The sequence below is a fragment of the Notamacropus eugenii genome, chromosome 1 (genome assembly GCF_028372415.1).
Source record: "Notamacropus eugenii isolate mMacEug1 chromosome 1, mMacEug1.pri_v2, whole genome shotgun sequence".
Taxonomy (NCBI): domain Eukaryota; kingdom Metazoa; phylum Chordata; class Mammalia; order Diprotodontia; family Macropodidae; genus Notamacropus; species Notamacropus eugenii.
In genome coordinates this window covers 351,226,570-351,283,288 of record NC_092872.1, presented here as the reverse complement: position 1 = coordinate 351,283,288, position 56,719 = coordinate 351,226,570, and the positions used below count along the sequence as shown (strand labels likewise).

At 42.3% G+C, this 56,719-nt stretch overlaps 1 protein-coding gene and 1 long non-coding RNA gene across 4 annotated transcripts; one reads left to right on the top strand and one right to left on the bottom strand.

The window, feature by feature from the left end:
* Positions 1-498: 498 nt before the first annotated feature.
* Positions 499-12,691, bottom strand: ANKRD9 (ankyrin repeat domain 9). Of its 3 annotated transcripts, XM_072630173.1 has the most exons (3): positions 12,553-12,636; positions 11,468-11,524; positions 499-1,880 (listed from the first exon to the last, which is right to left on the bottom strand). In XM_072630173.1, exon 3 carries the CDS (start codon positions 1,806-1,808, stop codon positions 900-902), a length of 909 nt encoding a protein of 302 aa, XP_072486274.1. In that variant the 5' UTR covers positions 1,809-1,880; positions 11,468-11,524; positions 12,553-12,636; the 3' UTR covers positions 499-899. The 3 variants fall into 3 exon arrangements, with proteins under 3 accessions (XP_072486274.1, XP_072486273.1, XP_072486275.1); XM_072630172.1 differs by lacking the exon at positions 11,468-11,524 and having other exon boundaries at positions 12,553-12,691; XM_072630174.1 differs by lacking the exons at positions 11,468-11,524; positions 12,553-12,636 and adding an exon at positions 7,218-7,289.
* A 1,774-nt stretch (positions 12,692-14,465) lies between these two features.
* On the top strand, positions 14,466-30,150 carry LOC140518231 (uncharacterized). The gene is made up of 2 exons (XR_011971870.1): positions 14,466-14,906; positions 29,796-30,150. It is a non-coding gene; the product is annotated as an uncharacterized lncRNA (long non-coding RNA).
* The last annotated feature ends 26,569 nt before the right edge of the window (positions 30,151-56,719 follow it).

The following is a 56,719-nucleotide window of genomic DNA, read 5'->3' as shown; positions in this document are numbered from 1 at the left end:
GGTGTCACGGCTGGAAGGAGCCTTAAAACGATATAATCCAAACCCTTCATTTTGTAGCTTATAAAATCCAGGCCCAGAAAGGGAAAGGGATTTTTCTCAAGGTGACACAGGAAGTCAGTGGCAGAGGAAGGGCAGTCTCCTGACTCCCAACCAAGGGCTCCTTCTGCTGAATCTTGCCTTTGTCCAGAATGCGTGTCTAGACAGAGGTGAAAAGAATAAAATGGACACGCAGCCAGTAAAACCAGTGACTCAGAGAGCTGTGACTGGGTGGTGCCCACAAAGCTCTTGATGAACTCCCACACAGTCCCCCCACTCCATGACTCAGATTAGTGGTTCTTTTAAGCCTTAATCCTCTCCTCCTTTCCTAGGCTCCCTCCTTCTCCAATCCTTTCCCTACTTTTCCTTTCCTTCTCCTCCCCACCCTCTCCCTCTTTCTTCCTCTGCCTCTCCTCCCTCTTTTTTCCAGATGAGCAGGCTTCAGAAAACAGACACCACCAATGTAGACTCCCAGTGTTTATTGGCTCCCTCCTACTACAGTAGCAGACTTACAGCCTCCTTTACATTTCAGTCCCTTAACGGCTGGTGTGAATTCCCCCAAAACTCCAGTGACAACTTGTCAGCTGTCTGGTTTTTTTAAACAAAATATAGAGTGCATTATAGATGTAGATATAGATCTCCATACATATGTAAAGTGCCAGAGACAACTCTGAAAAATAGTTTTCATAAAACAAGTGCTTAGTACCTGCCTCCAAGAGAAAGATATCACATGCATTCCCATTGCACACATGCACCCAACACACACACACACACACACACACACACACACACACACACACACACACACCCATTGCAACACTCCGGTAGCAGCTATGATGGTGGGCATCTGTCCATTTGAGCCCCTAACTTTTCAACTTTAAATCCAAGGGTTGGAGGAATGGTGGAAGAGGCAGTTCATCTAGGGCTTCAGGAAAGCGACGGGGTGAGATGGACCTCACAAGGGCCTGCATGGCCCGGGCAAATAGGGAAGGTGGGGCCAAGCCAGCGAGCCACTGGAACTTTTCCTCCCCAAGGAGGCGTTGCCAGCGGACCCGGTCACCTAGCAGCTCTCTCTGCATGGGGGATGCAGAGCCTGGGGGCATGTAGAGGAAGAGCAAGTCAAGCAGGGCCAGAGGATCACCAGCTGTTGGAGCTGTGGTTGTGGTTGTTGCGTCCTGCCCAACCCGACGGAGCAGCAGGTCCAAGGGAGTGTTGCCAGCACCATCACACAGCCCAGGGGAAGCACCATGGCCCAACAGTAAAAAGAGGCACTCAGGTCGGGCCAGCTCACAGGCAACGTGCAAAGAGGTCTTGCCTTCTTCCACACGGCTACAGCCCCGGCGGTCCAGATAGTGGGCACGTTCCTCATCTGGGAAGTCACGGATGGTCCGCAAGATGCGGCGCAGGATATGTACACGGTTATATCGGACAGCCAAGGCCAGGTGTGGTGATGAAGACTGACAGCAACTGAAATTGCGGCTAGGTACTGCCAGTGCCCCCCGGGGGAACTTGGCCAACAGATAGTGGGCATAGGGTTGGTGGTCGTGGACCAGGGCATACAGCAGGGCCTCAGAGGGTGAGTAGGTGCTGGCTCGTCCACCTTCCTCCCAATGGAAGGCTTCTGTGGCTCGCATGTCCTCCAAGAACCACACAGGCAATAAGTCCCTCACTGCCTGGTAGAAAGCAAAGGATGACTTCTTGCATTGCTTCTGGGCCCGGGACTGGGATGGCCCGTCAAGGCCACCACCTTGTCGCTTGACATCCCAGGGCATGGCTGGGGGCTGGTGTCACAAAGGGAGCCACGAGGCACCCACGGCATGGGGGCTGGGAGAGTGTGGACAGGCCTGAGAGAAGGAAAAGACACCAGAGTCAAATGGGTAAGCATTGTAAAAACCACCTTCCCTTTGCCTTGAAAATGGCCTTGAAGCCCTACCATAATTACCTTCACAACAGGCTAAAGCCTGTTTTACCCATAGGTAAAATGGCAAGTGTCTATTGGGCTAAGATTTGAGGAATACAATGAAGAATTCCTCCCCCCTCTCCCCCCAAAAAATCCTTTCTGGGCCTAAAATTTCACCATTTATTCAAATGTAGGTTCAGTCTCATCTCCCCTCAGGTCCTTCTCTTTTAAAGAATTACCAGAGGATGGGTGACACAACAGGAAGGCCCGAGTTTATCACAGGGTTCAGGTACTTCAAAGACTTCACAAATTTACAACCATTCTTTCCCTCAAAACTGGCTCCTATTGGCAACGAAAATTACATGCCTGGAATTGTCTCCTTCCTACAATTTCCTCTAAGCCAAGTCTTTTCTTTCATTAGATAGTCACTTCCTTGAGGGGAGGAACTGTCTTTTTGCCTCTTTCTGTCTCCCCAGTGTTTAGTACAGTGGTGGGTATATAGTAGACACTTGATAAATGTTTACTGATTGACTGATTGAAAATAGTTCCCTAAATTCCACCTCTGACAAAATTCTTTCCCTTATCAATCCAAGAAGAGATGTCTTCTTAAGTGTTGTTCAGTTCCATGTTTCTCTCCCCAATAAATACAACAAATAGAAATTCTTTTGTTGTCTATTTCTATTGGTTCAATGTTTTCAGAGTGCAGTACACCTCCTCAAGTCTGTACACTCTTCACCCATTTGTAGACCTTTTGTACATGAGAAAGCCCCTCCCACACATGCTCCCCAAAGACTGAAGTTGGACATTCCTGGCTCAGGGCATCCCCAAGTTCAGTCATTCCACCAAGAAAGGAAGGGGGAAGGGAATAAGCAAGTATATGGTACCTACTATGTACCAGGTGCTTTGCTAAGTGCTTTATTATCTACTATGTTCTGCATTTAAACCAAGGACTGCAAAGAGCCACCATGATTCACCTTTCCTCTAACCAGCATCTGATCATCTTGGATGCTGATTTACTTAGCCATGTAATCATGAAAAGAGCCTGTAAGGTTAATGGTGATGGTGGGGGGAAGAGTTAAAGATCTTCCCTGCCCATTAATAGGCCTCAGACACCGATTGTTAATTTCTAATAAGGCACAAGGGTCACAAGGGTCATGCCCTCCAGCCCTGAAAAGAGTATACATACTATGAAGTGAGGTTTTGCTTTGGGGCTTATTTTTTTGGAAGAAGGTTCCTGGGCCAGATGAGACTCTGGGCAGCAGTTTTCTGGTAATGATGTATGTATTGTCCACGGTCAGGCAGTTGGAAGCCCTGTAGTAATTCCTACTTGCAATTTCTGTTTGTATTTTCTCTAAATTTCAGGGCGCTGACTTTTTCCCTTGAACTAAGTGAATGATACATGTGCGTGATTAAAGTAGATTGTTGACCCTTCAAAAGTTGCTTTCCTGTTAGAAAAGCAGATCTAAGAACCTGTGATAGAAGGCCCTCCTGTGTATGCCAGGGTCCTTGTTGATACAGATTCCTGGACTGGGAGTTGGGAAGCCTGGGTTTCAGGACCATCCATCCTCTATCCCTGAGCCTCAGTTCCCAAACATGTGAAGTGGGAATAATAATCCCTATGTTCCCACCCTAGTTGCTGTGGGAAGTGGAAAAGGACAGATGGATTTACAGACTACCCCCAACTGACCAAAGTATGAGTCCAGATGTGGACTGATTGAACAAGACATTGTGTCTTTATGAATACAACCTGAAATCTGAGATCAGATTAGCTTTCTAGCTTCCATGTCAGAGTACTGGCTTCCTATGCCTACTAAGATCTACCAGATTGTTTTCACACAGACTCTCCTCTTATCTAGGCACATTCCCTAGGAATGTACATAGATTCCAAAAATTAGATTTTTTAAATGTATATTTCCCCTTACTGAATTTTTCCTTGCTAGACCAAGCCCATCATTCTCGTCAGTTGAGATCTTTTTGGATCCTGTGACATCCACTGTATATGCCAGCCTTCCTAGTTTTCAGTCATATATCTATAAATTGGATAAGCCCACCAGATGTCTGCTTCATTCAAGTCACTGATAAAAATTCTGAATAGCCAGGGCGAAGGAGAGATCACACCAAGGTGTTAGAAACCTTCCAGTCTTCCCAACTACCCTTTAAGCCTGCTCCATTCAACTTATTATTAATGTACTCAAGTATATATATCCTTATCTATCCCACATCTATTCATACTGTCCACAAGGATGTAAAAGGTAGACATTGTTCAAGTCGTACTGAAATGTAGATCTGTGGAATTCCCCTGAGCCCCTAACTACATTGGCTTTTAGTACTTCTGTTCTGAACTTATGATTTCATGGCTATAGGGATACTCAGACTTTCCTGATTCTAAGACCAGCCTCCTACTCCCTACATTATGCATTCTTGCTATTGGTTTAGTTAATCTGTCAAAAATTTTTAAATAAAACAATGTTGGCCTGGCATTCCTTGTGTTCTCAATCTCAAGCTGGCTCCTAGTAACTACACGTGTCCCCTTCTACACACTCACAAACTTCTTCTTAATTATATCTTAGAGTTGTTCTGGGAATTAAAGTCAAGTTCACTTGATTTGTAGTGTGAAAATCCAACCCACTTTCCTTTTTTTTAAAAAAAAAAATAAGTAAATCTAAATAGTTTTTTTAAAAACCAGCTATTTTCCTATCTCCACTCCTGTGGGGCCTAATTTTCCGCAGTTTAAAAAAAAATCATCCGAGAGACACTCAATAATCTTAGAATCCTAGATCTAAAAGGGACCCCAAAGGTCACCTTCCTTGACCCTATCATTTGACAGATGAGGAAGGAGGCCTAGGTGATGAAGTTATTTGCCCAGTGTAACAAGTCTCAGAGGCAGGATTTGAACACATGTTCTCTAACTCCAGAATACAGCATTCTTTCTACTGCACCATTCTTGAGTTCTCATCCAGTCCTCATGTTAGGAATCAATTCATGACAGTTAGACAGTCTCTTATCACATATTAGGGAGAGAATCAAAGCACCCTAGAAACAGGGACTTTAGAAGAGACCTGGATTCCAATCCTGCCTCTGGTCTTTACAATGTTGTGTCACCATGAATATTTCCCTAAGCATCATCTTCCTCATCTATAAAACAGGAAGAGCAAAAACTTCCTTCACAGGGTTGGTGTGAGGATCAAATGGGAATGTATGTTAAAAAATACTTTACAAACCTTCAAGTCCTATATAAATGGCAAGGATTATTATTTACCACCACCTCTCTTCACATATCCTAGATCCCATCTCCCTGGTGACCATTCTAATATTCCTAGAAAAAAATTATTTTTTTTTGGTAGAGAAAAGAGAATAAAGGTGAAAGTTTTGGCTTGTCTTACCATCTATATTCACCCCATTCACTCCTACCAGTGGCACTATCCCTCCTTTCTTTGCTCTTTTGGCTCAAATGTAGCTAAGAAGTCCCTTTGTGATCCTTAATGTTAACCACCCCCTTTTGATCATTCGGAGGTTTAATGCTCTTGACACTTCTCATTCATTCACCTTCAGGTACACCTGCCCTTGCTTCCAACTTCTAAACATGTCTTTTCAAAATGTTAAGGACCAATGAGTTTCCTATGCATCCACATCAGTCTCCACAGACAGCTTCCTCATCACAATCATGTTTTTGAAGTGTCTTCAGGGTCCTATTACTGGTAGTATTACCTTTCCATCTGACTTCCCTGCAGAATTGTAGGCCACAGGGTAATGAGAGTGGAACTGTATAGAGCAATTTAAGGTTTGCAAAGCCCTTTAGTGTATATTACACCTCATTTATTTCTCACGAAAGCCCTGAGAAGACTAATAGTTAGTATTATCCACATTCTACAGATGAAGATCTGAAAGCCCACAGATACAGCTTGTAGACATCAGGAGAAGGACGAGAATCAAGGGTTCTCCTGACTCTCACAACACTTCCTTTTCAAGTCAACAACTATTTATTAAGGGGCAATAAGGCAATATTGCATATATATTATATACAAGGCAATATGCTATGAACTGTAAACGCAAGGCTAAAAATGCAACAGCCCCTGCCTTCAATGTGCTTATAGTCTTCTGAATAGATACAATGTAACATCCACACTAATAAGTAAAGAGAAGGTATTCTGAGGAGGGAAAGAACAACTGGAAGAAGACAGAAACAGTTTCAAGAAAGTAGCTGAGGAAGCCTTGAAGGAAACCAGAGATTCTAGGAAGCAGAGGTGAGAAAGGGGACCCTAGCCATAGACGCAGCCTGTGCAAAGACACAGAGAGGAAGAGGAATGCCAAATTTGGCTAACAGCTAGTTAGACCAGATTGGCTGGAATATGTAGAAATGTGAGTATGATGAAGTAAGGTTGTAAAAGTAGGTGGGAACCAGATTGTGGAGGAATTTAAACCAAGATGAGTCAACAGGAGGAAGTGAAAGGTTTTTTTCTTAGCAAGAGAATGACCCGGTGAGAGACCCATGCCTTAGGAAGATGCTTTTGGCAGCCATGTGGAGAATGGGGGAGAAAGGAAACAAACAGGGAGACCAATCAGGAGGCAAGACAAGAAAGAGTCCATGTGGGAGCAATAAGGCTCTGAACCATGTGGGGACTTTGTGAGCTGAGGGAATTAAGGACAACTCAGAGGTGATAAACCTAAGTGTTGTTCTCAGTGGGGCAAATAGGGACATCTGAAGAAGAGGAAGAGAAAAAGAGAAAGAACTCTCTTTTGGATATGTTGTGTATAAGAATGAACTCTTTAGATTTTGAGAAGGCAGATTACCAAGGATGCATGTAAGACTATGCCAAAGTACTGGGTATGGAGTCAGTAAGACCTGAGTTCAAATTCAGTCTCAGACACTTCCTAGCTATATGACCCAGGCCAAGTCACTTAACCTGTTTTGCCTCAGCTTCTTCATCTGTAAAATGGGGGTACTAATAGCACCTACCTCTCAGGGTTATTGTGAGACTCATGAAAGATAATAATTGTAAAGAACTTTAATGCTGTTCCTGGCACATAGTAGGCACTATAAAAATGTTAGCTGTATTATTATCTTCCTGTCAGGGCTGTTTTCATACAGTTACATCCTTCATGTTTTGAAGCATGAAATTATCAGTACAGCAAATCAAGAATGTAGAATTTGTTCTGATTTAAGCAGACTAAATGTCTGGGCAGTTGAATTCAGCTGTAGTTCCCGGTCTGAGCAGCCTCAAGGGAAATCTCCTAGAAGGGACAGCAATCTGAAATAACTGACATGGGCAGGCAAAGCTACCTTGAGGCTTCTTGGCTGTCACTTTCTCCGTCCTTCCAAATCCATGTCACCTTCTCTAGCAGGGACAAAGGAATCCAGAAGTCAGCTATGCCTTTACTTCAGATTCAGCTTCGGCTGAGGAGTTTGATAGAAATGCCCAGTCCATGGTCTTCATTAACTTCCAATTAAAGTAAGCTAGCATTTAATTAAAGAAAACACCTAACATCACACCTGACTATTGGGTCCCCTCCAAATCCCTCATCAGCATTAGTACCTCCCCCTCCCCAAGATCTCTATCCTATTCTCTGGGGAACCAGCTGCCTAGAATATAAAATGTCAGGGCAAGAAAGGGTCTTCAAATCACATAAGATCTCATTTTGAAGTTGGAAGAGACCTTGGAACATAAGACATTAGAGTATAGAGATGGAGGGAACACTTGAATCATAGAACTACAGAATGTCAGAGCTAGAGGAACCTGAGTCCAACCTCCCAAACAGGTATGATACAGCCTCTATTTGAGGTCTGTCACCTTTTGGTGATGGAGAGCTCCCTATCTCACTAGACAACCTGATACTTTGTCAGATAGCTCTGATGTCACAGATGTGGAATAATTGTATATACATATAGATGTGAAGTGTTTTATAAACTGCAAAGTTCTCCAAAATATTAGCTATTATCAAGAGTACAATTTTTTTTGGATTGGAACTATGATTTTATTAGTGTAGAGAGCTCCTGATGAAATTCTTCTGCCAATATAGATCTACACACTGGACTTGGAGTCAGGAAGACCTGAGTTCAAATCTAGTCTCAGACAAACCTAGTAGCTATGTGATATGGGCAAGTCAGTTAAAAGGCTTCTGTCTCAGTATCCACATCTATAAAATAAGACTAGGGCAGTTAAGTAGCACAGTGGATAGAATATTGGGTCTATCATAGAGTCAGGAAGACATCTTCCTGAGTTCAAATCTGGCCTCTGATACTGACCAGTTGTGTGACCCTGGACAAGTCACTTAACCCTGTTTGCCTCAGTTTCCTCATCTGTAAAATGAGCTGGAGAAGGAAATGGCAAACCACTCCAATATCTTTGCCAAGAGAACCCCAAATGGAGTCCCAATTGGATAAGACAACAGAAAAAACAAAACAACAAAATAAGACTAAATATCACCTACATCTCAAGAGTCACAGTGAGGCATTTTGCAAACCCTTAAAGCCCTACAGAAACGCTAATAAGATCACACAGTCCAATGCCCAAGATCACACAGTCAATATGGATCAAGAGGCAAGACTTGAACTTTGGTAGCATTATTATATGGAAATAGAACCTTTAACCTTTACCTTTGAACCATGACTTGTCTTGTGGGGGTCAAAAAAAAAATCTAATCCCTTTTGCACGGCAGCCTTTCAAACATTCAGATGCACTATATTTGAGCTATATTATGCCTCTACTGTTGTGAGTGTTCAGTTCTGCCCCACTCTTCACAATCACGTTTGGGGTTTTTTTGATAGAGATACATACTGGAGCAGTTTGCCATTTCCTTCTCCAGCTCATTTTACAGATGAGGAAACTAAGACAAACAGGGTTAAGTGACTTACGCAAGGTCATACAGCTAGTAAGTGCCTGAGGTCAAATTTGAACTCAGAAAGACGAGTCTTCCTGACTGCTCCAGCCTTGGTGCTCTGTCCACCGTACCGCTTCGCTGCCCTCTGCCTCTACAACAACCCACAAAAGTCTTTTCTTCGTTTTTTTCTCATGTAGGTTAATGGTCCACAAAATACTCAGTATCTTTCTTACTCAGACTAGAAAACTTATTGTTATCCTCAAATGAGTCAAGTCCTCTCTTTCACTTACCCAACAAATCTGATACATTGTCAAGTCTTGTCTCTCTACCTTCAAAACATCTTTTGTATACATACCCTTCCCACTACTTGCATAGCCACCACACTACTATAGACCGTCATCACCCCACACTTGGACTATTACTACTATTACTGGCTTAATTATTCTTTCTGTCTCAAGTCTCTCCCCAATTCCAATCCATCCTCCACTCAGCTGCCAAAGTGACCTTTCTACAGCATAAGTGTGACCATGTCATCCCCTTACTACTCAATAAACTGCCATGGTTCCCTACTACCTCCTGGATCAAATACCAAATCCTCTCTTTGGCATTTAAAGCCCCTCACAACCTGGCCCCTTCCTACCTTTCCAGTCTTCTATTAACTCCCCTCCTTCATGCTTGCTATGATCCAGTTAAAATGATCTACTGGCAGTTCCTCTATCTCCCCCTTCCAAGCCTTTGCATTGATTGTCTCTTATCTGGTACGTTCCTTGCTTAAATCTGGAGTTCCTGGCTTCCTTCAAGACTAACCTCAAATCCCACCTTCTGCTGGAGGCCTTTCCCAGTTTCCCTCCCTTACAGCTAGGGCTTTCCTTCTGAGATTATCTTTTATTTATAATGTATCTTGCATGTAAATAATAGGTACTGCATGTTGCCTTCCCCATTAGAATGGGAGATTTTTGAGGCCAGGAACCACATGTTTGCCTTTCTTGTATCCTCAGCACTTCACACAATACCTAGGAACATAATAAGAGCATGACTGACTGGTCCATTTACCATTCCTGCTGCCCCTCTCTGTATATAATATAATCTGTCTTGCTAATATTTTTCTTAAAATGTGGTGCACAATATCTTAAATACGGTTTAACGAGGAAGGAGGATATTACTTAATTCTACTCAATGGAAACATGGGAAAAGGTAGAGGGCATGCCGGACCTGCGGGGAGGGGGAAATAGACACATAAGGTATGGAGATGGAAATAGAATATCAAGGAAGAACAGGGTGGGTTATGTTATGTGGAACAGAAAGAACGTTTTGTTCTTTTATTTATTTGTCTTTCTAACCAGATTGGGGGTTCTTTGAGGGCAGGAGGGCTGGGCCTTCCCTAAATTCAGTTTCCCTCTTCCAATCTATCCCACACTCCAGCATTATCAGACTTCTTTCCTTAAAACATCATTTAGAACACAGCACTCCCCTCCTCCAGAATTTGCCAAGTTCCCTATTTCATACCATGGGCAATCCAATGACCAATCATAGAGGCGAAACAGACCATCATAATCCAACCTTTCTTATTTTAAAAATAAAGAAAATGAAGTACAGAGGAGTTAAACTGACTTGCCCAAGATGACAATGGTACTAAATAATGTCAGAACTTGAATCCAAGACCTGGGAGTCCAAATCCAGTGCTTAAAGTTGAATAATCTTAGTGTGCCTTACAAACTGCAAATCTGGCCTTCTTTAACCTCTCCAGTCTTCTTTTCTCCTAATGCCCTCAGTGAAGGGTAGGAGTCCTTCACTACCTGGCTTAAATTTATACTCCCAATGTTCTTCCTATGTGAAATGCCCCCTTCCTATTAATTCTACCCTGGGTTCAAGGCCCAACACAATCCTTCATTAACCAGGAACCACCCTGACCCACACATTCTCTGATACATATATTTTTTTTTAACCATGTAATCTAGCACTTAATTGGTGTGTAGTCAAGCCCTATCTCCCAGGTCAGATTCAGGGTTCCATGACAGCAAAAGCCTGGTTCGCTGCTTCTACTATATTATTAAGTAAGCAAACATTTTGGAGCACTTGTGTTGCAGTATCTTAAACCTAGCCATAAATTCAGCCCTGACGTCCTTACAAAGTATCTTATCTCTGACAAGCAATTTTGTGGTTGTCTAAGTGAGAGAGTATGGAAGCCTATCCCCATTGACAGAGACCTGGCTTAGAGGCCAAGTCCTACTAAGAGATGTTATAACAGTGTTGTTTCCAACGAAAGGAATATGTGCATACATGCTTGTTATGTGATAAATTATAAATGTTATACAGCTATAAATGTATTTGCTGTAGCTATCAGACATACAGATATGTATGCTTTACTTTAATTCTTTTTCAAATATTAAATTATATTGGTGTTATGGCATTCGCAGGAAGAAAATTCCCTCTCCTGATACAGATTAGTCATTATTCTGCAACTTATAGTCTTAAAAACTAGGGCACTAAGGGGTTAAGTGACTTGCCCAGGGTCATATAGCTACTACATTTCTATGACAGACTTTGAATCTTGTCTTACTGATATCAGTTGGTTTTTATTTACTTTTGTATGTGTATATATGTGTGTGCTATATGATATGCACACTGTATAGATAAACATTACCTCTCTATGGTATCTTGAGATAACACTGCATTGAAAACAAGACAGGAATGCCATGGGTTCAATGTTACCTGACGCAGTGTACTCTAGCATGTGTCTCCCAATTTCCCTGAGGCTCAGTTTCTCACCTGCAAAATGGGGATAATATTTGTAACAACTATTTGATCTTAGAGAGTTGTCATGAGTGAAGATAGAAATACGAGTGTATCTTTTACAAAGAGCACCTTACAGAAACATAGGTTAACCACAACAAAGATATATATTACATGATATTTGTGTTACACACTTGGGTGAATCAATGATCTCATCCATTTAGGTCTTCCTTCTAGCAACCCCATCCATCGGTTATCCTCAAAAAATCCTGGCTTGGGGGGGGAGGGGTGGCCAACCTTCTTCCAACACCTCTGGACATTACTGGATACTGGTGGGGCATAATGGACATATCGGTATCTCTCTGTGCCACCCACTTTCTTTGCCAGATACGGATATGTTAAATGGTGTGCAGGTTATATAGATATACTACACATAGTGTGTGTTACACAGATATCAGTGCGGAAGGGGGAGGGGAAAGGTTCCTGTCATGTCATTGAATCATTATTCATTTTCCGGCCAGCTTGAGGAGGGGGAAAGGTTCTTCTAGGCAGGAACTCCCCCTGCACCCCGGGAAGCACAAGGCTCACAAAGCCAGCAGGCCGGTCTGCGGATTCCTCTCGCAAGGAGCAGGGTGGGGGGGCGGGGGGGGGGGGCGGAGTGCGGAAGGGGGAGGGGAGGGATCGGTTTCGGCTCTGGCTCCAGCCCAGGTCTCTGGATGAGCTCCTGGGACAGACGGCTCTCGGACAGGAGCGGGGGTCTGTAGGGTTGTGGGAAAGGGCCAGGGCTAGGAAAGGAGCCGACACTGGGCGGGGGCTGTGCTGAGGCTGAGGCTGCCGTAGTGGCGGTCTGGAGGTGTGTCTAGCTGCCCCAGGGAGACGGAGGTGAGCGGTCCAGCGGGTGTGCGCCTATGCACATATGTGCCTCCGTGCATGCATGTGCACACATATGTGTTAGCATGCACGGCTATCACCGTGCACATGAACGGGCGCCGAGGGGAAGATGCAGGGGAAGAAGGGGAGTTGGCTGGGCTCCGGGGAAGGAAGGTACGGGGCTCCGTACTCACAGTGGATGGTGGAAGCGGCAGAAGCGTCCTCCCTTCCCGGCCCGGCCAGGCCCCTCTCGGCTCCCGGGGAGTGCCCCGCAGGGTTCCTTTCGGCGACCCGCGCGTCCCCAGCCGGCTCTGGCCGGGCCCCGGCATTCAGGGAGAGGCGACTCGCCGCTGCCGCCTTTAACGCCCGGCGCACTGCAGCCCCGGAGGGTAGGTCAGGGCCCCGGAACTGTCCAGCAGCCGCTGATTGGTCTTCTTCAGGGACCCCCTCGGCTGCCCATTGGCCGCGGCCCCGGGGACGGGGCCCTGCACCATTATGTGCGTCACAGGGCGCGGGGCGGGGGTGGGGGAAAGAGGAGGGAGGTGGGTGGAACAGAGAGGGAGGAAAAGTTCGGGCAAACTTGTCTGGCCGCCGGGAGGCTGGATCGCGGACGGCTAGGGGAGGGCCGAGGTCCCCCAGTCCCCCGGAGCCTGGGGGAAGTGTAAGCCGACACTCTGGTTGGGAAAGTTGATCTGCTGAAACGTTTCAGCTTCCCTGGCAGCCAGAAGTCCTGCCCCAGATCCCGCCCCCCAATTGGATATTGGGGGTGCGGGAGAGGCCCGTAGTGTGCAAGGTCCCCAGACTCCCCCGACCCTGCTCGCAAGGGGCCCGGCTCCCTCTGGCTAGTTCCGGCACGCGTAACTGGCAGCTCCGAGAAGAACCAGCGCAAGGGCTGCTGGCCTCCACTCCAGCCACCGGCGCTCTCCAACTGTTTTCTCTCCCTTTTAAAAAATGCGAAATGGTCTTTCATCAATGGTTTGTAGGCATTTTTGCCCCAAAGGTGTCCGAGTATTCAGGCCTTGCAGGCAGCGGTGCAGTGAACTATCAGTCAAGAGACCCGGGCATATCTATAATTTCGGAGCTACCGCCGGCTAATCTGTGACCTTGGACAAGCCCTTTCTTCTCTCTAGGTCTCGGATTTCTCCGTAAAAGGAGGGCTTTGAGCCAGACGATCTCTTTAAGTTTCTTTACAATGTTAGCATATGAGTTCTAAATTCTGGGGGTCCTTCCAGGTCTGACATTGCTTGTTTCTAAACTTGTCCTGGATTCCTCTCCGAGTGTTCTGGCTTGAGAAAGGAGAGGGGGAAAGAGTTGAAAGGAGGAGTTGTTTGTCTAGTGGCCAAGGAGTGACTAGAAGAATGGAAATGGTGAAAGAGGAGGGTATCTACACCGCAGAAGTGATCTCTCCTAGGAGACTCAAACATCATCCGCGAACAGTGAAATCAATGGGTCATTAAAAAGCCATTAAATACCCAGTTTTATTCAGGCAAAAAAGAAAGTCCTATTCTTCATTATGTAGGGAAGGTGAAAATGTACGCAAATACAATATAAACAACAGGTAACTTGCCAGAGGCACTAGCGACTGAGGGAGGAAAAAACCTCAAGGATCAAAAAAGAAAAGATTCAACTGAGGCCAAGGGATGTGTCTGGTGCCAAAAAAAGTTCCTGCTTTTAACCTTGTTAAGCTGTCTGACTTTCTTCTGGTCGATGTTTCGTCCCCGTTCCGCCGGCTCTCCCTCCCCCTGCCCCCCGCACTTGTATCCCCAGCAGAATGTCTGAACTTCCAGAAGTCAGAATATTGAACTTGAAATATCAGTCCAGAGGCAGGACTATGCTTGCCCTGTCCAGCCTGCTTTTCTTGAATGAGTAATTGACATTCTCCTCTCAACTCCCCCACCCTCAACCTTACCAATTCCCTCGGATGTTTTTAGTCTGTGAGCATTTCCTATGACACACTCTGCTAGTTACTGGAGAAAGAATAAAGATGGAATAGAAACAAGGTGGTGTCCTGCAGGAGTTGAATCAAGTCCCAAGAGAGCCAACTTATTTATTCCACTGGTCAAAGTCAATTAGAACAGGTGAACCCCGAGGTCCGAGATTTTCAAAAGGAGATTCACATCACATTCTCTCCTACCCTCCCACCCCTTAACGAGAATTCCCGTAATACAAGATCTTAGTCCAATCTACTTAATTAAGCTTGATGACCATCATTCAGGTGAACCAAGTTCTGGATCCTTAGGGGGGAAAAAACTCAGCAAGCCCTAAACATTATCAGCTTGGCAGCTCAAATTGTTAAAGCGAAGGAGTTCTAGCGTAAAGGCAAAGCATGAAATTAACCCTAACCAAGGCAGTCTTTCAGAAGATGCAACCAACTCCTATCGAGCTGACTGCTATAGGAGAGGTGGGGCGGAGGGGGAGGGAAGTGGAGGAGGATGTCTGTGATGTTTAGAAAAGAGGCTCTACTGTGTTCCGGTACAATAAGCTCTGAACTTGGCATCTGACGACAGGAGTTTGAGTTTTGGCTTGACAGTAAACTCCTTGATTTGGGGTAAGTCTTGTTGCCTCTCTTAGTCTGTCTCAGTTTTCTCATCTGTAAAATAGGGATAATAATTGCACCATCTACCTCCCAGGATTGTTGAGAGCTTTAGAAACTTGGACTCCTACAGATCAATTTGATTCAACGTGAATTTATCAAGTTTGTACTGTGTGCCAGGTGCCTAGCAGTGCTAGGTGCTAGAGGTAGAAAGTCAACGACCAAATCAGTCCCTACCCTCAAGGAACTTATATTTTACTGGATGGATTAGAGTTGGAAGAGATATTAAACATCATCCAGCTCAACTCTTCCATTTTACAAATACTTTCCTCATTCATAATTCTCCTTTCTATCTCATTTGTGACTAGATGTTCTCAAAGGTCTCTTCCAACTCTAGGGTCTTATGATCTTTGCTTGTGTACAAATATCTTTGATCAACCTGAAGAACACCATAGAGGAAGGGGAAGAGAAAGACATTTAAGTGTCACATTTTAACTCATGACAAAATTAATAGAGGAGAGATGAGGGGTGGGAAAATGTCTCTTCTGCTCTTTGGAAGCCTTCTGCAGTAAAGGATGGGCAAACTATTGCTCCCTTCCTTCAATAAACATTTATTGAGGTCTATTGCCTGCAAGGCCCCTGGGTTAGATGTAGTTATGGGGAGTCTGATATCAGGAAGACAGACCTAGTTCACAGAGGCTTTTAAATTTTAATAAAGAGTCTATGTTCCAAGAAGTCTAATTGTTCCTTGAGAATTAGGGACTTGGAACTTTGGCACCTTTCTCTGGAGGGATTGATGGGTAAACTCTTGCCCCCCCCCTCCCCCACACACAGTGGCCCTAAATCTGGGCCAGGTAGCTTAGAACTCTAAGGCCTCTTCCAGCTCTGATATTCAATATCCTATGATTCTTTTTATAAAAATAAAATGTTATTGCTATATTTTGCTTTTGTTACCTATTTCCATTTTATCCTTCCACCTTTTCCCAGAGAGCCCTGATGAATTTTAAAAAGAGAAGAAACAAAGCTCAGCAAAGCTAACCAACATATTGAAAAAGATGACATTCTATGCAGTGTTCCATACCACAGTCACCCATCTCTTCAAAGAGGCTGGGTCGGGGAGCAGGGGGGTGGGGGAACGACACCACAGTTTCTTTTCAGGAGGGTTATTTATTTATTGTATTTCTGTTTTCAGCATTTGTTTCCCCCCCAGTATCCTCTGATTCCATGAATGGCCGCTTGCTAGACCAATTCACAGAAGTGTCCTGCTCTCCTGTACGTTATGTGGTGAATCAGTGTTCCTTAAGAGAGTAAGCTATCTTACTTTCTCTGATAACAGATTCCAGAGTTCATAGTTTTAGAGTCAACCTTGGTCCATCTGACTATTTCAAGAACTATTAAAACCACCCTCCACCTTAAATAGGTTTGTACTAAATGGCCTTTGGACTGCACAAATCCCTAGGCTTTCAAAATCTGTAACTGGGACACAATTGGAGATACCAGGATTTAAAGGAATAAACACATCAGTTAATCATCAGGTATGGTTTACCAAAAAAAAAAAAAAAACTCTCAGATTTTGGAGTAAGGAAACCTAGGGACTCATACTGAGTTTTCAGTTTTACTAGGCAGGCTGGTTGCTCAGCAGATACAGTGTTTTCCCCTGCTAGGCCTGGAGCTCTGAGGTCAAATCTAGCCTCAGACACTTATTAGCTATATGACCTTGGGCAAGCTATTAAAAAAAAAATCTCCGCCTCAGTTTCTGCAACTGTAAAATGAAGATGCTAGCCACCTACCTTCAGGGGTTGTTAAGAGGATCAAATGAGATAATATTTGTAAAGTGTCTAACATGTAGTAGGAGCTATGTAAACAATTATTCCCTTCTTTCACCTTTCACTAAAACTTCTACACGTCTACTTTTGAGTATTTATATTTAACCGTGTATCCTCCATCCTATTCTATCTTTGTGAAGTTGATTTTTTTAAAACCCAAATATAGGACTGAATGGAGCAGTTAGGTAGTGCAGTGGAAAGTGTCAGGCCTGAAGTGTGGAAGACTCATCTTCCTGAGTTCAGATCTGGCCTCAGAAACTTACCAGCAAGTCATTTAACCCTGTTTCTTAGTTACCTCATGTGTAAAATGAGCTGGAGAAGGAAATGGCAAGTCACTCCAGTATCTCTTCCGAGAAAACCCCAAAGGGGGTCATGAAGAGTCAGACACGACTGAACAGCAACAGTAAAGCAGGACTTTAGTTTTAGTTTATGAGATTAGGCCCATTAAAAGATCTAGCAAGATCATTTTTTGGATTCTGATCCTCATCCACCCAATATGTTGGTCATCCTTCCTAACTTTGTACCATCTGCATATTTGCTGTTCTGTCCTCCTGTGCCTTCTTCGTTCAGCTCACCTATAACTGAGCAGGGCAAGGAAGAGGAGAGACGCCTGCGACACTTTACGAGACACCTCCCAGGTCCAAGTCAAGGTTTTTTTTAATTTAAATTTTATTTTTATTTTCAATTCCATATTCTGTCCCTCCAGTCCAGTTTAACAGACATTTATTTTGTGCCTACTATGTGCAAAGTACTGGTAATTACAAAGACAAAATCTGGACTGGGCTGGGCAGGGGACAGCCAGGAACATAGTATGTTTTGATCGAAGTCTCCCAGGAGGGTCCATTCTAGTGTTTACCCTAAAGGGCAAGAAATTAACCCTCCCCACCCCCCAACCTCTTTCTGTCCTGCATTTTAAATTATATCTACCTACTTCTTGGAGAAAAACAGTGTTTTCCCTTGAAAGTTTTTCCCAGTTGTTGCCTCACTCTCCTAATTTCAACCCCTCCCAACTTGTCTCAAAGGCTCTGGCTGTATTATAATTGTATCCCATAACCAGACAGACCTCCTGAACACAGCCCCCCTTCCACTCTCCTCTTTCCCCTTTCCCCTTCATAATCTACCTAATGAACCTTTGTAGTGAATCAGGGGCAGAATCAACCTGCCTAAGTGTGAGTTACTCAAACATACCTCGCCCCTTGATAGCCATCCAGGGTCCAGTTCTCCTCTGATCCTGACTTTGAAGTTCAGGCAAGACCAGGTTCTAGACATTTTCCCTGGCCCACATGTACCACCTCCCCCACTTTTCATGGCTTTCTCCAGGTTTCATAAACAACTCAACTTTAACTTTTGTTACTATGAAGGGTGTGATGATTATGGCTTCACCCAGAATGCCTGTGATTCTGATTAGTAGGCACCTGGGCCACAGCTCTCTTCTCTGATGACCACTCCCTGTTACCTCCTTTAAATCTGCCCTGTTATCTAATGTCTTAACCCCATTATGTTTCCCCACCTTTTCACTGTGACCTCTGGAATCCTATTATATTGTAAGCTCCTTCATATTAGACCTATGTTTCCCCCTTCCCACCCCAATTTTATATATGCTATAGGGCCTCAGGAAACTGGACAAGATAACAAGTATATGTTGAATGTGGCTTTTTGGGAAGCCCTGCTCTAGGCACTAGAAAGATAGGGACAGAGAGGAGGGATGAGATAGGGTGAAGGAGAAAATACGAAGGAGAAAGCACCTCTTCCCTGATGCAAAATACTTTCCAGCTGACTTGAGCACGCCCCGTAGAGCTAAAAGAGCTGTATTTTACAATGACTCACCAAATGTAGGAGGACTGATTCTGGAGTCAGACGATGTGAATTGAACCCTAGTTGTGCTGTTTACTGCTATTTACTACTTGTGTGACCTTGGGGACAAGTTAGAGATAATGGAATATAGGGGAAAACCTCTCTTGGCCTCAGCTTTCCTATATAAAATGAGGGGGCTGGACTATATGATCTCTGGAGTCTCAGTGCTAAATTCTATGACCTTATAGTCCTATGTGTGTGGAGGCAGGTAGGAGATTCAGTGGATAGAATGCCAAGCCTGGAGTCTAGGAAGACTCATCTTCCTGAGTTCAAATTTGGCCTTTGAGATGTACTAGCTGTGTGACCCTGGGTAAGTCACAACCCTGTATGCCTCAGTTTCCTCATCTGTAAAATGAGCTGGAAAAAGAAATGGCAATCTTTGCTAAGAAAACCCCAAACAGGGACATGAAGACTGGAAACAGCTGAACAACAACATATGGGTCTGTCATAAGGACTTGGAGGAAAAAGGTGTCAGCTTGGGGTGAAGTATGTTAGGGAAAGGCTTCCTGGATCAGATGTTTTGTTGTGGTTCTTGAAATCTCTAGGGAGGGGCAGAGACTTCATATCCAAGAGAGAAGGCTGGTGAACTCCCCATACAGTCTCCTTCCTCTCCATCTCTGACTCACTGCAGTTAACTCTGTCTTGTTCTCTGTCCAGGCATCAGCATTTCCCTCAAACACTCTGCTTGTCAGTAAGTTCAGAGAAGAAATGGGTGTGTATAAGTACTGGGCTCTGGTTGGCACTCCACAGGCAAACAGAGCCCTGAGCTGGGAGCCAGGAAGTCTGGGTTGCCTCCTGACTCTGCACTCAACTATGTGACCTTGGGCAAAGTAGAAATCATAAAACACAGAAAGCTGGACTTGAGAGGAGCCTTTGAGTAACAAGACATAGGATAACTGAGTTGGAAGGGACATTGGAATCACAGGACACAATGTCAGAGTTGGAAGAATCCTTGGAATCAGAGAATGCCAAACCTGGAAAGGGGCCTCAGAGATCATTGAATTCTATCCCATCAGTTCATAGAGATCAGATCGTCATCTCTTTAAAGCTGAGAAGGGATGACTGGAAGTGAGGCTGGACCATCTCTTTTTTCAGCTTTCAAAAGTTCTTTTCCATCCATGCTCTTGTCTGATCCTAGCTGGGAAGAAGACAGGGTGAAGCTTATTATTATCATCCCTGTTTTACCAAAACTGAGACCCAAAGAAGAAAATTCTTTTCTTTCAGCTCAGTGAATAAAAGTAATAAATTCCTAATAATTTTCATGTTCCATAGTGGAATGGAGACAGTAAGTTCCCTAACACTGACGATTTCAAGTAGAGGCTGCATGACTAGTTCTTGAGGGATTTTATGTTCTGGTGGGAAGATGAGCTAGATGTTCTTTGTGGTGCCTTCCAATTCTGAGACCTTGTGATTATATGTGAATAATTTGCCCAATGTGGAAAAAAAAAATCAGTTCCCTACATTTAGGGCAGCTAGGTGGTGCAGTGGATAGAGTGCTGGGCCTAGAGTCAGGAAGACTCATCTTCCTGAGTTCAAATCTCTCCTCAGACACTTACCAGCTGTGTGACCCTGGGCAAGTCACTTAACCCTGTTTGCCTCAGCTTCCTCATCTGTGAAATGACTTGGAGAAGGAAATAGCAAACCACTCTAGTATCTTTGCCCAGAAAACCCCAAATGGGGTCTTGAATAGTTAGACGTAACTAATCAACATCACATTTTGGGCATAAACCTAACAGAGGCAAATTTATTAATGAAATAATACTAATTCAAGGCTTTCCTGTTTAGGAAAAAAATCCAAAGGGACAGAAATTTATTCTATCTTTTAAAATCTTTTTGATACTTTTCCTACATCTTCCTTTGACCTTCTCCTGGCCCTCTACAACATACCAGTCCATCCAGTGACACTGGTCTCAAACAAGTCACTCTATCCAATTCAGCCAGCCAGCATTTTCATTGGCTGACCCCCAAACCTGGAATTTTCTCCTTCCTCATCTCTGCCTCTTGGCTGCCCTCACTTTTTTTTAAGTCCCAGATAAAATCCCACCTTCTGCAAAAAAAAAAAAAAAGTCTTTCTGGTTTCACCCTAATGCTACATATCTTTCCTCTGTTAATTATCTCCAATTTATCCTTCCTATATCTTGTTTGTACATAATTGTCTGTATGTTGTCTCACCCACTGAACTATGACCTCCTTGAGAGCAGGGTCTTTCTGTGTATTCTCCCAGGGTTTGTAAAGTGCCTAGCACATTTGTTGTTCCTTCATTTCAGTCATGTCCCACTCACATGACCTCATTTGGGGTTTTCTTGTCCTAGATATTGGAGGGCATTGCCATTTCCTTCTCCAGATCACTTTACAGATGAAGAAACTGAGGCAAACAGGATTAGGTGGCTTGCCCAGGTTCACACAGCTAGTAGGTGTCTGAGGCCAGACTTGAACTCAGGAAGAAGTCTTCCTCCAAGCCCAGGACTCTATCTACCATACCATCCACCTGGCCCCCACACCCACATCCACCCTCACCCCCACCCCTGCCCTCACTCTAATTGCTCCACAACATCTACTTCAGCTGCCTTCATGGCCATTGAAACAAATTGTTCTCATCCCCCCCCCTTCCTTCCCCACCCCATTCCACCAGGGGAATTCTTCACATGCTTGAGACATTCTCCTAACTCACTGATGGGCTTGAGGCCTGTGGTAATCCTGAACCTGGTTTAGGCCAGGGCTTCTTAAACTTTTTCCACTCCTAACCCCTTTACTTGTTTCATCAGCATTGTCTATTGATGCTGTGTGACCTGAGGGCAAGTGCAGTGCCAAGTGCACATGCTTTGCTTTAGAACTAAGGCTGCAGTGAAGTTGTTGGTTGCAACAGGAGTACGTGTTTCCAGACGTATCTCAGATTCATTACACATTTATTTTGAATTAATTTTTGTTCATTGCAGGTTCAGAAACCTTTTACTGTTACCAATTTTTTCTTGACCCCATATGGGGTTGTGACCCATAGTTTTAAGAAGCGCTGGTTAGCCCATCTGTCTAGGTGGTTTTACTGGAGGGTGGCCACTGTTCATGCTACAACTTCTTGGAGCCACAGGTGAGAGCTGGGTGAATCAGGTGGATAACAAAGGTAAATGAGCAGTCCTGAAAAGGACAGCATAAGCCCTCACACCAGAGGTGCTAATTCTCCCTGAATACCTCATATAACCCTATCTATATTGCAATATACAGCAGTGATGGCAAGCCAAATAGTATCTTTGGCTGTATTTGTTTTAGTATAATCGTGAAATTTGCCTTTATCAACCAAGTCTTTACTAGGAGTAAAGTACAGAAACTAGAAACAGTTACTTGTATTTGTATTGTTAATTATTTTAATATGATTAAAGAAGATCTTTCCCACCAGTTAATGGGCCTTCCCATTAAGGGGAATTTAATTAGGGAGGATTTGCAGGAAGGCAATGAGGCACTGGTTCTCCAGGGTTGTGATGCCCTCTGGCTCTAAAAAATGTCTAAATACTCTGAGAAGTGAGATTTTACTTTGGGGCTTACTGACTAGAAGTGTTTGGCCAGATGAGACTCTGGGAAGCCATTAAGGAGCCCCTGGCTCTGAAAACCCAAATGTTGGTGTTCCTCCTCTGGTAACTATGGTCAGACAGTTGGACTTGTCTGTTGATTTGTGATATATGTATTGATTATGGTCAAATAGTTGGAAGCCATGTCTGTTGATTTTTGATTTCTCTTTATTTTCTCTGAAGTTCAGGAAGCTGACTTTTCCCCCTGATCTAGGTGAATGATATATGTACTTGATTAAAGAAGATTGTTAACTCCTCAAAAGTTGCCTCTGTTTTTAGAAAAGCAGATCAAAGACTTGTGATAGCAGGCCCCTGTTTGTTAGGGTGCTTATTGTTACAGTAGCCCAAAGAAGGATTTTACAAAGATGAATTCCTCATAGTTTATTCAGAACATTTCTCCATCAAGGTCACATAACAAGTCAGAGATCAAGCTGGGGCTACAACTCAGATCTCTTGCCATGATGTTTTCCAATAAACTGGTCTCCCCCACACCCAAGTCCTCCTATTTTTCCTTCCTTCCAGTCTTTAAGTCTCACTTAATGGCAAAAACACTAGGTCTCACAAGATTATAGGAGCCTAAATTTAGAAGAAGAGATGCTTAGATACCATCCAACCCCCTCATTTTGCAGAGAGGGAAACAGAATTCCAGAAAGGTTGTAATAGAGCTGTCTACTGGGGGCAGACAGTACCCTGAAGTGCCCTCTGTGACTGTGCCATATTCTCTGTCTGTGCACGCATGACTCTTGATTGACTGAGATACTTCTGAGCCAGTGATGGCATGTGGAAAGGAAATATGAGTTCGCATAGTTGTAGGACTTCAAGAGAGGTGTTTGATTTTAAAAATGAATGAATTATATAGTAGAACAACCAAAATTTCCGTGTGAAAACTAAGAAACCTTAACAAGACAATCAATTATTAAGAATGTTTGATAGATTTTTACATTGAGACAGGTTCATTTATGTCTAATTGGAATCTTTAACAGGTAATAAAAACATTGACCTTTATGTCCTAGACAATAGAAAATAGCTGAGGTCATTGTGAAAGGTTAAAAAACAATGTATTTTTGTATTTCAACAGTTGTTTGATGGCATTAACTTAATAAAGAGCAAATATTCTTTCTGTTCATCTTTACTATCTTTTAATATTTTGACTGTCTATTAAAATAAAGGTATCCCCTTCCAGAGAGAGAGAGAGAGAGACAGGTATTTGAGTGAGGGAAGTGTGAACTTTAGAACAGGGAACAGATCTCCCTGTAACTATAGATATGTAGGGACATAGTCTCCCAAATGCACTTGATTCTAAGGGCTGCCAACCTAGAGAACCCATTTTATTCTAAATTACTCTACTGTCCATATTTTCTCCAGTTCTCTGTTAACTGTTTTTTTTGATAAAGAGGTTAACTTATCAACTATATAGTCTTGTGTAATCAGAGTTTGGTGGTGATAATAAGCTCAGCATTCCGCTTCCTTTGAGAGTACTCAACAAAGATTTATTTTTATAATTTTTAATTTATCCTGAGTCCTAAAACATCATGCCCCTAGACTACCAATATTTGAGGGGTAGGAGATGACAGTTCTAGCCCACTATCCCTCTTGGAGACAGTTAAGGAAGGGAGCAGTTCCTCAGACATATACCTCCTTCAACCCTCCATGAAGTTGTCCATCTTAGTCTCTGCAAGGATATGGATGGACTCGATTCAGATCAGATGGGAAGGGAAAGGAAATAAGCATTTCTATAATGCCTACTATATGCCAGATACTGTGCTAAGTATGTTTTACAAATTTTATTTCATTAGATTCTCACAACAGCTCCAGAAGGTAGGTGTTATTATTATTTTCAGTTTACAATTGAGAAAATGAGGCAAACAGGTTAGGTGACTTACCCAGGGTCACACAGTTAAAAAAAAATAAACGTCTGAAGCCACATTTGGCAGACCCAGAACTCTATTTCACCGCCAACTGCCTCAGGAATTATCTATGCCACATGTGAGCATATCCATATCTATGTTAGCCCACACACATCTTACATACATGAAATGAATTACCCAAAGTCACACAAGTGGTAAATAACAGGGACAGATCCTCTAACTTGTAACCACCTTGACTTTGCCACTACATTAAGTGGTTAAGTGAGACCTTTGGAATACTTCTCTCATCTCCCCCAAGGATGCTAAGGTTTTGTTTTTTTGTCTGGATGTGGGTCTTGAAGGGCAGGCACGTGACCACCAGAGAGAAGAGTCTGGCTTTAGGAGAGGAAATAGCATAAGAAACATCAGTGCATTCCTGCCCATTCAAATTCTTACCTCTGGACTCCCTTCCCCCTCCCAACCCCTTAGAACAGAGGAGATTCCAGAGACATGGGAATTCAATTCAACAAATATCTCCTGAAATAGTAGGAACCCTGAAATAGTAGGAATAAAACTGGATCTGACTTAGAGAGACATAAAATAGAATTTTTGACCTTTCTACTTATTATTTGTATGTCTTTGGGAAAGTGTTTCAACATCTCTGAAGCTCAGTTTCATCCTTTGCACAACATGGGTGAGTTGGTATGTTGTGGTTTAGGGGTGCTGGGATCCCAAAGCAACACGTGGGTCCTGCCTGAATGAAATCAACCTAAGCCTCCTTCCAGCCAAGACTTCTTTCAGTTAAAAACAAAGATTATTAAAAATCTGCTATATTGGCCAGACTCTTAAGAAATTTGAGTATCGGTATCACTAACCCAAGCAGCCCAGATTGAATCTGAGTACCTTAATGGAGGCTGAGATGGATCTTCTATACAGAAAGACTATGGGAGAGATTTAGGGTTGGTAAAGTAGTCTGGGATGTTTGGAGGAGGGGTCTAAGGAGGATCTTGATGGGAGTGGCCAGTAGGTTGGGGTGACTAATGGTCTGATGACAGTAACTGAGAGAATGGGGTTTTGATAGGATCTAGGGTGGGAAGTAGGCTGAAGTGATCCAGAGATAACAGATAATGGAGGGCATGGATTATAGCTTCAGGCAAGCACCATAACTTGTGGGGAAATTCCAAGGAGAGTTCTAGGGGGTTTCCAGAGCTTGTACCCTGTCAGGTATACCTATATCACTTCTTCATACAGATGTGAGGAAATCATTTTGTAAACCTTAAGGTTTTTTACAAATGAGGGGTAGCACCCTCATGCTGGAAGTTAGGTGGTGCAATGGGCTGGAGTCAGAAAGACCTGAGTTCAAATCTGGCCTCAGACACTTACTAGCTGTGTGACTGTACGCAAGTCACTTAACCCTGTTTGCTTCAGTTCCTTCATTTGTATAATGAGCTGAAGAAGGAAATGGCAAACCACATCTCTGCTATGAAAACCCCAAATGGGATCATGAAGAGTGGAACACAATGGAAAACCAAATGAACAAGTTGTGCAGGTGATTCCCAGATCTACAGATCTAACTTTAATCTCTCTGCTGAACTAGACCAACATCATCAATTGCCTTTTGGACATCTTGAACTTGATGTCCTCTAGGCATCTCAAACTCAACATATCCGGAATAGAACTCATTATCTTTCCTCAACCCTTTCCTCCTCTGACCATCCCTGTTACTGTCCAAGGTACTGCCAACCTCCCAGTCACTCAAGCTTGAAACCTCAATGCCACTCTAGACTTCTTGCTCCTTCACTCCATATATCAAATCTATTGCTAAATCATTTCATTACTTCCTTCACAACAAGTCTTCCTTCAACTCACACAGTTAATAACCTAATTCAGTCCCTCATCATCTCACACCTGGACTATTGCAATAGCTTTCTGGTTGGTCTCCCTACTTCAATCCATCCTCCATTCAGCTGCTGAAGTGACTTTCCTAAAGTCTGAATATATTACCCTTTCCTCCTACCTCAATGGCTTCTGGTCATGAGAGGGAAGGAAGCTATTTAGACAATGGAGTGTGGAACAATAAAAACATAATCTAATGCACGAATATGATGGCTCAGTGGATAGAGAACTGGACTTAGAGTCAGGAAGACCTGAGTTCAAATCCAGCTGACACTTACTACCTGTGTGACCCTGGGCAAGTCACTTAGCTTCATTTTGCCTTAATTCATTGGAGAAGGAAATGGTAAACCACTCCAGTACCTTTGCAAGAAAATCTCAAATGGGGTCACAGAGTCAGACAGTGCTGGGGATGGAAGCTCAATTCCAGGTGGACAGTCTTGGGCGGGTAAAGGTGGGAACTTCTAAATCTTGGAGTTCTCACGAGGCCCCCCCAGGAAACGACTGGGAATCAAGGTGAACCGAGCTATCTCGTGTATTTCCGCCTCTTCCCGTGAGAAACGTGATGGGAGAGAGCTCTCCCTGCCCTTGAGATTGTCCCGGATCTGGGCACACTATTGTTATCTAACAGCACGGTATTCAGATGCAAACTATGCTGCTGGAGAGTTTAAGTAGGATCAGGAAAGCCTGAAAGCTCTCTTGGGCGGAGGGGCGCGGAGCGGACAGGACAACAAGGCTTCGCTTTTCCTCTCTCCGCTTTCCCCTCCCCCTCTCTCCCCACTTACACTTCTACTTCCAATCTCTTATTGTAAGATCTTTGCCTCCTTGGGAGATTCTTCGCTCCCTCCTAAGGAAGAATTCCCCTGCACTTGTAACTAGACCCTGAAATAAAGCTCAACCCTTGTTCGACTCTGGAACGTCCTTTCTCTCATATGAGCATCCGGTTTGGCCAGCCGAGGACCTCCGATGGAGGTGGGGGGAGACTCGGGTAGCCCACAGGCCTCTAGGCCTGGCAAGACAGGATTGAACAACTACTCAGCAACAACAACCAGACCATCACTGAAAAATGATTATCCTTTGTAGCTATTAAGTTTATACAAGGTCTCTCTAAAAGCTTTTATCTCTTCCTTTCTTCCTAGTTTAACACATTTTGATACTAATGTCAATTATTACAAATGAGTAAAATAATTGCTTTCTGAAATTTTATAAAGTGAAAACATACTGTCTTTATATACTCATCAGCTGTGTTGATTTTTTTTCTTTTTTCATTTTTTGTCTTTAAAAATGCTATTTGTTATGGGATGATTGGGAAGAGGAGAAGGAAATATACTGGGGAAAACTATGATGATGTAAAAAAAAAGCAAAAGACATTAATAAAAACTTTTTAAAAAGAATATATAATAAGGTTGATCAAAACCAGAGAGTTTTGATTACAGTTAGCTGTGGTGACTTACATTTACCATTAGGGCAAAAGTCTTTTAAACTGTTGTGCCTATATAGCTCCAAGGTTGAACAGCAGCAGTTTCCATGGTTTAGGGTCTCAGAAGGGATTGTTTCCTCAGCAGACAGCTTCAGGGCTAGTCTCTCTCCTTGATGGCTTGAAGTAGAAAGCGTAGTCCTGGTAATGAAAGTATTCCTGCATGACAGTAAAACACAAATTCATCAGTAAAAGTGTTGTGTTCTTTTATTACCTTGCCATCTTTATATAACCAACAATCGGGGGAATAAGAATCTGTGGTGCACACCAATCAGTTTGCAATTTGCTCGGTTAGTTTCCATTGCATCTATAGTTATCTAGGTGATAGAGTGGAGGGAGTTTGATGCTTGGAGTCAGGAAGACCTGAGTTCAAATCCAGTCTCAGACCCTGGGCAAGTCACTTAACCTCTGTCTGCCTTAGTTTTCTCATCTGTAAAATGGGGACAACAATGGCACTTACCTTCCAGGGTTGTCAGATCAAACGAGATCATATGTGTAAAGTGCTTAGAAAACTTTAAAGCATTATGTTAATTCCAGCTGCTATCATTATTATTGTTGTTGTTCATTTGCCCTGTAAATCACTTCTCTACTGTGAAAGTAAGCTTCATAAGCTATTCCCTTAATGACTGTCATAGAAGTGACAGCTTCCAATTTGGCAGAGGAAGGAGACAAAGATGTATCTCTGGGAGCTGATTTCCTAATTACTTTGGGTTCGAGTTTAGGATTCACAAGTATTTCCCTTGTTTTCTTACACATTTCTATAGCTTTCTCTCTCACAGAGCTCACTGATATGGTTTTCAGTTCTATTCAAGGCTGCAAATTCACTTTTCTTTTTTCCCCCCAAATTTACTAATCACTTCCATAAGTTTTAGATTTTCTCCCTCTCCCTTCCCCTCCCTCCCCATGATAGCATGCAGTCTTATATGAGTTCTACACATGCACTCTTATTAAACACATTTTCACATTAGTCATGTTGCATAGAAGAATTAAAATGAATGGGAGAAACCATGAGAAAAATGAAACATAACAAAGGAGAAAATAGTCTGCTTCATTCTGCATTCTGATTCCATAGTTCTTTCTGTGGATGTGAATGGTGTTTTGCATCATGAGTCCCTTGGAAATGTTTTAGATCCTTGCTTTGCTGTGAAGGGCTAAGTCTATCAACAATTAGTCCTCACACACTGTGGCTGTTCCTGTGCATAATATTCTCCTGGTTCTGTTCACTTCACTCAGCTTCAGTTCATATAAGTCCTTCCAGGCCTCTCTGAAGTCTTCCTGTTCATCATTTCTTATAGCACAGTAGTATTCCATTACATTCATATACCACAACTTGTTCAGCCATTCCCCAATTGATGGGCATCCCCTCAATTTGCAGTCTGCTATAAATATTTTTGCACATGTGGGTCCTCCCATTTTTATTATCCCTTTGGGATACAGCCCTAGAAGCTGTGTTGAGTCAAAGAGTATGCACATTTTTATAGCCCTTTGAGCATAGTTCTAAATCACTCTCCAGAATGGTTGGATCAGCTCACAGCTCTACCAACAATGAATTAGTGTGGAAATTCACTTTTTTTCAAAGAGCTAAGTAAACTTTCTTATAGGGTATCTGCCAACTAAACAGATATCAGTAGACCCCCCCCCTCCCCCAGTTTTCCTGGCAATATCAGAGAATCTAGGAGCAGTTCATCTCTGTGCCTGGTGTTTCTCATTTGATCTAGAGGTACCATAGTGAATTTGTAGCATGAAGCATGAACCCAAAAGATTGACTGGAGGTCACAATTTGGTCCTTTTGTAGCACAAATAATATCACTTTAACTTCTCTGGAGACAAAGCAATGCAGTCAACATACCTGGAGTGAGGTGGCTAATTCTGTTGGAGGTAAATCAGTGAAATCTATTTGGTAATGGGAGAAAGGCCAGGTACCATTGGATATGGTAGGATAATCATTACAAGAGGGATAGGTTTCCCAGGATTATATTGCTGACAAATAATAGCACTAAACATCTTCCCTTTTGTGGTGCATGAAACAGTGTGCAGTAAAAGCCAGTGAGAATGACAGAGAATGAGACTCAATAATGTGGCCATCAGGAGATTTCCCGAGAAAATGAATCCAGTTGACTCTGGAGAAAGTAAGGCTGGTGACCTTCCACACTCTCACTCAAATCAAAGTCAACTGCAATTCATGTCTGCAACATCGTATCCAGGTTCTTCACACCTGCAGGGAGAATGAGAGATTGGCCAGGCCCCAGCTCAGATAAAGAAAGTATACCTCTACCCAGAATGATGACCCCAAAACTGCAAATTAGAAACCAGTAAACAACAGTGAACGAGGCTTTGATAGTGGGCTCATGGACTCCAGAAGCATGGCTGATCCTGTATCTACCCTGCTTTTGGTTGTTGTCTCCTTGTTTCATTTTTACTTTTTGTCTGTTGGCCTTGTTTGTCAGATTTGTTTTCTGCAGGCTTAGTACCCTCCATCTGCAGATGCCTGATTGCTTAAGCCAGATGTCACCCCCTGTCCACGACTGTGATGTGTCACCCCTGGCTTCAACCAAGCTCTGGATGCCAGCTAAAGAACTGACCCCTCGAATGGAACCTCTTGGAGACAGGGACAGCTCTACGTTCAATCTCAGCAGGGAGTAGCTACGGAAGAGAAGACCTCCACCCCTTACTGGAAGATTTTGGACCCCATTCATTTGAAGGGGGAATGATGTGCTCAAGCCCCAGGGCCTTAAGTTATTGTTTTATGTACTTATTTTGTGTGATCCTTGTTATAAAGTTCCATTGACACCAGTTGCCTAAGATACTGTTTTATGTGCTTATTTTGTGTTATCCGTGTTAAAGTTCTGTTGATACCAGTTGCCCCACTGACCTATGTAATGAATACAAAACATCTTGGGGCCACATGTAATGCTAACTTAAATGGGAAGATCTTTCCCATTCATTAATAGGCGCATGTGACCTGCCTGAGTCACATGAGTCTGAGTCACATGGAGCCTGTGGTGGGAGTATTTTGCTAACCAGGTAGAACAGGAAGAGGCAGAGTTAGAGCAGAGCTGAGAGAAAGTTGGTCAGAGTCTAGTGAGAGCTAAGAAGGGTACAGGCAAACAGGCACCTGGCTAGTGTGAGTGAAAGAGCTTGTTTGTGATTTTCTTTAAGGGAGTCTGCTTGTGATTTGTTTAATTGAGTTAATTAAGCAAGTCCAATGAAGAAAAGCTTACTCCCAGTCATTGACCCCAGCCAGTTTAGGCTAGTTTCAAGCCTGGTCCCCTTTATCAAGAACTTTGTGCTTACGCTAGCTTCTTCCCCTGAGAGCTGATTGATAGTGCTTGTTATCTTATACCACCTTAAAACTGCAACATTTTGTGGAAACCTAACTTTTTAGGGTGCACCACAGGAATGGTATTATCCTCTGCATTGTTATTGTGTATAGATTATGATGGATTTGATTTTCTGGCATCTGAAAAAATGTTTTGGTTCTGTCTTCCACGTGGAGAGTCTGTTGTATTTTGTGATTAAGAATTGCCCTGGGATATTTATGGTCACCATAGGTGCTGTGACTATCGTGTTGGTGCTACATTAGTCTCTCAGAAAGAATATGACCAATACAAGTAACTATAATTTAGTAGAACTATAATTTGCATTTAGATGCTTTATGTCCCAAATAAGCAATATAATGCATCGTTGTTGTTTGCTTGAAGAAGACCAAAATAACATCACGATGTTGGGGTCAATGTACTGTGTGTCCAGTTGTGACTGATCATGCCAATATGAACTCAGAAGGTTCTACCACAGGTCTGCATGATCATTTGGTGCCAGGCCTAGAGGCCTGAGGGCTACCCGAGTCTTACCTTACCTATCGCAGGTCTTCGGCTGGCCAAACCGGATAAACGTATGAGAGAAGAGACTTTCCGGAGTTGAACAAGGGTTAGGCTTTATTCAGGGTCCTGGTTACATGTGCAGGGGGAACTCTTCCTTAGGAGAGAGAGAGAAATCTCCCAAGGAGGCAAAGATCTTACGGTAAGAGAATGGAAATGGGAGAATGGGAGAATGGAAGAGGGGGAGAGAGGGGAGAGGGAAGCGAGAAGGAAGAGGGACCTTCTGTCCTGTAAGGGTCCCTCAGCGCTGAGTGCCTTCGGGCTTTCCTGACCCTACTTAAGCTCTCCTGCCATATCGTTTGCACCTCAATACTGTGCCTGTTAGATAACAATAGGTGTGCCCAGATCCGGGCCAGTCTCGAGGGCGGGGATGCTCTCTCCCATCACGTTCTCACAGGAAGAGGCGGAAATACACGAGATCTCACTCCTCAATTCCCTGCTGTTCCCTGGGGGGCCTCATGAGAACTCTAAGGTTTAGAAGTTCTCACCTTTACCCGCCCGAGACTGTCCACATGGAACTGAGCTTACACCCCCAACAATTTGGAAGGGAAATCTCTTTAAATTTTACATCAAGACAATGTTTTAGGGAAACAGAGACCCTAACACAGTTTTCTGCATAGCCAAGCCTCGAATCAGGATCTATAAGCCTGGTCCTGAGGCAGTATGTAGACAGCACAGTATTCTCATCGCTAATGTCCATCAGAAAAATGTGTTGGAGTCTATGTTTCTCTAAAACATTGTCTTGATGTAAAATTTAGAGCCTTCCGAGTTCAGGAAATACAACAGACTCTCCACATGGAAATTTCCCTTCCAAATGATCATATGGACCTGTGGTAGAACTTCTCCTGCTTACATATAATTCTTATTCTACTAATTGGGGAAATAGGGGTACCCTCTTTTTGAGGTACTGGAGTTAATTTCCCAGTTAGGTGACTTAGGGAAATAGGGAAACAATAAATTTCCTCAAGAGAGAAGAGCAAAGAGCCAGCAGATTCAAAGTCAGAATAGAATAACAAGGAAAGAAATGTTTACTGCTTTATTAAGAGCAGGGATAGATTTTGGAAGTATAGATGGTATTCCCACTAACGAACTATATAAGATGTACTGAGAAAAAGGACTTAATATTAGACTGAATAGGGAAGTAAGAACTACCCCTATAGATCCTCTTGAATCATTGTATCTAAGTTTGTCATACCTTTAGGGAGAATAGGAAATTGGCCAAGCCCCAGCTCAGATTAAAGAAATACACAGACAAGATTACAGACCTCTTATAAGTTTAGCCATATATTAGAAAAATAGATCAACTTCTGTAACTAGGGCCTTAATGGATACTGGGGCAGAGGCCTCTCTTATATAGAGAAACCCTGCAGTATGGAACATAGAAATTAATGCAGTTCCGATGGGTTCATGGACTCCAGAAGTATGGCTAATGCTATATTTACCCTGATTCTGGTTATTATCTCCTTCTTCTTTTTGGCCTTTGTTTGTGTGTTTAACATGTTTACTAGATTTATCTCCCACAGGGTATTAGTGCCCTCCATTTGTAGATGACTGACTACTTAAGCTGGATGTCACTCTCTGTCCAAGACTACAATATATCATCCCTGGCATCAATTAAGCTCCAGATACTGGCTAAAGAACTGACCCATCAAATGGGACCTCTCCTCAGGGACAGCTCTACAGCCAATCTCATCAGGAAGTTGTTATAGAAGAAGAGACCTTTGCCCCTTACCCCTGGGTCCCATTCATTTGAGGAGAAATGATGGGGTGCTTGTGCTAAAGCTCCTATCTTAAGATATTGTTTTATATGTATATTTTGTATTATTCCTGTTATCTCTGTTATATTGTTGTGAAGTTATGTTGATACCAATTACTCCTAAACTCCCATTGATGTATTAATGGATACAAAAGATCTTGGGACTGAATATAATGGTAAGGGAATGTGAAGATCTTCCCTGCCCCTTAATAGGCTCATGTGACCTGCTTTGAGCTTTGGCCCAACCCACAGCCTGAGTCACATGAAGCCCATGGTGGGAGGAGCTTGCCAAATAGGTGGGGCAAGAATGATGTAACAGAAAGAAAGAGTGAGGCATAGCTGAGAGAGAGCAGGCAGAGCAGAGCAGCTAGCATGAGTGAGAAAGGGAGTGGTTTTGCTTCAGGGAGTTTGTTTTTGGGAAGGCTTGGGGATAGCCATGCTCCCTTTATTGGTAACATGTACAAACTGTTGCCACCATGGTAGAATTGGCTTTCTGGTATCTGAATGAATATTTTGGTTTTGTCTTTGAGGAAGAGAGTTTGTATTTTGTGAATTAACCCTGGAAATATGCATGCATATCCATAGTGCCTGCTGTTGGTATGACATTGGTGCTACAACTTCCGACATATAAAATAATTTGCCGTTAGAGAGATCTCAGGAATCACAAAGGCTAGATGTGGCACAGTTAGCTGGGAATAACAGTTACTGATGATACCCAAATTCTGGGCATCAGGATTTGTTTTCTCTAGTTTCACTTTAGGCAAAATAGGAGCAATTTCCTGGGTACAAAGATGTCTTAAGCTCTAAAGTCTTCGATGACCTATCTAATGCCTTCCACTGCCCATTGTGAAAGAGAGTGCTGGACAACAGAGAAAAGGAAAATTCCAGTTTTTACTCAGCCCTTGCATTCTTTCAAAAGGCCTGAATCCTCATATCCTTTTGATCAGAAAAACTGCCTGACCTAACTCAGCAGTTCCTATTCCTATGAGAACTAGGTGTAGTTGAATACCTAGATTAGTGCATCCATCAAGGTAGGAACATGAGAATTAGTTGATATCATAGCCTTTAATTTGTACTGAAAGGCCCTTCCCAGTAAAATCATACCAGGATTTTCAGAAAGGAAGAAAGTATATTGAGATAAAAGGGGAAAAAAAAGCTTCTCTTCAATGTCTATAACTCTCATATTCTTGGCTGTTGTGTAGACAAGGTCAGAAATCACAAGAAAGCAAATTATCAAATATCAATTAAAAATTTTTCCTGTATCCCAGAAACAACAATTTATCCATGAGGATAAAGTAGGGGTTCAGAAAGAGAAGGAAAAAGATCAGATGAGTCCCCAGGGTCCTATCATTGGATATTTTGACATACAAAAAGTTAAAACTCAGTTCCATTGCAATTTGGAAACCCAAATTAAAAAGAATTGTATCTGATTTGCTTTTGAGTTACAAATCTAATCCTTTTTTATTATCAATGCAACAAAGTATAGAAAACAGACCTTTACTCTCAGTATTTTTACATTACAGTTTTTCCAGTTTTTCTCTGCATTAATGAATAGACCAGGAAAATGTAGACAGACCTGTAATCAGGGATCCATTGGATAATTCAGGGAAGTTTCATTACTGAAAAATTCCAATTATTTACATTACATTACATTTTTAAAATGACTCCAATTTAATTAAGTGCTATCCCTTTCGTATTGAGCAGGTCTAGGTTTCAACATGTCCCCAAAGCACAAAGACAACACTTAAGTCATCATTCATTCAACCAAAACAACAAATAAATGCAAATAAAAAAACTAACTACTGGAATCCATTCCCTCCTTCCTCATGTGTTGTTTCAGCTTTCTAATTTTTACCTACTGTCTCTACTGGATTGTCTGAAGTATTCTTATTGCAGAAAGAGATGACTGGTTTAAACAGATCAGGAAAGGTGTTTTGTCTTGTCTTGTTTTGTTTTTCACAACTTTTATGTCTGCCATTTTTCTCAAGCTCATAAGCTGGGAAGAAAACAGTGAACTTTTCTCTAGAATGTTTTTCTTCTACAACAGTTATAGATATCATGTTCAAGGGAGTCAACAGTGGCTTTTTAGAATTATAGTTGTTTCACAATTTGTGAAAACCTTGTGAAAACCTTCTCCTGTTGAATTGCCAGAATCCTAAGTTTGCCCTGCATGGAATTTTTTTTTGTACTGGCTTGTTATATGAATGCTCCGTTGCTGCAATGATTCCAGTAAATGGATTTTGCTTCTTGTACTATAAAAGGTATTCTAAAAACCCCGGGAGAATCTTTTGGGGGCCAGAGACGAAGCTTTGTAAAAGCATTAGTTGTGATGGATTTTCTGTGTCTGGACTGCCAGAATGTGTTTGTTTTAAACTCTGACCGTCTTCCATAATGGTTGAAGGGGTGTCCCTTCATTGCCTAGGTTTTTGAGTGTAGTCTGTTATCTGGCTCCTATCACTTTGAGGAGGATATCACCCCATTGCCCTTCCATTCCCTGTTCTCCCCCCGTGCCTAGCTGCATTTAGAAGGTCTTAGCACACCTTGGAGGTTCTGATTAGTATTGGGTGTAATGTTTGGCCATTTTGTAGTCATGAGGAGGACTGTCAGTCAATAAACATTTATTAAGTGCCTACAATGTGCCAGGCTCTGTGCTAAAGAAAGGCAAAAGACATTCCCTGCTCTCAAGGATCTCATAGTCTAATTGAAAAAGAAAAATGCAATCAACTATGTATAAACAAGATCAAGGCAGGATAAATTAGATTTGTTTACTAGGCAGTCAGCCTGACAACAGTTGGTTTCTGTATGCTCAGGTGAACAAATGTTTGATATAACTTACTTCTAAATTCCCCTGTGCTTTCACACAATTTAGGAAAGATTTCTGACCAGGTGAATAATATTAAAAAGTGGCCAGCATACCTGGACTAGATGACCACTATCTCCTTGAGGACTGAGATATTGACAGAAGGGCACCTGAATTTTCAAGATGGCTCCTGGATGAAGGTGGAACTGAGAGCACCTTGTAGTTTTGCTCACTTGGGGGTCAACTTGGTTTTTTTTTTCAGAATTAACTTTGAGGGATGGTCTGGGAATCATAGTAACAACTGATTACTTCCTTCAGCAGTCAGGCTCATAGCACCAGATCCTTTTGGTTCTGAGCAACAGTGGAGAATTTATTCTTGGAGTCTGGGTGGGCAGCTGTTGAAGGAACAGAAGTTCGTAAAACCAGGTATTCAAAAGATCTTCACTAAGAGGAAACAGGACTGGAGGGGAAATAGAAGAGAATAGTACATGGGTCTGGAGGAGGGAGGATCAGAACATGACTCTTGTTTCCACTTCTTTTTCTGTTTTTCTTTATTATTACAGAGGCTAGGAACAGTGCTTTGCCGCCTTGGATTTTTCTGACTCTGCCTCCCACAGAACCCATTCCTTTATGTGTTGAGGTTGGGAATCCTCTAAATCGATCATGAGAATTTCGTGATCGAAGGATCTTTTGTGAAACTCCAGTTGGCTACTGTCTTGTTTTCTTTTTCAAAAATTGTGTGGAACTGGGCCCATAATTACCCAGAAAAATTCCTCAGTCTCCTACAGAATAATCAAAATAAGAGGTTCTGAATAGGTGGTCTTACTGAATTATTCCCAGAATTATGCGGGAGCCAGTTGGGACTGGCTTAAATTTCCAGTGTAAGCATTTGCATTTCAGAAATAAGCAAATGATGCAAATCAGGGCTTGACTTATTTGTTTTAGCTGATTGTCTAGACTTAAGAAAGTGAGGGAGAAAATGGTGACAATGCAGATTAAACACAGAGTGTGTCGTGCACTCTTTTTTTTTTTTTTGGAGACTTGGTTGTTAAAATTTACTAGCATAACCCTGGTTGTTCCAAACAAATCTGATAGTGTATCTCTTCATTTCCCACCCAGCTCCACTCCTCTTGACTTCCTAGAGGAGATCATATTAGTCCTAGAACTCGTACCTCATCAGAAAACTCTGGCCCTGGGGCCCTTCTGATTGGATGGTGGACAGCTCCTCCCACAATCTCACTTTAGCAGGACGCTCAGACCGGTCATCTCTTCTTTTCCCACCTGGCCACACTGATCTCTTCTCCATCATGCTCCTGTGCCCTCATACCTTCCTTTCCTCCCTCCCCCTTCTCCAGTTTTTTAGCTTCCTTTTGTGTTATTTTCCCTTATTGGATTGAATGCTCCTTGAGGGCAGACTGCTGGATTTGTATTCCCAGTATTTATCACAGTACCTGGAACATAGTAAGTACTTAATAAGTGTACTCATTAAGTGTTATGGACTGACTGAATGACTGAAAGGGTCAATAAGAATAAATGGTAGAAGTCTTACCAATATAAGGATAGAGTTTGGCGTCACAGATTGAAATAGAGAAATGGGCCTGGTGACCCAGAGCCACAGGAAAGGGTCAAGAATCTATTGGAATTATAATATAAAAAGAACAAACTCATCAGTCCTAGTACTGTGCCTCTTGGGAGCCTTCGCTGGACATTATTGTTTCACCTCTGACAGCAAACTCTTAATGAATTAATTTAGTAACAGATAATTATGCTCAGGAACAAGTCATTTACTACCACTGTCCTGAAGAGACCAGGAGGCTGAAATAGAAAATTCTCTACCCAAAGAATAAATTTCACAGAAAAGTGTTTATATATCTACATAATTATAAAAGTGTTATCCATTAAAAAATAATTTACAGTTGACAGAGGAATCAGAAACAGGTGTATAATGCAGCTGACTAAAACTGACCGGGTCCCCATTCCCAGACCCATGAATTGCCCTAGGGTGACCAGCCTCAGCCTCTGACTATTTTTAAAATGTTCTAAATGTTCCCCCCCAGAGATTCCTAAGCTTTCTTTATGGACTTTCAATTGTTCTGCAAAATAACTTACCCTGTGAAACTGTGGAATGTCCCCATCCTGGAGTCTCTCTGCCCTAATATTTATAAGAATGTTGCACCCAGCTCCCTCCTTGGGCTCCCCAGCACTTGCTGCTGCATGGTACATTCTGTTGCAACTCCTTGTCCCAACTAAAGATCATAATTTTTGCTACATCGGCTTTCTTCTCTTTAATTCAGGTTGGCACAGGGTCTCTAAAAGGAAGGAATGAGAGATGGCACAGCTATCCTTCCTTCCTAGAGTAAAGGTTTGCTGTGTCCTGGACCCCTCTGACACTTGGATGAAACTTATGAACCCTTTATCAGAATAAAGATTTTAAATGCATAAGAAAAATAAAGGATGACCAATGAAGTTGATTATATTCTTTTCTCCAAATTTACTAACTTATTTGTTTTCAGTTTTCAACATTCACTTCCATAAGTTTTAAATTTTCTCCACCTCCCTCCATAAGATGGTATGCAATCTTTTATGGGCACTACACATACATTCCTATTAAATGCATTTATACATCAGTCATGTTGCATAGAAGAATGATAACTAATGGGAGAAACCATGAAAACAAAACAAAACAAAACACAAAACATAACAAAAAACAAAATAGTCTGATTCATTCTGCATTCCAATGCCATAGTTCTTTCTCTGGACATGGATGGCATTTTGTATCTGAGTCCATTGGAAATGTTTTAGGTTCTTGCATTGCTGAGAAGGGGTAAGTCTATCAAAATCAGTCTTTGCACACTCTGACTGTTACTGTGTATAATGTTCTCCTGGTTCTGCTCATTTCACTCAGCATCAGTTCCTATAAGTCTTTCCAGGTTTTCCCTAAGTCAACATTTGTTACAGCACAATAGAATTCCGTTAGATTCATATACCACAACTTGTTCAGCCATTTCCCAGTTGATGGGTATCCCCTCAATTTTCAGTTCTTGGCCACCTCAAAAAGAGCTGCTATAGATGTTTTTGTACATATGGGTCCTGTCCCCATCTTTATGATCTCTTTGGGATACAGCCCTAGAAGTGATATTGCTGGGTCAAAGGGTATGTATATTTTTATAGACCTTTGGGCATAGTTCCAAATTGCTGTACGGAATTGTTGGATCAGTTCACAGCTCCACCAACAATGAATTAGTGTGAAACTGTGATGACAATCAAATTAGGATCTTTTGCTGTTTTTGTTTTACTTAAAGTGTCTGTGATTGAATAATGTGATTGAAGAAGATCTTTCCCACCCATTGATGGGCCTGGGACAGTTTGGGACCCAGGGAGTAGGGTTGCCTGTGGTGGGTGGAGAGAAGTGACCTATACCCCTAATGACTCCACCCTGATGGCTTTGTTGCCCAGGTGCCCCTCAGGACTTGGAAGTGGGGGGCTGGAATATTAAGACTGGGACTTGTCTTATTAAAGTCTATACCTGAGAATGCCTACAGGTGGGTGGGAAGGACATACCCCCTAAGGGGACTTTGCTGGGATATTTCTGTTTGGGATTGAGGAAGGAGGAGCTGGTTGCTCTTTCCTCAAAGAATGATGTTATGTTATGCATATACTTTTGTGTTTATTTGAAGCCATTTGGTCCCCTTGGTAATAAGTTGCTATGTTAAATATTCTGCAAATATGAATTATGTTGTTTTTACTTAAGAAATATTAATGCCTATTTTTTCCAGGATCCATGGCCATTTAGATTGTAAGGCCAAGGATCCTGGAAGGGTGAAATGTGATGGCAATCAAATTAGGATCTTTTGCTGTTTTTGTTTTACTAAAAGTGCCTCTGATTGAATAATCTGATTAAAGAAGATCTTCCCCACCCATTGATGGGCCTGCCCACTGAGGGAAGTTTGATTAGGGGAGTTGTTTTGTAGGAGGGTCCCAAGTACCTTTTATTTTTTCTGCTGAGGCACTGGCTCTGAAAACCATATAAATACTCTGAGGGTGAAGTTTTATTTTGTGGCTTAGTTTTTAAAAGTGTTTGTTTGGCCAGAGGAGGACTCTGGGAAGCCACTAAAGAGTCTCCTGTCTTTGAAAACCTAGATGTCTGTGTTTCCCTCTCTGGAAACTATGGTCTGACAATTGGACCTGTATGTTGAATTACGATCAGGCAGAGGCAGCCATGTCTGTTGGCCTTTGATTTCTCTGTATTCTCTTTGAAGTTCAGGGTGCTGACTCCCCCAAACTAGGTGAATGATATATGTGATACATGTGCTTGATTAAAGTGATTGTTAACCCTTCAAAAGCTGCCTTTCCTTTTACCAATACAGATCTAAGAACCTGTGGTAGCAGGCCCCTCTGTGTATGTTGGGGTGCTTACTGATACAGAAACCAGTTATATTGAAATGATGATGTAAAGTTTTTCCCTATGCAAGTACAAGGATACTCTGGAATCTATGAGTCTCTAGACTCTGCACAGGTTAAGTATTCCTGTCTGAAAAGAATATCATATTCATGTTATCAGAAGAGATGTTACATAGTTAGGACAAGGAGTCTCTTAGGCTTTAAATAAGATTTTAGGTTCCTGAGACCATCTGCTGCCTCTTCAAAGTAAAAATTAGAGTTTTTTACAACTTTATGAATATCTTGTATATGCTTAGTTATTTACATGTTCTCTCCCCATTAGAATATGAGCTCCTTGAGGTTAGGGATTTTCTTTTCTTTTCTTTATTCCAAAAGCATAGCATAGAGCCCAGAATATTTGTTGTTGTTCAATCTGTTTAGTTGTGTGTGACTCTTTGTGAGTCCATGGACCATAGCATACCAACACTGTTTTGGGGTTTTTCTTGGCAAAGATACTGAAGTGGTTTGCCATTTCCATTTCCAATTCATTTTACAGATGAGGAAATTGAGGCAAACAGGATTAAGTGACTTGCCCAAGGTCACACACCTAGTAAATGTCTGAGGCTGGATTTGGACTCAGGTCCTTCTGACTCCAGGCTCAGCACTCTATCCACTGAACCATCTAACTAACTTACCTGAAACATAGTAAGCACTTAAATCCTTGTTGCCTGATGGAGTGACAGCATTTTTTAAATATTTTCTGATAAAGAGGTGACCCATTAAGACTACATGTACCCTTGTTTCTATTCCTTCATATCTTCTCTAGAAAATAGATCCCACAATTATCCCCTCTAATCTTGTATCTTTCCCTATCTACTAATTCCTCCCTAACTGCCTGCAGACATACCCAAATCTCCCCCATTCTGAAAAAATTTTCACAAGACCCTGCCTCCCCTGAAGCTATTGTCCTATATCTCTCCTCCTTTCACTGTTAATCTCTGCAGTCTGGTTTCTGACCTCATCACTCAATTGAAATTCTTGGTTGCCAATGATTTCTTGCTTGCCAAATCTAGTGACCTTTTCTTAGTTATCATTCCTTCTTGACCTCTTTGCAGCCTTTGACATGGTTGACTATTCTCTTCTGCTATTTTTTTCTTTCTGGGTTTTCATTGCACTGCTCATACCCATGAAAGTTCTGTCCTGTACCCTCTTCTCTTCTCCTTTTACACTCTCTCTTGGTGACCTCATCAGCTCCCATAGGTTTAATTATGATTTCTTTGAAGATGATTCATCTATCTATCTACCTGTCTGTCTGTCTGTCTGTCTGTCTAATCTATCCAACTTCAGTCTCTCTCCTGAGCTCTAGTCATATACTTCCAAATGAAAGTTTCTTAGGCTTCTGAAACTCAATGTATCCAAAGGTGAACTCATTATCTTTCTCAACCAAATTCACCCCTGGAACAATCAGTCAAGACACATTTATTAAGCATTTACTATGTGCTAGACACTATTCTAAGTGCTGTGATACAAAGATAGATTCCTGCCCTCAAGAAGCATTCTAATGGGGGAGGGGAGACAACATGACAGTAACTATATATATACAAGATAAGTACAGTGTATAGACATGATAAAAAAGAGAAAATTAGGAAAGCTACATTATATTTAGAGGTACCATAGGTAAAGAATCTGTATCAATACTTACTATATACCACCAAATAGTATGGTATGTAAATACTTAAAGGAAAAATTAATTGACTTGCTGGGCAGAAACAGCTTATAAAATTATAATAATAAAGCACCTCAATGGACTTCTTTAAGATCTAGACAAGTCTAACCAAAAGATAAATGAGAAAGAAGTTAAGACCTGAAAAAATAGATTTGACTGCTATCTGGTGATTTCTAAATGGGAAGAGAAGCTCACCATAATGAGTTATTATAGTGGCTGGGACACCCAAAACATAAATGTAGAAGAAGAGAATGACTCCAAAAAATTTACAAGCAATCCTGATTCTTCCAGACTACTTCCTGACTTCAGACTCCATACTTCTGGAGGCAAGATCTGGACTGATCCTGTTCCTACTTTGTTGGGGTATTGAGTGTTAGGTTCTTCCAGGATCTGAGGGAAAGCTTGAGGACTTGTGAATTTTCAGGGCTCACAAAGTGGTCTGATCCAGGGCAAAATATATTGCTGCCTCCAAGTTCTTCATCTGGAGTTGAATCTGAGCAATAATAGACTGTTGTTGGACTCAAACTTATCAGCCAATTGAAAAACTCTTGGTTCAGAGTGGCAGAATTGTAGGATCCCCTTTGATCTGTGTTTCTCACTCAGGTTATTCCTCTGTAGGCAAGAAAATCCCAAATGGGATCACGAAGAGTCAGACACAACTGAAAAACAACCCAACAATAATAAATGAGACATGTGCATTTGTGTGTATGTATGTATGTATGTATGTATATATCCAATCAGAGAATTTGTTTTGCTTGATTACTCATATATGTTATGCATAATTTATTTTCCTTTTGTTCTTTTACCTTCCAATGGGGTAGAGGATAGGAGGGAGAGAAAATAGATTTCTGTTCATTAAAAACACTTTTTAAAAAGAGTCCTAGAGATGTGAAATGTTGCCCTTTCAGGTGAGTACTATCTATAGTTTTTCTTTGGTTGTTTTACTTGGTTCCAGTGAGCATTCACAGAATGGGGGTAGAGGTGATCTGTTTGTAATGTAAACACAGAACAGGTCAATACAACCTTTTTTAGAACCCACTAACAGGAAGTCTGGAAGAGAGATATGGGGAAAAAGAGTGATTTTTGTTTTGGATATGTTGAATTTGAGATGCCTATGAGCATGAATGAATAATCATTCAACCCAGCTCATGCAACCAGCAAGCAAAATTGTATATAGGAAAAAGAGAAAATATTCTTGGAACACACCTGTATTTAGGGACATGTCCCAGGGGAAGATCCATCAAAGGAGACTAAGAAGGAAGAGTCAGACAGATAGGAGAACCAAAAGATAAAACTCTTGAGAGGAAGGAGTATCCAGGATGAAATGGTTATCAATGGTATCAAATGTTACAGCTGGGTTAAGCATGGATTGGTCACCTCAAAATTTCCCTACTTCTGTTATACCATCCATCTAGTCACTGAGATTCACAAGCTTAGTGTTATCAGCAACTCCTTACTCTTCCATCCAAAAAATTCTCAAATCTTGCCAATCTTTCTGTATCTGTTCAATCCTATCTACTCATGCTGCCATTACCCTAGGTCATTCTCTTATTACTTCTTGCTAGACTATTTTAATAACCTCCTAATTAGCCTCCCTACCTTCTGTCTCCCCACTCTAAACTTTCCTCAACAAAACTACTAAAGTGATTTCCCAATAGACCTGACTCTACCTGACTTCTCCCCTACTCAGTAAACTTCAATGGCTCCTTATGTTACCTTTAGAATCATATATAAATATCTTTTTGTCTTTTAAATCCATTTAAAACCTGACCTCTACCTACCTTTCCAACAATGATAACACTTATGAAGATATTATTCCCCTTCCTATACTGTGGAGTACATCTGGACTATCCTTCTTACTGTTTGTTATACATGACACTCATATGTTGTCTCTTTGCTGTACCTTATGAGATGAATACACTCACATCTCACCTTCGAATCTTAGAAATCCTTATTTTCTTTAAAACCCAGCTCAAACACCTCCTTCTACGTGAAGCCTTTCCTGATCCCTCCAATTGCTTGTTACCTCTTTCCCTAAATTACTTTTTGAATTTTCTTTTATATATTTCTGTCACACTAGTGGGTTTCACTGAGGAGGGCACAGCTGGCTGAGCTGTTACAAAAAAATATTTTCTTCATTCTTCCTCTTACCAGTCAAATAGAGACAGAGCTGAATCCTTCCCATACTTTTCTTATCTCCTCTCTGGGAGAAGGAGGGTTCATTTACTGTTCATGTTTTCTCAAATGTTGGCCCTCTCTTCCCTATTCTCTCTCTCTGTGTCTCTGTCTTTCTGTCTGTCTCTCTCTGGATTTAATCGGCCATATCCTATTAAAGAGAGTAGCTTACATTTTAGCCGAGGGCAAAATAATGTCCTTCAGGTCCCTTCTTTATAGAGTTTATATCAGATGAAAAGAAATGAATACAGTCACATTAGCTCCTGGTTAGAAAAGTCTAAAACATTTAGGGAGAGGTTTGGATCTTTTGGTTTTTCGGGTATAACTTCTGTTTCAGGCAAGAATAAGGATAAAGGAAATATTTAGGTTAAAAGGAAACAACGAGATGGTTTCAGAAAAATCTGGGAAGACTTATATGGTCTCACGCAAAGGGAAGTGAGCAGAACCAGGGGAACATTGTGCACAGTAAGAGCAACATTGTAAGGATGTGGTCAACTGTGAAACACATAGCTACTCTGATCAAGACAATGATGCATGTTGAAAAATGCCATCTACCTCCGGAGACAGAACTGATGAACTCTGAATGCAGATTGAAGAATGCTGTTTTTTTAAACTTTATTTTTCTTGCTGTTTTGTGTCTGTTTTCTTTTGCAACATAGCTAATATGTTTTGCATGACCTCACATGTATAAGCATATCAAATTGCTAGCCCTTTTGAGGGTGAAGGCATAAGAGGGAGGGATAGAATTTGGAACTCATTTTAAAAAAGAATGTTAATTTTTTTTACATATAATTGGGAAATATTTAATTTAAAAATGACAAAAGAAATAAAGCAGGGTGTATTGCAGTATCTGTTTCTAGAGAGGCACAGGGAAACCTGGAAGAGGTGAGTACCACCAGGTTTCGATCTGAATCTCCCCAGATGCTTACAGAAACCAATGGTGCACTTCAATCTCTCCTTTTTGTCACAGTTCAGACTTCCTTTCTGTGTCTCCTTTTCAGTTTCTCTTTTTGTTGTTACTTCAGTTCTGCAATTCTTTCTAGTCTGGGGCTAGGTACTTCATCTCCCCATTGCTGTTGAAGAGATAATAGTTCATGTCATAAGGAAGAACCCTTTTGGAGTTGGCCTCACCATGTAAGTGGGAAAAAGATGATCAGAAGAGTGGAATTCCACTGGTGGCCTAGAGACTGAATGGAACCCCTCGTGGTTCCCTATCCTTTATCTATCTGTGTTTGATTGTACTCAGTGGGTCTCTCTCTGTCTCCTATTGGTCACCCAAAGGTAAATCCCCTCTCTGGGGACTTGCTTCAACTTTGATTTATCATTTGATTGCCTGGCTGTGGCACAGTCCTTCTGCTGAAATCCCTCCAACCATTTAAAACCCCCAGAGGCATGCTTAGCTTGGTTGGCTAGATAATCAGCTATTCTCTTGTTGACCCAATTGAATTTCATACTTCATTAAAAGACCATAAGCCATAAACCACCCTGTTTTCACATTTTGAATTTCATCCTATCCTTACACTGATTACATTACATTAATCAAACTGGGAGTATACAACATCTTGGGCTTTTTACACTTAACGTGTACATGCTGTCTTCCCCAATAGAATGAAAGTTCAATAAGGGGAAGAGTTGTTTCATTTTGTCTTTACATTCCTAGCACTCAGCGCCATGCCTAACTAATATAAAATAGTATGTGATAGATGCTTTTGTTTGATTCTTAGGTGCTTACTAAAATACCTAATAGTTAATTAATTGCTTGAAATCAGATCGTAGAGTCTCAGAGTACTGGGGACTTGAACTCACTACCACCCAAAGAAACCCATTGTATTTTGGGCTTAATAGTTTTAATTTTTGTATATCCATAGAGTTTCAGAGTACAAAGCAATCTCTGAGGTTATCTATTCTTACTCACTCATGAGCAGAAATCTATTACATCTCCCATAGGTCATCATTCAACTGGTGCTGGAAAACTTTCAATGTTGTGAAACTCACTACTTCCTGGATAATTCACTCAATCTTTGGATAGCTCTCCAATTGTTACATTGAGCCAAAATCTATGTCTGCAGCTTTCATCCATTTCATTTTGTTTTTCTTTCTGGGGCTAAATAAAAAGAAAAAAAATAAAATTCAACAAACGTATTAGACACTTTCTATTTTCATGCTAGATGTTGAGGATACAAAAACAGAAGGAATACTCCCTTTCCTGAAGGAGTTTACATTAACCTGGTTTGGGGAAAGGTGGACAGGGATAGGACATGACATTTACACAGATAAATACAATTAAAAGTAGGGAGTGTAAAGGGAAAAAGAAAAGACACAGACTAGGTGTTCTAGTAATATTTATGAGAGAGGGGGAGGAGACTTTCAAGTAGAGGTGAGTAGACCCAGCTGCCTGAGTGGGGACACAGCTAGCTTCCTTCCTTCCTTCCTTCCTTCCTTCCTTCCTTCCTTCCTTCCTTCCTTCCTTCCTTCCTTCCTTCCTTCCTTCCTCCCTCCCTCCTTCCCTTCCTCCCTCCTTTCTTCCCTGTAGTTCCCAAAACCTTAAACCCAGCGCACTCTGAAGGCCATAGGTTGGATAATAATAGGTCCCTGCCCAAACTCTACTTAATGACTGACTTACAGTGATTATCAGTAGTAACAGTTTCTCTTTTCCTACCAGCATGATTTTAGTTTTTTTCTTTTGCTCTTTAATAGGGCCATTCCCTGACTACTTCTTAAAGAGGCCTATTCACTCAATGGGTGTTACCTCCCTCTAAGTGAATATCTGAAAAGGCCAAGGTTTCCCATTGCATCCTGGGCCATCTCCAGTCATCCTAATGAATATCTGGTCACTGGATCCAGATGGCTCAGGAGGAGAATGTGAGGCTGGTGACCTTGCACAGCCCTTCCTCACTTGAAACAAAGTCAAGTGCAAGTCATGTCATCATTTCTCTGATGTCCTGTTCTTTGAAAACGAAGGATGAACACCACAGCAAAGGCTCTAAGGAACATCTGAGTTGAGCCTTAAAGGAAGATAAGGAAGGCAGAGAGGAAGAGAGCTTTGTTTTTGGGCACAGGTGACAGTGCTTGAACACATGGAGTTAGGAAATGGAGTTGAGTTTGGGGAATTTATTTTGTCTGGAACATAGAATGTATATAAATAACATGGACCTCCAGGCCTAGGGTGTTTTGCATGCTGTTGCATATGTATAAGGTGACTCCTAACTGCAGGAAAGAATGGTAAGGTGATGATGAGAGTGGGCTTGAGGGAGCTTGTGGGAAGAGATCACTGTCACATCCACATTGTCTTCTCTTCTTCTGGCTAAATACCCCTGATTTCTCTAACCAGTCCTAGTATAGTATGGTCTCCATTCAGTCACCTCTCCATCCTGTAGCAGTAGATAGAGTAGTGGACTTTGAAACAGAAAGACCTAAATTCAGATATGACCTTAGAAACTTACTTACTGTGTGACCCTGGGCAAGTCACATACATAACCTCAGTTTCCTCAACTGTAAAATGAGGATAATAATATCTTTCCGGTTGTTGTGAGGACGAGACTTTGAGGATGAGATTTAATAAGATAATATTTGTAAAGCACTTAGAACACAGTTGCTGGCAAGTAGTAGGTGGTTTATTTCACCCCCCTGCTTTGAACCAACTCCAGCTTATCCTAAAACCCAGCCTTCCTGAAAGGTGGTATCCAGCACAGAACAATTCTGCAAATGAGGTCTGGTTCCCTAGTTCTGGGATTCTGTGCCTCAAAATCTTCCTAAGATTTTTTTTTTCTTTTGTGAGAACACTCATTTGACTTGAGCATTCAATCTATTAAAACCCTCAGATTGATTTCATAAGACTATCTAGTCATACCTCCCCAAAGACGGTAGATGGGTAGGGGGAAATGGGAAGAAGGAAGAAGTGGTTACTTCCAGAGGAAAGGCCACAGTGCCCAAGGAGGGGAGTGGATCACCCAGATACACAAACTGGTATAGGCGGAAGGAGCCTTGTCACACAGAGTCTCACAGCTAGAGGGCATCATGCCCAAGCTGTTTTTGAAAATTTCGATGAGATGACCTTGGCAAATGACCTCCTCTCTCTTTGGTTTCCAGTTTTTCATTTAAAATAAGGGGTTGATTAGGCAGTCTCTTCCAGCTCAGGGAAGCATTTATACATACCTTTGCTGAGACTGGGAGAGGGATAGGAGAATATGAATGTCGGAGGAGGAAGGAACCTTACAGATCACTTAGTCTACCCACCTTCCTCTTTTGACAGATAAAATCTCAGCTTTTCTAACTTCCAGATCACAGGTGAGAGAGGAGAGAGGATCGAAAAGGGGGGGGGGGGGCGGGGAGAGAATGGAGAGTATGAGAGGAGAGGGGGACGGAGGAGAGAAGAGAGAAAGAGAGGAGGTAGGGGAAAGGAGAGGTAGAAAGGTAGGGGAAGGAAGCTTAGTCTGGACATCTGCTCCTCCTCCCTCCCCCCGCCAAACCCTTAAACCCTTCCTAAGCTAAGCTGGGGTTCAGATCTAAGCAGCCTGGGTTCTACCAGGAAGCACTTAGCTCAACTCTGCGGGATCAGCCCGACCCCACCCACACCCGACCCTGTCAGCAGGACCACAGTGCAAGGCCCCCACCTTCTGGCCACTGCTGTCCTTGCACCCAGGCGTAGGGGCTCCTGGAAAGTAGGGCTTACAGCTGAAGGGCAGAGCTGTCCCTCCCTCCCTTGCCCTGGTCTTGGCCAGGGAGAGTCACTGGGAGTCCCTATCATCACAAGACAAGAGAACCTGCTGGGAGCATCCGTTTCCCCTCCCAGGGTCTCCTCATCTGTAAAAATGAGAGGGTCAGGCTCATTGAATTCTGGAGGTTTCTTCTGGTTCTAAATTTGTGAACCTTTCATCTACCTTTGATTGCTAGACCCAATAAGCCTAGCCAAAGAAGAGAATGAGCCATATAATATTGCTGATTAAGAGCCTAAATTGCCACCTACCTCTCCCTGGCCTTGTAGGTCTTGGTCACCTAAAAGTCATTTTATTTTCGTCTTTCATAGCTCATCCCCCTTAAGGGTGACTCACTGGGTGGAAAGTCCATTTTACCCTGTGCTCCTGAGCCCACTTTTGGACTTCCTTAGTAGTAAAACAGAAATTCTCTGGGGGTTACCTGGCACACTGGCAAGGCATGGTTGTTTCTGCTCTGGTTAGCTGGCCTGTGAATGCAGAGTCAAAGCCTGAGGAAGTGTCAGTTATAAACCAGAGCAAAGCTCTCCGCCTCCCTTATGGAAAAGGATGAGGCACACAATCTGCCACCAAGTGGCAGATAACCTTGGATGAATGCTCCTGCCACATCTAGGCCTTGATGCAGAGTGTACCTGTTGGCAGCTGGTGAAGTTGGATACCAAGGTTGAAAGGTCAGATTTTGTGAATGTCATGCTATGACCTGATGTCAAGGCACAGCCTTCCTCCTTAGCCTCTTAAGCATGGAGGAGCAAAGGTATGCAGGCAGCCTCCTGCCTTAGCCTCTCTTCCAGGTTAAGTACTGTAAGTCTGTCTGCCTTGTGTCCATTTTCATTGGTGGGCTATTTTTGGAGGATATTAACCTGGGATACATAAACAGTTAAATGGCAACTCTTCCAGTAAGATCCACCCAGAGAGTTCTCCTCCCTCTCTCTTTATGTGTGGTCTTCCACCTCTGAGCTCACCGTGCCTCATAGCATTCAGCTATGCTGGTAATGATGATCAGTCAGTCTAAATAGGCTCAGCTTCCTTGGCATGTTCCTTAATTTAATGTGAACTGCTCCAAGCCCAGCCCTTTGGGGCGATTTACCTTCCATCTGGTACCATCAAGCCAGCCATTGGTTGGAGGGTGGCAGCTCTCCATTTCTAAATGTAACCCTTTACCTGCTGGTTTGCCAGTCTGTATGCTCAAGACTCTGTTAGTACCTATGGCAACCAAACAGACTTTTACCCAGAAGTCACAGAAACACTTGCCATTTGAACTTGGAGGAGAACTCTGGAAAAGAAAGAAGGGAATCCATCTTGCTACCAGCCATATGGAAGCACAGGGCAGTGTGAGGGATGCACCTCTCTTCGTTAGGAGCCCTTCTCCACCCCTCACTCCTCAGCACCTGTGCACTGGGATGGTAGTTGGTTGTAATTACAGACAATAATGGTCAGGATTGAGAGGCTGAGCCAGAAAGACAGCCAAGAGCTGAGTCAGAGTACCGAGCCCAGAACGCCTACTCCATTCTCGATCAAAGAGAAGCCATCCATGTCCGTGCAGACTATTCATTTGCTAACTCTCCTTCTTCCTAGAGAGAGGGAGTTAAGGAGAGAAATGATTCTGTTTTTATTATTATTATTCACTGTAGCTGGGAAACAGCTAGTCAGCCAAACCAACTGTTCCTTGATTATTGCTTTTGTCAACCAATCAGAATTCATTAATTGCCTGTTCTATGCCAGGCACTGTGATCTGCATTGGGGAACAGAAATACAAAATGCAGATAATCCCTACTCTCAAGGAGAGGGGAAACATAAATAGACTGGGGATAGGAACCCGACTTACAATTTAATTGGTGTGGGTTTTGAAACTCCTGCAACCCACACAGGTTGCCTCCTTTCTCTGCAGTTTATAGCCTTACCTAATTACCTGGGGTACTAAGAAACTGATTGACTCATCCTGTGAAGTATTTTTCTTTTTTTAAAAAATGTTATTTTGGAGGCAATTGGGACTTGCCCAGGGTCACACAGCTAATAAGTATTGAAGTCAGATTTGAACTCACATTCTTCTGACTCCAGGGCTGGTGCTTTATCTACTGCTCCATTTAGCTACCTTGTAGCCAGTATTCTTCAGAGTAGAACTTGAAACTACACCTTTGTCACTCAAGGGCAGTCCTTTAGCTGCTTCCTCATTAATCCTGTACACATAGAAGTATATATAGAGCTAACAACATAAAGAGAAGGGGAGCTAGGTGGTGAAGTGGTTAGTGTGTCAGGTCTAAAGACTCTTCTTCTTGAGTTCAAATCCACCCTCAGATACTTACTAGCTGTGTGACGCTGGGCATGTCATTTTACCATGTTTTCCTCAATTTCTTCATTTGTAAAATGAGATGGAGAAGGAAATAGCAAAATGTCTCCAGTATCTTTGCCAAGAAAACCCCAAATTGGGGTCACGAAGAATCAGACGTGATGACTGGTGCTGTGTGCCACCCACGAGCTCCTACTGTCTCCACATATGGCTTTCTTTCCTTCCAGAGCCCTTAGGGTTGAGGTGTCCAACTCAAGGTCTGCAAAACTCAAGGGAACAAGATTAAAATGTAACTGGGAAATGTTTAGCAATATCATTAAAATATGACATAGATAATATTAATTTGTGGTTTTCTAACTTTACATGAGGTTGCAGGTATCCCTTTCTATTTGAGTTTGACATCACTGCCTTATGCCATTCTGGGAAAATGAATCTTTTCTCATTGGTGCAATGAATCTCAAACTCCTAGCTTTAGGAAAAAAATAGCACATTTGTGCTCTCTCTCTCTCTCTCTCTCTCTCTCTCTCTCTCTCTCTCTCTCTCTCTCTCCCTCCCTCCCTCCCTCCCTCTCTCTCTGTCTCTCTCTGTCTCTGTCTCTGTCTCTGTCTCTCTCTCTCTGTCTCTGTCTCTGTCTCTCTCTCTCTCTCACACACATGTACACACAAACACAGCACCTTTTGCCAGTTAACCAGGTACTGAAAATTAGACTAGGTACCTATGGACGGTATCCCTCAGATTATAATTATATATTTAGTTTAGTATATATTTAGTTATATATATATTTAGTACATATTTAGTTATATGCAAAACATGTCAAATACATATCTACATATAATACAATAACATAGTAGTCAATCAATAGACATTTGTTAACATCTACTATGTGCCAGGAACTATGCTAAGCACTAGGGATACAAAAAGAGGCGAAAGATAGTCCCTGCCCTCAGGGAGCTCACAATTGAATGGGGGAGACAATGTACAAATAATTATATATAAAAGTGCTATGTACAAGATAAACAGGAAATAATTAACAGAGGGAAGGGACTAGAATTCAGAGGGGTTTCAGAAAAGCTCCCCGTAAAAGATGGAATTTTAGTTGAGACTTGCTGCTGTCTTTTAGCCCGGGAGACTTTTTCTTAGATTTTTTTCCATTGATGGTTTGTTCACTTTCTTTTTCTGAGATGGGGTTATTTAAGTATTTTACTTCCTCTCCTGTTAATCTGGGCAATTTATATTTTTTGTAAACTTGTTTTTTGTCCATTCTCCAAGAGAAGTAATGCCATGACATACAAGTTAATTGGATTTAAGTGAGACAGGGCTGTGCAAAGTCATCAGCCTCACTTTTTCCTCTGGAGACATCTCAGTCCTGGGGCAAGATATAGATCAGAACAACTGAAGATGGCTCTGGATGCAGTGGGAGACTTTGTCCTTTTTAAGCTAGGTTCTTTCCCAGGTCTCAGTTTGACTGAAGCCACATTAGGTAAGAAATGAGGCAGAGTGGCCTCTATTACCTAGTTTGAAAAAAAATCGGTCTGAGACGGGAAGGATAACTGGTAGTAGAGATAAGGAGAGAGAGAATTCCAGGCATGGAGAATGATCAGAAAAAAGCCCAGAGCTAAGAGATGGAGTGTCATTTGTGGAACATCCAGGAAGCCAATGAAGAGCACATGTTGGGACTAAGGTGTAAGAAGACTGGAAAGGTAGAAGAGGGCTAGGGTTTGAAGGGCTTTGAATGCCAAGCAGAGCATTTTGTGTTGATCCTGGAGGCAACAGGAAGTTACTGAAGTTTATTAATTAGGGGGATGACACAGTTGGATCCGTACTTCAGGAAAATCCCTTTGTTGTGTTTGTCCTTTGTTCTCGAAGAGGACCATGATATCAGGATGATGACATGACTTGCACTTGATTTTGATTTGAATGAGGGAGAGCTTTACAAGGTCACCAGCCTTACTTTCTCCTCCACAGCCATCTGGGTCCAGTGACCCAGATATTCATCAGGATGATTGGAGATGGCCCAGGATGCAATGTGAAACCCTGGCTATTTTAGGAGAAGGTCTTATCAGATTCTTACTTTGAGTGAGATATACCCATTCAATGAATACGCTTCTTTAAGTAGTTTATCAAGGGGTGTTCCCTTTAATCAAAACAAACAAAAAAAGGAAAATGGGAGGGGAAGACCCTCAGGATTCCTGGGTCAAAGAGAAACAGGGTTTACATTCACTCTGTGCTAGGTCACTGAGTCCCTGTTGTCCAATCTATGAACTCCAGAGTGAATTGGGCTTAAGGCTTGCTCAAAGAAAAATCCCTTTAATAGTTGAATGGAGGCTGAACTGGAATGGGAGAGACTTACTCATACCACACAAAATAGATGGTACTAGTACTCTATTGTCTGCGCACTGACATCCCCAGGAAATTCTCAGCCCTGTGGAGAGGAGTATGCTGGTTACTTCTGTATTCTCAACTTCCTCTTCCTCTTTGGTCAAGTTGATATTTTCAAGTCTACTGGTCTGCAATTTCAAATCTGGACCCAGGTGTAATAATATGACCCCAAGCCTTTATTATGACAGGTTCTACCACTGGTCTCTGTTCCCTCGAGACCCCTATGACTGAAGGGCTGGGTTTCTGAATTTAGTCCATCTCCCCTATCCAGGCAGAGTTCCCTATCCCCTCCCCACTATTTTCCTTGGTGTGGTATTCCCATTGCTTACCATAATGCTTGACATGTACCTACTGAATTGAAATGAGATCCCTCCTGGGGCCCTCTGCTGGCTTCCCCTAGATCTGGGGCTTGACCAAGATTCTCAGCATATGGGCTATGATCTGTAACTCATGGACAGGTCCTCCTTGAAGTTCAGTTCTTTGAATCTTCTGCATCCCTATTTGCCTTCTCATTGGGAAGTCTGATTAACTCCCCACTTGGCAAAAGATGGTTGTAATGCATTATCTTTGGAAGGCCTCAACCATTCTTTGGAGCTCTTTTGAAGGCTGACAGATTACCTAGTCTTCCTCTTCTTTGGTACAGTAGGATAGAAGTTCTCTAAAAGTCAACAAGCTTGTCTTTTTCTTGGACACCAAGATTTTAAAATCAATTAATCAGTTAATAAACATTTATTAAATGTATACCATATGCCAGGTACTCTGCTAGGTGTTGTAGACACAAATAAATCTGATATGTGTGTGTGACAATATGTACACATAAAAGTATATATAGCCAGAGAAAATGCTTGGAGCTAAGCCATGGAGTATCTTTTTCATATAAGAACAAGGAGTCCAGTGTCACTGAATTGAAGAGTGTGCCTTAGGGATATACAGACAGAATATATAGAGAATAAACATGAAATAAAATGAGAATGAAGTACAAGGTCATTATTGTTGTTGATCCTTCATTTTTAAAGGGGACCAATGATATTATGGGATGATGTCTTGACTTGAATATGAATTGGTTTTAAGTGAGGCAGAGTTGCACAGAGTTGTCAGCCTTACTCTCTCTTCCAGAGTCATTGAAGTCCAGTGGCAAGATGAAAGTCAAGAACACTGATGATGACCCAGGATGTAGTGGATGACCTTGGCATCTTTGACATCTGACTAAGCTCTAAGGGTTCCACAGCACCTACTTTAGCCACTATCATGGCTATTGGAACAAATTGTTCTTATCTGCCCATTCTATCAGGGAAAGTCTTCACATGCTTGGGGTAGACATCCTCCTAACTCACCAGTGGGCTTGAGGTCTGTTGGTTACTCTCCGTCTGCCCAAATGGTTTTACCAGGGTGTGGCCACTGTGCATGCTACAATTTTTTGGAGCCACAGGTGAGAGTTCGGAGGCAGGTAGACACCAAAAGTCCTTCCTGAACACCCCACATACCCCAAAGACGGGATAGCTAGTGAAGGATGATACTAGCAATTATGGGAATCAGGAGAGATTTTGTGAAGAGAGCAGGGCTTGAGTTATATCTTGAAGGAAGTGAGGGATCCTTTTAGGAGGGAGTGCATTCTAATCATGGATAATAGTAAGAGCAAAGGTATGGAGCCTGGGAAAGGGGGTATTATATATGAGGAACAGAGAGAGAAGGCTAGTTCAGTTGCTTTGTAGAATGGGTAAAAGGGAAGAATATATAACAACAGTGGAAAGACAGGTTGGGGCCAAGGTATATAGGGTTTTAAAAATCAAATAGAGGAATTGATATTTGATCCTAGAGATAATAGGGAGCCATGAAAGTTTACTGAGTGTGTGTATTGGGGGAAAACTTTAGCACCTATTGGAGGATAGATTGGAGTCAGGAAAGAGGAGACAGGCAAACCATTTAGGAGATTATTACAAAAGTTCAGCCAAGATAGAATATTTTTTTTTTTTTTTTTACTATTTTTGACTTACTCAGACACTCACACTGCAGACCAGCCTGAGCTCATACCAAATCTCCTTCTCTGGCTTCCATTTCAACCCTGTTCTTCTCTCTCTCATTCTCTCTCTCTCTCTCTCTCTCTCTCTCTCATACACAGACTCACTGCCCCTACTTTATACCCACCCGTGTACTTCTGACACTCCCTTACACATAATAAACTGACTGACTTTTATTCAAGCTACTGTTCTCTTTCTTCCTCATACTCACACTAAAGTTCTCTGCAATAAGACTGTCACTTTGACTGCAAAGCTGACTCTCAATTTGTGTTCTTTCTGAGCCCAGGGACTAGTTTCTTCTACCATGTCTCTAACATCAGCATCAAAGGTGCTTTCAGGTGCATAGCTGTTCTCTCTTTCTTAAGAGCACTCAGACTCAACTACTGAAAAGGATGAGGTAAGAAGTAGTTAAAGCAGTGAGTCTGAGCAGGCTGAACAAATGGAGAACAGCAAAAGTTCTAGGGGTATCCATCTGCTCACAGCTAGCAGTTAGAGCCCAGGCCTATTGAAGAAGTGTTGGAATTATTTCTAAGAATTATTGAGTAGTTGCAAGGGTACCATGAATTTGTAATTTGCTTGGTTTCATCATTTTTTTCCATTGACACTAGGCAGCCCTGACGCAGGAGAGGAGATGTTAGATAGGGGTTACCTAGGGGTGATTCAGGATGGTAGAATGACAGGTGGTCAAGGGATTCTAGGCTGGAAGGAATACTAAGGTCTGATATGAAGGCAAGTGAAGCCAGAGTCAGGGCTGAGAGTTGGGGATGGGTGGGTGGGGAGAGAATGGGATGAGCTGTAGATCCAGGTCCCACTGATTGCTAGAGGAAGGGACATGGTAGGGGAGAGGCTTAGTGTAAATGAGAGAGTAGAGTAGGTAAGTAGGTGTCATGACCAGACCACCCTCAAAACCTCACAAAAGCAGAAAAGAACATTACACATACTTGTAATGAAGGAGTGAGACACCAGATGTATGAGGGAAAAACAACCTTACCTCGGAGTCAGTGGAAGAAAACTATGGCAAATCTGGATGGCACACTAAAAAAGCAAAGACATCACTTTGCCAGCAAGGGGCCATATGGTCAAAGCTATGGGTTTTCCAGTAGCAAAGTATGGCTGTGAGAGCTGGACTATAAAGAAAGCTGCACACTGCTGAATTGACGCTTTCTAGTTGTGGTGCTGGGGAACGCTTTTGAGAGTCCCTTGGACAGCAAGGAGGTCAAATCTGTCACTACTTAAAGAAATTAATTCAAGCTATTGGCT

Coding starts and splice junctions, on each gene's coding strand:
- ANKRD9 (XM_072630172.1), bottom strand. CDS start 1,808: ATGCCCTGGGATGTCAAGCGACAAGGTGGTGGCCTTGACGGGCCATCC.